The sequence below is a fragment of the Mytilus galloprovincialis genome, chromosome 7 (assembly GCF_965363235.1).
Source record: "Mytilus galloprovincialis chromosome 7, xbMytGall1.hap1.1, whole genome shotgun sequence".
In the NCBI taxonomy this organism is placed as follows: domain Eukaryota; kingdom Metazoa; phylum Mollusca; class Bivalvia; order Mytilida; family Mytilidae; genus Mytilus; species Mytilus galloprovincialis.
In genome coordinates, this window is record NC_134844.1 from 29,945,876 (window position 1) to 30,006,823 (window position 60,948).

General features: G+C 30.9%; 1 protein-coding gene across 2 annotated transcripts; it reads left to right on the plus strand.

Moving 5' to 3' along the window:
- Positions 1-31,734: 31,734 nt before the first annotated feature.
- Positions 31,735-60,701, plus strand: LOC143082733 (uncharacterized). 2 transcript variants are annotated; one of them, XM_076258566.1, is made up of 3 exons: positions 31,735-31,836; positions 43,157-43,944; positions 59,786-60,701. In XM_076258566.1, the coding sequence occupies exons 2-3, from the start codon at positions 43,170-43,172 to the stop codon at positions 59,827-59,829; spliced, it is 819 nt and encodes a 272-aa protein (XP_076114681.1). In that variant the 5' UTR covers positions 31,735-31,836; positions 43,157-43,169; the 3' UTR covers positions 59,830-60,701. The 2 variants fall into 2 exon arrangements, with proteins under 2 accessions (XP_076114681.1, XP_076114682.1); XM_076258567.1 differs by lacking the exon at positions 31,735-31,836 and adding an exon at positions 35,503-35,642.
- The last annotated feature ends 247 nt before the right edge of the window (positions 60,702-60,948 follow it).

Consider the following 60,948-nt stretch of genomic DNA (forward strand, 5'->3'; position numbering starts at 1 on the left):
AAGAATACAAACATGCATAAGACCGCATGTTGAACTCTGAGATGTTTTAAGTAATGAATCAGTCATGCAAGAAAATGTTCCATTTGTTAGTCCGTTTTGCTTTTTCAGAAAAAGTCTCGGACCTTGTAACCGAATTGTTAAATATAGGCAGTCTACGTTTCAGACAGCCAGAAATAACTTTGTTTAACCTCGAGCCTACCGATATCGGTATATATAGTGTGTAGGCATTACCGGTACAAAATCATTCGGATCGAATAAAATTTGACGAACGTCATCGCTGACAGTCACATCACCTGAAACAGATGCAATACAACCATTAAAAAGTACAAATTATGCTAACTCTTACACATGCACACACACGTTTTAGTAGTTTCTGGATTTTATCTATGCAGCTTGAGATTCAAACGATAAAAACAAACATATGTTATCAGATTTTCCCATGAATTTTCCTGACACAGAATGTCACCAGGTAATTCACAGAATATGAACAATCTGCTGGTATCATTCAAAACACTAAATTACAACAAAATAAAATTATTCAAAACATTAAGGTTATTCTAGATTACTCATATATATGCCCGTCTCGAAATTTGACAACAACATTGTTTATAATGCACGTCAACTTTGCTATAATTCCATGTAAAAAACAAATCACCAAAGACCACATGCTTATAACGTTGCTTATAACTAACGCAGGTTTATAACAAATAATTGTTTACTTTTTTGTTAATATGTCTTTCTGATTGAGATAAGTCATTTTAAATGATAATTAGTAGTGTATCTTTCTATGATGTAATGGTACACTACTGTTCCAGGTAAGGGGAAAGTTTAGTGTTTGTTAAACTTTGAAGCAGTTGTATTTGTTCGCACCTATCTTACATGTAAGTCAGCAGCCTATTTTTTTAATATCACTAACGTGCATGATTCCACTATACGTACGTCAAAAGCAGGGAATTTCTCCATGCACAAAACCTGAACCAAACGAGTTTAGGAAGATCAACTTACATCGATACCGAATAAGGTTTATGGTCATCATCACGAATAGGTTGTCTTTTATGATACGTTTGTGTCTTTATTCACTGACAACATATTTCGCAGTCTTCGATTTATAGCTACAGAAATTATGATCAAGCTAATACCGATTGAGATATTTTGTTTCAGTGGTAATTCGTTTGTCAGGTGATACATGCATAACACGAGTTTCGCATGTGGTTTTGCTCCTGTCGGCAGGGTACGTTTCCGCTGGCGGTCGTTATTTTCGCAATTTGCGAAAAAATAAAAATTGTGTCGATTAAAATTCGTTATTTGCGAACGAATTTGGCGAAAAAAATATATATAACGATTTATTTTCAGCCGTCTTGTTTATTTACTATTTTCGGGTTTCTCAGACTTTACCTGATTGGACAATACTCGGAATTCACCTTAAACTCATTAAGATTTTGACAGAAAATCAATAATCAGCTGATTGCATTTTATAGCTATCGACAACACAGGACTAATTAATAAAGGTGTTGATTGTATATTATTTGACAGAATGATATAGTTAAATGGCGTCCGTCACATGTTACATATGATAAAGGAATGTATTAACCACTTTGCGACGCAAGTGTTTGAAGCAAATTTTTTACGTCTCCTCTACTTCTTTTAATGGTCATAGTTCAGAAAATAAAACTGTTATTATGACGAAAAATGTTCAAAAGCAAAATCTCTGATTGAAAACATTATCCTTTGACTTTGATATAGATAACTGATTCGAATGGATACTTTAATGTCGTTTAAGTGACACACGTGTTTCAAACATAGTTTTACTTCTCAATTTTTTCTTTTACAATGGTCTAGAAAAGGAAAACTGTCGTTATGGAGAAATCTTTTCAAAAAGTTGGGAAGATCTTGGGACAACCCCTCGAATGAGAGTAACCCTTCAATATAATGACTACACCTTAAATGAGGGATCAATTTCTAGTGATAAACACTTTTGTTTTGTTGTTTCTGGTATTATATGGTTAAAACATTTCCAAGAATTTTGTTATATTCCGGGACTTATATCTTCTTCATTTTTTAAAAGTAAGTGGCCCCTTCTTTTAAAGTTGTTCAAAATATAATAAATTTTCCACCTTTTAAGTTAAAGATAAGTTCTTCTTTTTAAAAGTAAATGTTTAGTTTTATTCATTACAATGTAGACTCTAAAATAAGTTTGAAAGAATAATAATAGACGAAAATAGGTCAAACTCATCTTATTAAGGGGGGGGGGGGAGGAAAATTTATACGAAAAAAATATATATTTTACTTGGCGAAAAAAAATAATAAAGTGGCGAAAAATATATTGTTTTGGCGAAAGAGGTGGCGAAAAAAATAATTGACACAGGGGCTGTCGGAGTACATAACATCTCGATTGAGTCATAAAGATAGAAACAAACTATATAACTACACTCAGATATCTTTTGTGTTTGATGACTTTTATTAGAAAATCAAAATGGTTGTTAATATTTGACATATAAAAAACCAAATATTACATATATCTTTACTAATGAATAAATGGTAGCTGATCTGACCATTGCACATTTGCATACTTTCTATTGTTTTTGGTTCTATTTTTGAAAATTTAAGTTAGCTCTAATCCACCGTTTTGGTCATGGCAAAATGCCTTTGACAAGTCGGGAGTGTGGTGACAGTTGTTGTTCATTTGTTGGTGTTATTTGGACGTATGGTTTTGTCCTTTGATTAAGAATTTTCCGTTTTGAATTATCTTCGGACATTTGTATTTGAAGAGCACTACCATCATTTATTGTTGAGAAAACTAGTGTATTAGATTTGAAAGAAAAGCTTGTGTCGTCGGTAAATTAAAGGTCTTGTTACTTAGGAATTTGCATTTGATCATTAGTGTATACATCGTTTAATAAGAACGCAAGACAGGTCAGATATTCGGGTTTTTTTTTTTTTGGCGATCAACTGAATGAAGTAATTTTATCGTAACTTGACTCAAAAATCAGAATTTTTTAAGATTGTTAAAAAATGCCAGTATTCTGTCAAACACTAATTAGGAGAGATAAAACGTGAGATTTTAGACAAACACAGTTCAATCTCATCATATTGGTACACAAATATCTTCTGACGTCAATATCTTCGAAGTTTTAATTATTTAGAGAAAGGTTACTGATTTTATTTATTTATTTTCTTCATTCCTCTTTGTTCACGCTTATCCTTGTTTTGTTTTATATTTTTTATTTCAGTTCCATCCCAGATCTATTTATTAAAAAAAACTATTCCCAGAAGGTACGCAATGTCTGCGTCACTATTTTAGGCAGCTGTGTTTTTTTCATTTTTATTTTTTTCTCTATTTAAAATGAGTAAAAGAACATTCAAGAGGTATTTTCTCCACGTTGATGTCCCCATGCGTTGTTGGATTTACACTGTTCCTTTTTTCTTAAAGACAATTATTTATTATGATTTTAACTAATAACATCTAGACAATTTTGTTAGTGAAAAGAAAATTTGACCATTAAATAAATAACCGTTAAAGTTTGATTACATCAAGGAGATATATGCGATTACTTAAGTCCCAACTAATATCACTGCAATTTTGAAGAATTTACGATATTACTCTAACCTTTTGCTTAACATTCAACCCTTGTATCTAAAACTTTGTTCTGTAATAAAGCCATTTATAACATGTCTCAATATGCTTTTAGCTTATGTTGTATTAAGGAATAAACCTTTCAGAACATGTAGTATTAAATTTTTCGATCAAGACACGTAAACACATTTCAATTATACTAAGTGCTTGAAGAAACAAAATTCACCCCTGTAGCAATTATTGAACACGACCAAGAAGAATGACTTCATTCATCTTCTTGTAATATTCTGATGTTTTTCCATGATTTAAAGGATCACCAAACAATAAATTATCTTCAGATTTTTTTAGTTTATGAAAAGATACAACACAACTAAAATGCCAAGATGTTCTCATACAAGATGTTTCCGTTTGTAGAAAAGGTTCCTTGAAGGTTTTATGCATCTCTATTGTAATAGAAACATATATCTTAGAGCGAACTTTAACAACCACATAAATGAAGTAAACATTATGAAGAGAATATAACATCAATACTTATTTAACAACTCATAATGTTAGTGTTTAAAGAATTGTGTTTTCTTTCGAATATGATGTGAGGTTTGAAATATGTTTTTTTTTGTAAAAGCAACAGTAGTACACTGATGTTCAAGAGTCATAAATCAATATAACTGAAACAAATCCGTTGGCATTGTATACATATCATTGTAAGACAAATACTACATTATTCTAAGAAAACTACTTCTGCAGATTTACTATCAATTTACCAATGATTTTCTTTAAAAAAATACAATTGTTTTAACATCAGAGGCTTACTTTTTTTTTTATTGATAAACGTATTAGGTTTTGATTTACTCTTATTAACAGTCATTAATGTTTTTTGAAAAAAAAAATAATTTACCAACACCATTTTCATTTTGTTTTTAGTTGGGGTAGTCCTATATATGCACTTTAAAACATTTGCAATGCTCAAATCTCAACTTTAACACTTTTATAGCTCTGATCTTTTGTATTTATTTATCATAATAAGAAACAAAACAGTATTCATAATTTATCTTTTTAATCTTTGTCTTTAAAATTGTATAGAGATAATAATAGGGATAAATAAACAGGAGCCTATATAGAAATATAATCCGATCTAAATGCTAAGAATTAGTTGTTCTAGGATTATTGCCACATTCCGTTGACTTATTTCATATGTGCACGAAGTGTCCATTGCAATCCTCATATCTTATTTATTTTAGTCAGGAAACAATGTCATTTAAGCGGATAATCTTTGATAAATTCGCATAATGTTTGTATAAAAAATGAAAATAATTATATGATTATCTGCTACAAATAATATGTAATACAATACCAAAGAATGTGTAAATGGAAACACTAGTCGAAGCATTGTCACACGAAGAAAAAAGAAATTGATCTCGATCTACCGCTTTGTAAAGTATATCTAATACTAGCTAAAGTTCTTCCAAGTAAACCACACAACGGCGATTTTAATTATTCGCCCTCAAATAATATTTTCGTCAACAACAAAAACAGTTTCTCATAACTTAAAGTTTGAGTATATGAATATCTGGATTAGTCATTGCATATCAAAATCATATACCTTTTGAACATTTAAAGACAAACAAAGACCATAAGTACTTGTGTGACAATGTTTATGCTCTTTTCACAGGAGAGGCGAACGATACAAAAGGGACATCCACACTAATAAGCAGAAAATCAGGCGACAACGCAATGGCAAATGAACAAGCAATTGTATACAAAACACAACATCGAAACTAAAAAATAAGCGACATATATGAATCCGACTAATAATCTCTTGTGAATACTGCTACATCAAAATAGCAAATTCGCAATTGGGAAGCTGAAATAATGTCAATGTCATTTATCTAAATTTTTGTTGTTTCCAAACAATCCTCTTTGAAAATATTTGGAACTAGATATGAGGCAGACTAAAACTGTATCTGTTGAATCTTTTATCTCGATTGGATAGTTGTGTTCCGCATATTCACCAAACTTTGAATTGATTAGTGAGAAACCACGATCTATATAGTGAAATATGAAACTATGTGATATTTTAACTTCTTTTTCCTTCTTCCACAGAAGGTCCTGTATGTAGTCAAAGTCGTATACATGACAGAAGAAGTCGACGAAGAAGGAATGACAGTTGGTTCCCTTGGGAATGCCGATTGTTTGTTGAAAAACATGTCCTCAAGACGATATAAATATGTTTCAATCAACTAGCCATTGGATGTACAGTATCTTATTTGGGCGACGGAATAGCGATTCACAATATATGCCTACCTTTTTATGCATAAATACTCCTTCAATGTTATGTATCAAAGTGTGTGGCTTTTTTTTTAAAAAAGGACAAAATAAAATTGCGAACATAGTATTGAACTGAAACCAGTTTATTTATAAATCTAAGGAATTTAATAATTAGTGTTTTCATATGTATGAATTTTATCAGTTTTTATCAATTAAATCTACTTTTGGAACAAAGTGTAAATATGTATAAAGTGCCTAGAAAATCAACCTAACGATGTTAAAGTATATTTGATTCGTAACTTCCTCCATGGCGCCGAGGCTGGAACCTGTACTTTTTTGTAACTTCTACGACAACACCACCTAGCATTGCGTAGAGACCTTATACATATATATATGAGTCTGAAAGATTGTGTAACAATACCGATAAATAGATGGAAAACAAAACACTAAAAAGTGTTGAATATCATTGCACAAATATATAGACTCTATATATATTAGTATGAACTTCCAAATTAAACCAAAACTAAAAACACATGTCTCTTTGACCCATTCCCCATTTCCTTTCTCAATTTTATTTTATTTTATTTTTTTTATATGACGTAACAATAGTGAGATGTCAGTAGTTCATTATCTATATACAATTATTATAAGAACGTTGTTTTAAAAGTACATTGAGTTACTCTCTTCCACTCAAATAGCAAGACATTTGTCCACTGCGGTAAATGAGATAATACCGTACCAAATTTAAAGAATCCATAAATTCAACGCCATATTGAAAACCCGGAAAAACCCCACATCATCGTTTACCATGATTGTTTTCGCAAATAACAATTGTGTAGAAAAGATCAAAAACATAATCAATTTAATTAGTGTCAAATTGTATATTGATAAATCAATTTAAATCTGAAATGGTGGATTTTAAAATTTAGCAACAAATTATACAAAATGAAAAACAAAATTAAGTTTCAAATTGTTCATTTATTGAATATTTCGTTTATAAAATGCATACTGTGTCAATTCTTTCATCTTCAAGTAGCAATTGTAGTTTTTGGAAAGTATTCCAAGTTACAAGCTGAATCAAAGTGATAATAGTTGACATAAATTAAATGTTATCAAATGCAGGTTATTTACTAATTAAAAAATGTTGTTAGAGGGTGGGTTTTAACCAATTAAATAAATATAGTCTGTCACCTTGTTATAATATATGCTTTCGAATATGGCTGGGGTAATCTAATAGTTCGTTTCTATGGTTGTTGCATTGCGTTTGTTTGTTGCACTTCAGTGTTCCTGTTTTTCCGTTGCTTTCCTCTTATAGTTGATGTGTTTCACTCGGTTTTAGTTTGTAACATGGATTTGTTTTCTATTAATCGATTTATGACTTTGAAAACTCGCGGTATACTACTGTTGCCTTTATTTAGCAATATGTTTTTACTTAATCAGTATTTGAGAATTGTGTTAGAAGGAGTATACTTATTTCCAAGGTAATCTGTAGCACGTACAAAAACATGCGCACAATTGTGAAACAGACAAATTAAAGGAAGCAACACAATCTTCAATTTTAACTAACAGGGATATCCTAATGCTATATAAGCACATTCGTTTACATGAATTTTAATTGTAGTTGATTTCATCATAAGCTGAACTTGCATATGTGATAATCAAACACATTCATCGCAAATTACAGTAGTATACAAAAAAACTGCCTTCACAATTCAAAAGAATGTTTATCATCTGCTTATAGTTAACGTTCGTATATTTACTACAACAACGAGACCTAAATTACAATTAAGTGTTTTTGAAATTTACACATTAATACTTTTCGTGATAATAACTGATAATTTCGAAGAGTGAAATATAAACATAATGTACAGATGAACATACAATGTGACAACTATGAACCAACGACTACCACTGAACCATTTGATGCATATTTGGTCAGTCACATATCGAAGATAGTTAGGTTAAAAGTGTGTGGAAGCGCTTTACTCTCCTCTATATCTGAAATATTGGTATAAAAAGTAAAATAACAAAAATACCGAGCTCCATGGTAGATTCAAAAGGGGAAATCCCTTATCAAGCGACAAAAAGAAAAACTTTAACACACATAAGATTAAATAGTGCAAATCATTTTAAAATGGTTTAAATCAATAGATTATTACGAAGTACAAACTCATTCGAGAAAAGACACATATAATTTATTAAAGAGATGTCCATTTTGCTAGAAAAATTACAACCAATAAATAAATATTGTTCTTCCTAAATTATTTCACCTGCGTAGGAATACATATTTGTTACATTGGAGTTATACGGTTAAAGTATTATACAATTCCAGACACTTATTAACTATTTTCACATAAGACTGTGAAGATTTAATAGCTTATATATGATTTTATATAATTTCCATCAAGTCATTTGACATGTAATTTTGGACAATAGTCACTGTTATAATCTGATCAGGATTAAATACTGTCTGACTTATTATTTGTAGTTCATACTTGGTTTATAAAAAAATATATATGCAAAGAACGTATATTTCGTCTAAATTTGTTCAACACAGACGTTGTTTTATTCGAAGGACTGTGATTATTTTTCTTCTTCTGTGACAACCCGCCTACATGACAGATCCCACGTCAAAAGTTATTTGATTTAAAAATGTATTGGGGGAAAATATATACTTAATAAAATAGTGTGTAGTTAAACCAGTTTTTGGTGGAGTTCGTATTGTTTATTTTTTATTTTTCTATGTTGTGTTTTGTGTACTATTTTTTGTCTGTCTTTTTTTATAGGCATGGCGTTGTCAGTTCATTTTCGATCTATGAGTTTGAATTTCCCTCTGGAATCTTTTGTCCCTCTTCTTTGTACATGGTTTAATCCCCTAAACATTATATTTTACATAACATTTTAAGTTGTTGTTTTTTTTACTTTTCGTGTATTTGTTTTTTTTATTAATTAAGATATTTTTTTTCTTACTCTGATTTCAAAGATTGTGACATTCTGTTTTTGTTATTTAATATTAATCTCAGATTCCTGTTATTTTATTTGGATTTTCGATAACCAATCCTTCCTATTGAATTCATGAAATAATCAAAATCAAAGTAATGTTGACGAGTATGTACCTCTGATAATACATAATGGAACAATCTGGGTTTTTTTTTTGTATTCTAGTATTCTAGAATATTCTTTTCCATTTGTGCACGATGTAATACCAGTCAAGAATTTTCTTGACACATGCATGCTTTTAAATTATACATTACGGTTAATTTGTTTAGGTAAACAATGTATGCTCTTTATAATTCTCGCTATTTTTGCTTACCATGAACAAAATTACGCTCGTCTGCGTATGTGATTTTTGTTAGCGTCACCATCATTGCATTGAAAAATGTTATCCAAGAATTGATTCAGTTATTTAAAACAACTAAATATTAGAACAAACAGATAATTTATGAAAAACGCCTAGTGGACACTGAAAAGAAAATAAACTATTTCACTTAAGAAAATGTCTATACGTATTTATAGAGTAATCTTTAAGCGAACAATGCATTTCAAATACAGTTAAAGAGTGTTCTGAAAATAAATGCCATTTAAAAAGGTAACGGTTACGTGAATGTCTAAATATTTATCAAAATAATTCTAACGCCAATTAGGCGTTTAATATATTTCTTTAATAATTAATAATGAAAATGTTTTTAACAATTGTGTCTAAAGTTGTCTAAAATCTTTTTAAATTATTATTATACTGAGCACTATTCTGATCATCATTATTTAATCAGTGCAACATAACATAGAAAATATTTAAGGTTTGAATTTTACAATATTTACTCAACCGTGGGAAACACACATGATGGAAGTGATAAATATTCATCGGGATAAACAAGGTTGTCTGATTTATTAAGTAATACAAGCTAATCAATACTCATAGTTTTCATATATTGGTTACTTAAAACAATTCACATTACTCTTAGGTCTTTAAACTGTAGAAAAATGTTATCTTAGATGAATGCTATTGTTTAACTATAAAAGTATGTCCAGTTAATGTGTTTCTAAATAGTTTGAAATATAAGTTAGTGCAGGTATGCCTAATTGGTAGGTTTTCTGGTTTCTTAAGGAATTTAATTCATTAGCAGCTTGTTGAATATCAAAATGAAGCATTGGGCTTTAAACTTTCTGAGATAGAATAATTTAAAAGATATAAACAAGATGTATAAATGTAGACTGGATAAAAAGCAAAAGATACAAAAGAGAAATGACAAAGTCAGTAGTCAAAAAGATAACTGTCATGGTCATATCTTTAAAGCGAAAATAAGAAAAAAAAACTAAATAGAAAACTAGAGACTGAGTAACATTATCCCACCGAAAACTGGGGTTGACCTCAGATGCTCAATGGTAGGCAGATATCGCACATACATGTATGACGCATGTTGTAACTTTGTTTTTTTATCTGATCAGAAGATATCATCTAATTCGCAACTATCGGTGATGAAAATTTTCTTACTTTTAAACACTTAACCGAATATGAAATTCTAATATTGAAAAACGTCTTCCATGACAAAGAAAATATAAGACTGTCACCTACCGGTAGAACAAAAACAAACAACGTTGACAAATGGAAAAAAGCAGCAATGAACACTAAAGAGAGAGAGAGAAAAACAAACTATTTTTAAACCAAATTATCAAATGATCTTTTGTACATAGTAAAGTAATCAGAATACACATTAAAAGAGGCGAATAACTGATGTTTGTTTTGTTTAAAATTTGTATGTGTATTTAAGTATCTATCTAAAAACTAGAAATGCTTGTTTTATCTTAAATTACAAACGTTGGTGAATGGCAAACACATTTAAAAAATCAGAAAATTCAGAAAAGCAACCATGTTAGTATACATGATATACTTTGACTAACAAAAATAACATTATTACTTCTTGTTCATAAAAATGGAGATAAGCGTCAAAATGGGTAGCATACTGAGTACATCGGCTTTCATATCCATCCAGGGTCCATATTGTGCACTCGATTTTTCAAGAACATCGTTTCGATCCTTGTGGTAAAGATTAAGTTACATTTAAACGATAAAACTAACATGAAAACAGAAAAAAAAAACATTTTTTTTTTATAAAAATCGAAGATCAAATAAGAATGAGATGCCCATGTTTATACTAAATACTATTGCAATTGTGTTATATAATTTAGAACATATTGCAGCGATCATACAAGTTATAAGTTTGATGAAACCCAAGAGGTCATCAAACATATTATTTATCTGATTAGTCTATCAGGAAGGAAACGGCTATAAGCTGTGCATACCATTAGAGTTTATAATTATTGGTCCCAGTAATTGCAATGCACGGTAGGTTTATTGTGATGATCATTCTTATCCCATAATTGAAACTTATTCTTAAACGTTGAACAAAGTTTGAATAGATTGGTACCTTTAATTAAATTCAACGTTATAAATTAAATTGCTTAAGAACCTATTTTTTTTAATTTCAATCTGACAGGTTATCTCCCCTGCGGAAGTAATGTATATAATTTCCTGGGAGGAATTGGTTCAATTCAATTTAATGAAGTACTGAAACCGATAACATCAATATTGTCATCTGCAGATATGCCAAACCTCAATTCAGGTAAGATTAAATCAGTTAAGTCTACTGGTTATTATTACGGAAATGAACTTGGTAACGATATATTGAGATAAACAATGGCTAAGGCATTTAGAAAGGTTACAATCCTTTAAAGTCCCACAAAAAAAGTCTTTCCATTACCATAGGTCAGTACGAACAGCTGCATACAAAAAATACAACACAATATATTAAATATTGCTAATAAACTTCCCCTTTTTGAGCACAATAATTACAATTTTACAATAGACTCATGACATAACAAAACATACTTGACTTATAAGGGTTTAGTTTTATAAATTGATATTTGGATGGAGAGTTGTCTCATTGGCACTCATACCACATCTTCATATATACATCCACACTTTAATAAAACAGCAATATAAACTTTAAGTTATTACTCGATATTAAATTGAAATACTCTATCAGTTGTGCTTCGTACACACATACAGTATACTCTTTGTTGTGTTTCATCAATAATTGCATCATGTGTTTTTATTGTTATGGCTATGACCTAGTATCAGGTCATCACAGTATGGTAACAGCTACATGTTAGTTTGCTATTGTTGTAGAACGGATGAGCAAGTTATTCATACTCCAAATTTTTTATTGGTGCTTTGTGAAAAGACATATATTTTGTTCTCCTCATTTCTTGTTTTGCCTAATATCCTGTTTATTGTAAAATATATTTTGTTTTCGGAAGTATTCGTTGTTGTAATTCATTTCTTCTGACTTTATTTTAATCACTCAATGAGAAAAATCCACCAATTACATTTCTATTACAAACAAGGTATTAAATATGAAAAAATCAACTAAAAAGGTAGTTACATCAAACTAAAAAATAATTGAAATTAGGTGGTAAAAAGAAATGGAGGTTTTCTAAACTTCATGTTGATTTCCAGTTTTATTTCACATCTTGTTTACATATGCGTCTTCTTATGAAACAGTGTTGAATAATCTGGAGCATTGAGTTCCCCCATTGCATATCATGTTCCAAGGAAATAAATTCATCGCATAAACAACATCCTTTGGAAAATGATCGTGTACATGCTATTACACTATGACTATCAATATTACCCAGTTTTGGCCTCGATCAATTTAAACCTTCAAAGTATGACATATTCGTAAGGTACACATGGTATAGAAAATATTATTCCACGAGTAACTATCTCTTGTAAACTTTCATTTCAACTTTCAAATTCTCAATTTTTATTGCATCAGCTGATGACTATTTCGACAAATCATTTATTTCAGCATTACCCTACACCAAAATATCAGGACATCGAAGCCATCTACAGAAAGAAATGGTTTGATTTAACTAATCGAGACCAAAGGCAGAACCAAACCAGTACAAGGATTCGGGAAAATGCACAAAGGAGAAACTTTTTTTTATTTTTGTATAATTTCTGATGTTTTGTTATAGGTGAAACTCAACAAAATACGGGTTTTTAAGCAAACACTGATCTCTCTAGATACTATGCTGATGATAAATTGTAATCTTGGAATATAGAAAGCTATCGACTCAGTTGTACACACAACATTAAGTAGTACCTTTTTACTAGTAGGTATACATATAGACAATAAATGTCTTTTCAGTGTGCCAGGTTATTTTTTTTAATACATAAATTGACGAGCTGATATAAATAATAAAGAAAATTTTACGATTTTGTTTTACTTTTGTGTAACTTATAAAAATAACTATAATATATGTTATGATATGTAACAATTCTTAAACAAAATACAATATTTATGTATTCCAAATTTAGGTAGCTATGTGTACTGTAAACATGTAACAGCAGATAGATATTTGGCATTATTCTTTGCCTCAAAACTCCAGCTTGCTTTTAATGAAACAAATGTGCCATATTTGACACAAAGGATTAAATGTTCGATTAAATGTTTGGTGTTCAATGAGTTTTCAACTGCGTATTTGATATGACCTTCCAAAAGCTTTTTTTTTCGAACGCCGCTCATGCGTCTTATAACATATGTATAAAGACAAAACCCAGTTCTGAAGTACTTAATGACGGGTGCCACATGTGGAGCAGCATCTGTTTACCCTTTCGAAGCCCCTGAAATCACCCCTAGGTTTTGGTGGGGTTCGTGTTGCTTATTCCTTAGTTTTCTATGTTGTGTCATGTGAAATAACTATTGTTTGTCTGTTTGTTTTTTTCACTCTTAGCCATCCATGGCGTTGTCAGAGTTTTTTTTTCATTTATGAATTTGAATGTCCCTCTGGTATCTTTTGTCCCTTTTTTATATATTATTTGTGATGAGTTTTAACAAACATTGTGTTGATACCACTATATCTCTAACTAACGTTACTGCAATTTACATCTACTAAATCCCATTTGTATAATATATCCGATTAAATGAAAGTAGAGGATTTATTCTAAGTTTTATAAACTAAAACACAAGTAAGATAAAACAGCAGTTTAAATTCAATCTATTTCCATTTACCTGCTAAGTTCTTGAAATCTTTCTTTCTAGTAACATATGACATCATCTTGCATTACATGTAGATGCATATCAATTTGCAATATGTAAGGAATAAATAATTATGTTCATCTGATTTTATCTTAGGCTAGTGTTTGTTTGAACGTAATGTGTTATTGAACAAAATCATACACCTTGATTCAGAAGTATGAAATTACTATCAATAATTTATGTTATGAAGGATGCTTATCTTCGTTTTTCGATTGTTATCATCAGACAATCTACGCACCCGTGAAATACGATTACACTTAAAAGTTATAAAATAGATTCTAATTTCACATGAAGTAGATAAACCGTCTTAAGGAGCCTTGATTTCCAATCACTTCAAATGGAATTTTGCATGAAGATTTACGTTTAGGAAATTTTTAATTAACCAGCATCGTCATAAATAAACGTATTCTACTTCGATTCGAATCGTCTGGATACGACTTTTTGAAATTTTGTTCCTGTATCAACATTTTCTAAAGATTAATACAGATTTATGAGTTTACAGGAAACATGTAGATTTTAGATTTAAACATTACTTTTGATCTTAAAACAACCTCAACATGCTCGACATGCAAAGTAGCCGGAATGCATGTATATGTCAATAAAGAAATTAACATAACAACATTCAAATATCACTACTTTATAGATTAAATTGTATATTATATGATGTTAAAAAGTCAGAATTCTAAATAGGTTCTAACAAACCTGAGTAAGCTAGGAAACGAAAAACCGACAACACCATTACACACAGGAAATTCAAACCAAAAGACACGTGTACTATATACCTTTACAAAACAATACAAAGGAAACTAAAGACTGAGAACCAAACACTCGCACCCAAACCTGGGGTTGATCTCAATGTGGTCTTGATGGATAAGATGACTATCCTCTTTTAATGACATCCGTTGTGTTACTGATGGTCAGTACAAATTCGGTGATGAGCCTTATTCAATGATGTTGCATTCGAGGAAAATATGACAATATTGTAGTAACCGCAATTTTAACATGTCCTTGGCATTTTGTAATGCCGATATTTAAAAGGTTCAACCAGTTCGTGATGGCGTCTGTTAAACTTTCAAAGGGATGACTTTTTAATTTTCCCCAGCTGGGAAGCCTTGTTTCAACAACTTAATTGTAAGCAGCAACCCTCTAAGAAGGGAAACATAATCAAAACCGCAAGCCCTCGAACATCATATTAGATAAATCTATACATCATATGCAAGCACTAATGGATTGCGCTAAACAACAAAGAGCGAACAACATGACCTTTGCAGCATATAACGTAGTTTCTGCTTACCTTTCTTGGGCACTAAGACCATCGCCAGTATTTGGTATTGTTTATGTTCAGTATTAAGCTATGTTTGTTAATATGTGTGGACTGTTCGTCTTTTGGTCGTTTTTGTTTGCCATGGATTTGTCCCTTCGTTTTTTATTAGTGAGTTTTTGATTATTGACTATCCCTTTAGTATCGTTAACACCTTTACGAAGATTTGTTGACAACCAACCATCGGTGTCCATATATAAAATTATGTCAAGGCAAGCGACATCTTTAATGTTATCTGCGATATCTTTTTTTTCAAGAACGATCGAATAGACGAGCTAAATATAGTCTTTTTGTTGATATATAAATGTTTGCACGTTATGTCTAATACGGTGTTTTATTGTCTTTGGCTCTTTTGTCATTTTCAATTCTAGACGTTAAACATTTGCCCTTTAACTCTCTTGTGATAATGTAACTGAACACATCTTAAATTATTCAAAATCTGGTTAAAAACCTTTTGTTTTTTCACGATAGATTTTGACAGTTTATTCAAATAATTTCTTTTGAAAATATAAAAATAACCTTACGTTTAAGTACTTACTTTCTTCATACTAACATGGCATTTATTGTTATGCTATTATTGTATTGCCATAAACTAGTATGTAACAAATGGAATTGTTACAAAGTCAACAGAAATAGTGTGCATAAGACTTAATAAAACTTACAAGATATCCACAAAGCCGCTTATCACCAAAACAACCTGTGGAGTGGCCGTTGTGGAAGGTTGACCTTAGTTGCTAGTTTAAAACCTAAAGAATGTATTATATACGTCAGCTAATCAATTTAATTAACATGAATTCAGAAATCCGGGAAGGTAAAGTGCACTTAGCATATCGTATTCAAACTGTAGGTTAACTAGACGAGTATTTACTGATTGTCATTCTTAATACATATCCTAACCATCTTTAGTTTGGTAAGCAGTTAAAAATAGTAAAACGAAATCAATTTTCAAAAAGAGTTGATTTTTTTAACAATAATTCATTTCTCATTTTAATATATTTTTCATTGATATAAATAAACAAAGATTTATCAAATTTTAATAAGACATATAACAAGATTTTTGACCAAGCCAACGTTCGGAGTTTGACTTGTTTAAATTCAACGTAAACTTATTTAAGTACCAACACAAGAGAAAGGAACTCCATCAGTCTATAGTTATAATTATACAAAAGAAATATTCTTTCATTATGAAGCTAGTTAATAACAAACGCTTGTGGAGTGTCCTCCATTTTTGTGTTTGAATTTTATTAACTGTTCTTATTTTAATTTATGTTCACTTATTTATCTCTAATTAAAAAAAAAATAGAGAGGGACAAATAAAAATAACAAAAAGTATATAAAAACAGCAAATTGTATAAAACATGTAACTAAAAAGCAATTTCTATTATAGCAAAACTATGTTATTAGTATGTCGTTCTCGATATTAAATGCAACAGTTTACCAATATTCATTTTCATAAACCATCAAACAATAAAAATAACTGGCAAGAAAGCAAAACACAAAATAAGGAATCACATGTTCCTTTATATTGTAAGAGCATTAAGGTCTACTATTGTATAGTTATCAATTCTTTTGATAGGCGTGCTAAACCAATACAAATATAAACAAGACAACTATACTCCAACCTAAATGTCGGTATCTGTTTTTGGTCATTGTTGAAGCCCATACACTGACCTTTAGTTGCTATTTTTTTGCTATGTATTATAATCGTTAGCTTATCGGTTTCAATAATATGAATTCAGAAATCCGTGAAATTTAATTGCATTTTACATTTCGTATTAATAAAGCTGTTAGTCTGCTAGGCTAGACTAGTGTTCACTCATTTACAACAGTCATTTCTTATATCACAAAAATATGTTCCTCGTATGTTGATATCTATGTTAGAGGCAACAGCAGTTTATCAATATTTATTTTCATAAACAATAAAACAATAAAAAGGAATCACATGAAGTGAGTGAGATAAAGCTTATCTAGCTATTCATGGATCACCAGGCATGCTAGTCCACACTTAGTTCAAAAGTTACAATCGGGAAAAGGACAAAGTCAGTAAATCTAAAGATCAGACGACTACTTTAGATCTAAATCCACGATAACATGTCGCTAATGAGTTGATATTAATATTATAAATTATATTTAATCGATCGTCGCCAATGTAAAACTACTTTGTAATTACCTGACAAGGTACCTGCTTCAGTTCAATGGTTAAATTGAATGTTGCAGATTGATTTTTATCTATATACATGTGAGTTATAATCTAATGTGAAAGTAAATTGATACTTTGCAACTTTCTTTAGCTATGTGCCCCTTAGGAACAATACTGGACCAATACCACTTCATAATGTATCTGTTCGCTTTTCCTTGTAATGTGTGAAGTGAAGTTCATGAGCAAATCTTGCTAATATTTCCATTTAGTAAAATGTTATTCCAGATCTCCCGACGGAGAAGATTTGTTATTGTGTTTCCATTGAAGTTAAATTTAATGTCTTCTCTTCGACAGAGGTCATTCAATGTTCATTCTGCTATGTTTTTTTGTATTGCGGAAACTATACTTAATAAATATGTATTAATGCAAATTCAACTTTTATTTAAAACCCCATTCGTTGTGAAAACAAACATCCCTCCAAACAACAATGATTGATAAGTATTTTCAGTTTCTAGTGAATAAGAAAATTAGAAAATGTCATATGATCACCAATACAATACAATACTCTCCACAAGAGACCAAATGACATCGGTCACCGTTATGCCTTCAAAAATGAATAAAACACAAACGCATAGTCAGCGTTAAAAGTCTTATTTAACTGTGTTTATAAATTGAATAAGAAGTGTGTCTCGAAGATATTGTAAGTCTTGGTTAGAAGTTAACGCATAATGTACAACAGGTTTGCGATTATTCTGCGTAAGGTACGTACAATATTTTCGACAAAAACAATAAATAATAATAACAAATCAGGAGTGACAGTTGTTATTTAATCATTTCATGTGTTTGAGCCTTTGATTTTGCCATTTGATTAGAGAACTTGTTTTGAACTTGCCTCGGAGTTAGGTTTTTTTGTTATTTTACTTTTTATTCCAAAACGTAAAAACCAAGCATTGTAAATCAGTATTACAAACCTTATCTTGAACTCTATCCTATTTTTGGGAAATTTTTAGAAATTTATCAGTGACGTTTGAACGTCTATCTATTCGGCTGTTATGCAATGCCTTGTTCGGCTGTGCTGTTTTTATGTACTGATCTAGGTTTTGTTACGTATTCGTTTTTTTTTTTTTATTCTGTAGTTATTCGAACATTTATATCAATTATATGGTCATTTCTATGAATTTACTGTTTGCAAAAATATAAATTATTCTAAGTACTAAGGATTTTCTTATCCCAGGCAGATACACTTTACCGTATTTTGCACAACGTTTTTTTTTTTGGGGGGGGGGGGGGTCATCAATGCTCTTCATCTTTTTGGGGTTTTCTTTTCTATTTTTACCTCAGCGTCATTGATGAGTCTCATGTGGACGAAACACGTATATTGCGTATCAAATTATAAGCCTGGTACCTTTAATAACTATTAGCTTGTCGTTATGGTCTATTGTATTGTTTATTTGAGTATTTATCTGTCCTGTATGTTCTTCCATTTATTTGTATTGTAGTCCTGTCATGTAATGCTGTCATTTTAGTGTTATTTTTTAACATTGGCATTAAGGCTGGAGATTTGGCTAGCCACAAAACCAGGTTCAATCCATCGTTTTGTCTTAAAATGTCCCGTAACAAGTCGAGAAAATTGATATTGTTATCTTCTATTTCGTTTCTGTGTGTGTTGCATTTTAGTGTTTCTGTTCTGTCGTTGTTCTCCTCTTTGGTGTACTTCCCTCAGTTTTAGTTTGAAACCCGTATTTGTTTTTTCCTCAATCGATTTATGAATTTCGAACATCGGTATATTACTTTTGCCTTTGTTTATAGTTCTTTATAAAAAAAGTCTACACTGAAATCATGTTTCCGAGGATACCTTAATGTATCAGTGAACATCTTTCATATTTTCAAGAAATTAATGCAACAAAAAAAAATTAAAGTGATGCCGAGTACAACGGCATATTTTCTTGAAAAATAAATTGTGTTATTCTTCACTTAGAACGCTTACTCTGAATATTGTTTGCCTAAATATAATAAAAAAAAGTAAGATTCCGTACAGTTTCAATTTAATGTATAATAATTTTTCGTTGCAGTATGGAATGATAATATAGGGTTATTGCATGAATATTTGGGAATATTGTCCCGAGTAGAATATTATATTGCACGAGCTTGCGAGTGCAATATATGTTCTACCACGGCGATATTCCCCAATATTCATGCAATAACCCTTTTATTGTATAGCAATATAATATTTGAAAGTGAAAATTGGTTTACACTTAAAAAAATCGTTAATGACGTCATGAATTTTGAAGATTTATTGCACTAGTGCAATTTTGGAATTTATTGCACGCTAACTTTTGGTTACTTTCTGTGGGAAATATTATATTGCTATACAATAAAAGGTAATATTATATACTTAGTAGTAGATACAGATAAATTGTATGTGTAATATATATGATATCGATATTAGCACGGTTGCATAAGCTTTATCACACCTTTAAGGATGTACTTATGTGAGGTTTTGGAAATCGTGTCAAATGTTCGGACTCCTTGGTGTTTTTCCATACAATACAAGGGAAATGATTTTGCCTCATAACACCCAATTATTTTTTCATATAAGGCTTAATAGCTCATGAAAGGTCATTTACCAAATTTTAGAAGATTCTTGATTATCTTTCTTTTGTTTTGAGACCGAAATAATACAAATGCAAATATAAGGTAAAAGTCCGATTCCGCCTTTTCCCGCCATATCTTAAAATCTCAAATAGGAGGTCCATGACCTCTAAATTTTTTTAGCTTAATTTTATCCTTAACTATTGCTCTACCAGCTTATAATATCAATTTCAAATTCTTGATTTATTAATTTTCACCTAACCTCACCTAAGTACATCCTTAATATGTATGACGTCACGTCATCGATTGCAGTCACTGTTGCAAAGGCTTCATAAAAACCCTAATCTGTATGACGTCATGTCAAACCTATAATCTGTATGACGTCATGTCAAACCTATAATCTGTATGACGTCAGTTCAAACGTTATCTTTATGACGTCATGTCAAATAAAAAAACATCTACTTGAGGTATATGTATATAATAAAGTGTATATGATATATCTTTTTCAATATCACACACCGTATCAACCCTCAACCAGTATAATCCCTCGAGCAGAGCTCTTGGGATTATATGTCGTCTCGGGTTGATACCGATGCGATATTGAAAACGCCATATGATATTCTCTATATATCAAACACAAACAAAACATTTATTTAACTACTTACTCTAAACTACAGCATTGCTAACAAAACAGAATACAAAACCCCGAAAAAAACAGAAAAAAAATATAATACTAAAATTATCAGGGCAGGCCTGTAAACGTTGAAATTAGAAAAGAATATATACGGATCAGATGTATACAAAACGAAGTTACCCTATCCAATCAACTTACAAGAGCTATCGCTGTCAGCCTAAAAGTCAAATCAACTGCTTATGTACAAGCTATAGTTATGATCAGATATTCAAAGAAAATATTAAGGCAAAACATTTTTGAAACCTTTTTATTTTCCATCTTATTAATCATATTTTTAATTCACTTGTAAGTAATTAAGTATAAATACAAAGTATAATATATGCACGCAGCACAGAGAGGCTCTGTAAATAACCGTTCTACTGATATTATGTAGTGTTTGTGTCTTCCTTGTTTTTTGAACTTAAGTTTACAACTGTTGTCTCTGATTTATCGTCTGTTTCTTACGTAGGATTGTCTTTTGGCGATCTTCAAATGTGTTTAATTAATCGAATGATTTATTTATTATCTGTGTCTAATGTGTCTGTATTGGTCCATTGGGAAAAGACAACATCAATGATTACGTTAGTATTTAAACGGGTAAACAATGAACAAGAATCTTCTGAGAAATATTTCATTTGATTATTACTGATGACGACTGTGTTTGATTTTCACGAAAAGAAGCATAGGTTCAATGACGTTAATCAGATGCATCATCTTTTGATCTATCGATATGATATATTTTTGTCTTTTGTTCGAAGGTCAAATGGTTGCATTTTGTGGTTTTAAATACCACAACAGTATAGATTTTCAATTGAAGACGGCCCCCGGGTCTGGGATTTTCTCGCTTTGTTGAAGACTAATTGGTGGCTTTCAGCTGTTTTCTACTCTTTGGTCAGGTTGTTGTTTCTTTGGCACATTCCCCATTTCTATTCTCAATTCTACAACATTTATAAAAAGCAACATTTAGTGTCAATGACTGTTGCTACTAAATGTCCGGTTGCATATTCTTTCTGTTTAATTTTGAAAACTATAACCTAAACATGAAAAACGAATTCAAAAAAATATGGAAACAACAATGTTTCCATAGTACACCGATGCCCCATCTGCACTCTCATTATCTATGTTCAGCGGTCCGTGAAATTGGGATAAAAACTCTAATTTGGCATTAAAGATCATATCATAGGCAACATGTGTACTAAATTTTAAGTTGTAAAAACTAACTTGACTGAAAATTTAACCTGAAGCGGAACAGACGGCCGGAAAAACGAACGACCGGACGGACGAACGAATGAACGGATGCCCAGACTGGTTACATAATTCCAATAAATGGGGCATAAAAGGGAATTGATGATAGACGGATAGTGTATAAGCCTTTTTCTTTCTTTTGAAAAGAACATGTAACTAACAGTATAACTGAAATAATGTTAAAACATAACATGAGGTCAAATATTAAGTGAAAATATATTTTCAAAGTAAAACAAATCTTAGTTGATAAAGGTCCACTCAGTCGTTGGTGAAGTATGGTGCATTAGTATCGATTTTTTATAACGACAATAAATGTCTGCCCATGAATTTATAAAAACAGGAATACATGTTACAATCTAGTTGCAATTACTTTTCTTGATTCAATACCGTACACCCATATTATACCAAAACTTCAAAGGCGTATTCAACTAAGTGTCTGATAAAATATGTTTACCTCATTTGCACTTTTCTTTAATTTTTCGTAAAAGAGGCCGCTTGAACTTTTGACGCACACAACAATCACATTTCCATTGTGGCGTCAGATATTTTGCTTTATGACGTCAAAATTTAACGGGAACCTGTGTGATTTCTAGTAATGGCGGACAAATAGCGATAAGATGTATTGTACTCACCTTTGCATCTATTTAAAAACCGAGTACGTGACAGTTGGATTTGGAAATAGCACGCACAGGATTTTCATATTGTCTACCTTATCTATATTAATTTCTGAATTAGATATTCTCTAAACTTTTCATAGTTCTGAGTCAGATGTCCATGATTTACTTGGTATTTTTTGTTTTATTATGTTATTATCGTTTGTATTCGGTTTTGAATTTCATGTTTTGACCTCCAGTTTCAATTAAGAGACATAAATGGTCGAAATGCGTATCCGGGGCAATAAATTGGAACGGTTTTACTCCAGATTGATATTGCACTATGGCTAGTGTTGTATTGTCGTAAAACAAACAACCAAAACGGGTTCGGTTGTAAATGCAGTGTCATACCGTGCAAAAGCATAACTACCAGTTGCTATAATAATTTCAATTAAATAAAAATATCTGAAATATCATTTGTATTCCTTTTAATGTTCTATTATCTTTATCATATGAATTTGAGGCTTTGCCAAAATGACTTAAATCATATGAATCCAAATAATTATAAGCATCCCTTATAAGACAATGTCAGAGATGTCCATTGCAGACATGATTTACATAAACCTTTATTACAAATGTAATAGATTTTGGAAAGTAAAGCAATGACATCCTTTTAGAAACAAATTAATATTTGTAGCCATATGACCTTCTCAATCCTTACGTTAATTATAAAAATGATTTAATATCTGCCTCCATGGAAAATTCATTCTTGCTATAATTAATTTAATGAGCACTTCTAACAATAAACCAAAACAAAGCAATTCATTTCTTGATTTCGGAATCGCAAATTAAAACTAAACGTTTTCCTTAAAATTTCAATTTGTTTGAGTAAAAAATATATTTATTGAAGTAAAAAGATAATGCGTTATAAGGCTATAAACGTAATTAAATTGATATTATCAGAATAGATAAAAGTATCTACAATTAGAAAAAAATACATATTCAAGTTTATAAATTGACATTAAATGGCAATTACAATTCTTAGAATTGTTTTCAACAGTGGTGTTTTCAATTTGGATTGTTTAATATATTTCGTAAACGCTTCCTATGTTGATACAGAAATAATCATGTTTGAATTTATATAAAATGAAAACATCTAACGTAAATGCTTTTCACTGTTTCCTTTCTGTTTTTTATCATTTCTTGATGCTGTTAGTTCAATATGTGCAGTTTATATAAAGCACGTGGCACGTGTATTAGAAATATTTTTTGATGTTTGATAGTCATTCACGATTTTTTCCTGTTATTCAAATACCCTAAAACTCCAGTTCTGTGATACCGATTTACACAATCAATTCAGTTATTTGCAAACCTAAATATTTTTAATTCTGCAAATGTAGACAATACAATTTCCCGTAGCTACTCTTTTTATAGCTAAACTTTTCTAATTTTATTGTGAAGATCTTTTGGAATCATATTTTGGAATAGCAAGTTCTACATTGTTCTAAGGTATAACTATTGGTTGCAAGAAAAGTTAAAAACATGGGTTTGTGTGGCATTTCATGAACGTCTAATAATTTTAATAGTACAATGACCAGCCATAACATGTATAAATACATATTTTGATACCGGCGGTATAGTACTACTAAGAACTCTCCGTATCTAAGCAGAAACATTCTAGGAGCGCCTGCATGCGGAATATATGTCTTCCATCGATACAATATATATTAGGGTTTGTGTTTCACATCTTTATTTCCTTGAAGTAATGTTGCTGCTCACAAAGAACTATTCTATCAGGGCAAGAGTTCCAAGTTGACATAATCTCTTTCAAATTCATCTGCATATGGAATATACATTTCCCAAAATATTCGGTTTTCAAGAACTTTCAGCTTCTTCTCAGACTTTGTAAAACGCCAACAGTTTCTGAGCAGAAAATTGATGAACTAGGAGTATGTCAAAGAACGTGTCGTCCTTTTTTTAAACTTTTATCGGAAGGTACCAAGACCTTGTTGATAAATTGTCGATATCAACTTCACAAATAATACACGATGTTCTTGATGTATAGATGATGGGAACTGACGTTTTTTTTTATCATTTGAATAACGTGTTATGGTTTTCTTTCATTTGTCTATTTTTGGATGATATCCATTTGACGAGGCTTGGTACTTATACATCCCGTCATTGTACTATTGTGCTATGGTAATTTTTTTTAATCATGCCTTTATTTTTGCTTATGTGATTTTTCTATAAGGCTTTTTATGTTTTTTATTACATATTGCTTGTTTTTATAGTGATTAAGATTTTAACACAATGCTGATTGTTGTACCCCTATTTTGACGTTTTGGGCAATCATGTCTGTTTGTTTTTTATCACACATCGTTATCAATATAATGGAATTGTATGCAACTGTCATACAAGGGAGGTATTTAGCTAGCTAAAAAAAAAGGTTTAATCCACAGTATGTTACATAAGAAAATGCCTGTACCAAGAACAGTTATAAACCATTCGATTGATGTGTTTCAGCTTTTCATTTTGCCATTTGATAGGAGACTTTCCGTTACGAATTTTCAGCGGAGTTCTGTATCATTCGTGATTTGTCTTTTTTCATACAATGTACGGACGCAAAAATGAGTTGGTTAATCGTTATGGAATATCTATTCTATAGATAACAAAAGATATATCCCAATTTTGTAACCACAATCCCGTACGCATGATCGGCTTTCCCAACGAGGAATGTTGGATCATTGCCGGTTTTTGGTGCTCTGTCTTTCTATCTTTTGTTTTGTGTACTGTCGTTTATCGTTTGTCTCTTTTGGTCTTTTGTTTTTTTGGTTTTCTATGGATTTGTCAGTTGTGTTTAACTTATGAAGCTATCTTTTAGGAAATTATGTAGGTATGTTCCAATTCGAATGCCAAATCTTGTTATCAATTTAAAACTTAAACACTGTTACTATATTATTCAGGAGTATTGTGAATGCCGCATAATTTTACTTCCAAATATATGCTTAGAACTCAAAATGGTACATTTCTTTTAGTCATCTTTTGTGTGACGTTTTAGAATGTTCAATGTTATGCAATCCTCATTTTAAGAGTCAGCGGTCTAATAACATTCTATTAATTGATAGTAAGAAAATTATTTTATTATACATGCAGTTTCTATTAGTTGGATAATTCTCAAATCTCAAATTAACATCATAATGACGATTTTTAAAATACCATCTTTTTAGTTATAATAGGTCTTTTCATAGTCATTCTGATGTTCAAATCATCAAAAAATCATATATTTTTGTGCTGTAATTTTGTATTCATGGGAAATTTTGCTTGCAGTAAATCTTACACTGTACTAGAACACACCCGTGATATCGCGAGATCGTGACTGAATATAAAGTATATAACTATTCGTATGCCTTGATTTAGTATTGGTATTGTCATCTGAACTTCTTAATTTTTGGCAATATTTATTACGTGTAAAACAAATGGACCTTGACTGGTGTAATTTTTAATCAACACCATTGTACTATATTAGTTATATATAAAGTTGAATTCTTTGATTCATCGTTTTTACGTGATGACGGCTGACAAATTGGGCCTCGTTATTTTAGTATTATAGGTAGTACATTGTACTTTTACATAAATTTAAATCATAATTTGTTGTTTTGTATATGCAAGTAAAAGCTACAGAACAAATCTTAAATACTGCAAACGAATTTGTCTTGGCAGTACTGAATTAACTGAAGTTACAACGTCTGAAGATAAATTGTAAAACTGAACAAAACGTGTTTTTTTTTTTTCAGTCTGTTAAGAGCTGTACATATCAAAATATATGTTTCACTTCAAAAAAGGTTTTTAGTAAATGTTAAAGATAAAAAAAAAGCAATTGTTGAAACGATTAAGAAAGTCTAAAAAAAATAATTTTCTGGGATTAATATTAGACTCCATAGGCTAAATTAAGATTTTTTAAATATTAATTCAGGTTTACTCTTTTGGAATACAATTAATAAGGATTTTGTATACATGTGCCTGGACAGAACAAATTAGATTAGATGCAGATCAAAATATTTCATAGAGAGGTGGATTTTCTCGGATACAGTTATGTTTTTGAAGGATTAGACAATAGGAGCAACTGTTGTGCATGTTGACAAATAATGCCAGTTTGCGTTACCTTTGTCTGATAAGTGATTGTATACATCGCATAACTCTGGTCTATTAGATTTACTGTATATGTCCTTGAAGTCACCACGAGTTATTAGTCCATAGTTAGTAATCCTTTAAAGTTATGATTTGTAATAAATCGATATCAAGTAATAAGTTTGATTAGGGACTTTCCGTTTTTAATGTTCCTAGGAATTCAGTATGTTTGTGATTTTACTTTATAATGGAACCCAATGTTTCATCGGTAACTAGTGAACCTGAAATGAAAACATTCAATTTGTATAGTATTTGGAGCCATCTTATCATACATACAAGGGGGTTGATGTAGATATTTTCTACATTTCATAAGTAAGGCGTACAATCAATAGAATTTTTCCTTTCGATAATATACTATTTAAAGTATATTCGTTTTGATTTTGGTTTGGTCTGAACCCATTTTGATTGAAATTCCGCTATATAATATAACTACCTGCCCATAAACACCACAATAATGTAAAAAAGCTGCCACTCTATCTAGTTTAATGCCATTCAAGCTTAATTTCAAAATTTCTCTCATTATTAAAAGAACAAATCCGTAATCAGCTATTGTTTTCAAGCACTGGACAGGTTTGTTTTCAAGTTAAATACGTCACATAATCTTGGTTGACAAACCGGAAATAATGACAACATTTTTACACTAAATTATTTTTAATAGTATACCATGGAAATAGGCACCATGGATTGAATGAAAGAAATTGCATATCACTGCCAGTTACTTCCTGAAGAAAAGAAGGTTTTCTTTAAATGGTTTGAAAAAATGATAAAATTGTCAATTAAGACAGACATCATTACGTAGTACTTGAGAATTTGTTTCATTTTTAGGGCCGAGGTTAATATTATCGGTCAATGAGGGAATCTAAATGTTATATAATAAACATATCAACTATTATGTGTAATATGAAACAATGGCATTTTACATTTATGGATATAACTTTATAATAATGTAGGTCACTGACATATAAAATAAAAACATAGTAAAGATACGAGTAACAACAAATTAACATGTAAGGTAGCATAACCATTTGATAACCAAAAATAGTCAAAACGGAAATAATTAGGAAATTTAGTTCCATAAAAGACAATTTTATTGGTTAACGTTTATGCCTTTAATAATGTAATTATTTGTTATTGACAATAATGGGGATAGTTTTACCCTGTAAAAAGACGTTAAGCAGTCATGTGTGTTTTGGGTCATAAAAGAAACCAATACAAATTTCCTGGGGAGTTTATTGATCATGGCTTCTTTTCGTCCCTTAACTTATATGAAAATGAGAACATGCGGTATGACTGGTATAATTGCTCGTTTTATCATAATAGTCATGATACACAAGTCTAAACTAAATGAATAGATGATTTAGATTTAAAGACATCAACATCATACGTCACGTTCTCAAGTAATAATAATAGGTTCAAGTTCATGTATCTATAAACAAACATATACATATGTAAGGATGTACTTGAGTGATGAGGTTTTGGAATTTGTGTCAAATGTTCGGACTCCTTGGTGTTTTTCATACAATACAATGTAAAATATTTTGCCCCATAACACCCATTTATTTTTTCATATAAGACTTAATAGCTCATGAAAGGTCATTTATCAAAATTTAAAGAAGATTCTTCATTTTCTTTCATTTGTTTTGAGACCCAAATAATACCAATGCAAATATAAGGTAAAAGTCCGAGTTAGTCTTTTCCCGCCATATTTTAAATCTCAAATATCTCGAAAAGGAGGTCCGTGACCTATCAATATTTTTAGCTTATCTTTATCCTTAATTGATGCTCTACCAGCTTATAGTATCAATTTTATTTTCTTAATTTCTTAATTTTTACCTAACCTCACCTAAGTACATCCTTAATAATATTTATATTTTATATATAAGATAAAATGACGTATTCTAACATAAAGAGAATGCGGGTTTGTTAGTCATAAAGACTATCCATCATAGACTTAAGTACATGGAGTTAAGCAATACCAGGACATTAAACGGCATTAAAAAATGAGCACAACCAATACCTTATAAGTTTATAAGGCTCCAAACTGACAGCATGTGAAACTATATAAACGAGAAAATCAACATCGCACAATGTTATTCTTAAACAATACACCCAAAACGTTAAAAAAATCACCATACAACAGCCACTGAGTTACAGACATTTGACATTGAGAGGCAAATATATACTATCCGGGGGTTACCTTCGTTTGTTTATCTGCCTTCTTCAAGACAACATGAAACAAATACACATTTTTATTTCAGCATACATTGGGATCCTGCATATTTGTTTTATTTAAACAGATTGCTTTCTATCGTACTGATTTATCAGTATTTCATCAGGTGAACGTACAATACAATTTTGGCTATCAGAATGACTTCTTGTTGAAAGTTAAAATTTGTTCATTCGTGTAGATCATTGCATTAAGTGTGCAAACTACAACTAGCTGTATATACATCTTTAAGTGAGTTTTTGATATAAAGAGATACATTAGTAATGTACAATGTACAATGTACAATGTATAATATGAGGAACAGAGCCCCAGGTACAAAACCTTGTTTTAAGCCACGTTTAAGGTAGTTTGTATCAAATATTGCATTGACCCTTACTTGTTTTTTCAAGCAGCAGATAATAATAAAGAGATGGGATATTATTTTTGAAGAGATAATTACCCAACAGAGACCGAAGGACGATAATGTCAATAGCTGCAGAGGACCATATGGTCTTCAACAACGAAAAAACCCATATCGTATTACAATCAATCAAAGACAATAATGACAAAATGTGGAACGATTAAAAGGAGTCAACCAAAGACTTAACGGACAGGAATAACAGTCAGGGTAGAAACCAACCAACGAACACAACTCAGGTACAGACTCTTGGCGACAGGAACACATAGAATATCGCCTGTTTCATGGCGTGTCTGAGCGTTCAATCTCCCCTACCCTTAAGGAAGCTCGCCTGAAATGTTTTGGAATTTTGGTCAGATTTTCGAAATCCTCTGGTTTTATCCATTTGAATGCCTAAACAAAATTTTCCCCGGTGACCCCCATTTTTCTTTTTATAATTCTTTTACATGTATAATGATAAGCTGTCTGTTAAAGTCTTATAAAATTTTGATTACTTTTTAATAGTTTTTGAGGACTTAAACTTGTCAGTGATAAAGCTATAAAAAATTAAGAGAGAACATTTTCCCGCCACAATTTCAATGGTTAATATCTCGAAAGCAAGCACGGTGACCTATATATATATATTGCTCTTTTGATTCCTTTATTAATCCCAAAAATATCAATATATGCTAGTTTTTGAAAAGTTAATTACTTTGAAACTGAGAAGCCAGATCCCTTAACAGTAAGAATAAAGTTATGGTTCAAAGTTATTAAGAAACAGTTTGACTCATAAAATCGATACTAAGCACAAAACAACTTGTATGGATGGAGAGTTGTCTCATTGTCGATTTAAGCAGTTTGAGAACGTCACAAGCTTAGCAATGCTAGAAACATCAACCTCGAAAGACGGTTGGGTCATAAGTTTTCATAGTTCAATAGCAATGCATTTTTAATTATATATATCTAAAATCAATGTTAGCGCCTATAACGACAAATTTTAAAGATCTTACATGAATGTTGTAGTAATAGCTCTTAAGAATAACTCGATTAGAGGATATTTTATTGTTGTTAGATTGTGTATAAGTTTCTGAGATCTATAAACATCATGACAGTAAAACTTAGTAATTAGATTTTTACAATTACAGTCAAACTTTCAAACCAAACGTGTGTATCTGAAAAGAAATTTAGTAAAGATATTAATACGAAATTTATAGGACTTTTACTCATTTACCAGACACACATGAATAAGTGTCATTAAAAGCGAAAACCGGACGAGCTATGAAATATACACACCGTAAGAATGGGTCAAAGAAACACCATCTCCCAATAAATGAAAATTGCAATAATGGAGTGGCAAATCGTTTTTAGAAGCAATATATATTATAAAACGGTTAAGTTTGTTTCTATAGACTTATTGCTAATGTTATCGGCTTGAATATTTCATTGTTATATAAAAAAAGCAATTCAAACGAGAAAGCTACTGGCCGGAATAATAACAAATCAATTAACGAAAAAAAAAAAATTTGACAGACACAAACCAACGACAACCACTAAAGCTCAATCCTCCCCAATCCATCGACAGAGGTGTAACAGAAGAACATTTGATTAAACAGTGAAAATAAGATGCAATTTCTAAGACTTAACTGAAAATATTGGTACAAGTTGCAAATTTAAGATGAATAACATTAAAACACTGAAATATTATAAATCGCAGTTACTGAAAGCTAGTTCAAAGCCAATTTACTTATTAAAACATCTTATTCTCCCAGACATTTTTTGTTTGTTTCTAAGTATGTTCCAAATAATTTTCAAAATGTGTACAATAAGTTATGTCTATATTCCTTAGCATTACAAATTCGTTGTCTTCTGATATCCCAGTGTTAGATAAACACGATGAAAAAAAAATAGAAATTAAACTTTGGGAAAAATTACTTGTCCGTTTTATAGATTTATTTTACTTTCTATTAATTTGTATCCAAAAATAAGTCTCTTCTATCATAGAACAATGCAATATTTTCCGCGTTATAAATTAGAAACGTGATGAAAGAACCTATACCACAATTACATAACTCAAGTACAAGTAAATATTCTGTTTCTGATGAAAAAAAAAATTAAAGTTCAACATTTTCAATTATTTAAGAACGTCAATCCATTTTTTCTTTAAATATCTTAGTAGATGTTTAACAACGTAGGTGTCTACTATTTCTTTAATTGCTTTCTTTCGATTTTCCGGTATAATATTGCAAAAAAAAACTTAGACCTTTAATTAAAATCGTTCCTTAATAATTATATAAAAGTTTATTAATTATATGCATTCTATTGAAACTGCTACGACAAGCGTCTTCCCGCCTTTCACTTTCCACATCCAATAATCAATTGTAATCATTGCATCAGACCATTGACCTGATTGGACAACTGCTGAGTTTGAATAACAAATCAAAAATCGTAAAACGCCTCCATGTAATTACTAAAGAAAGTGTCTGAAGTCTTTGAATGATAGTGAGTAAGGAATGAAGATAGGGTAAATCTGTACTAATAAGGTAGGTTCCTGATTTCATTAAATATAGTACAACATAACCGTATTGAATGTTAATCTTTGAAATTATATTGCCAGCACTCAATTTCCAAATGTAGAATAGGTTTTTGATTTCATTTCTTTTTTTTACATATTATAAAGTTGTGATTTGATGGCTAACTAGGTAAAAATAATTTTTAAACACATTTTTCCTCTTTATTCAAAGATCATTTTCAAAATGCTCCTTCATTTTTTCGTTGCAAAACAATTGTACTTTATGATTTCAAATAGAATGTTTTATAGTTAATCAAATTTAAAGCTAAGTACTTGTGAAAGTAAAATATGAGAACATGCAGAGAATAATCAGTCTATTGAATATGTTAGAATACATACTTTTTTTTTTAAGTTTCCTTGAGCACGTGGACAATTTTCGAAAGCAGTATTCAATTTTATTCCGTTGTCGATTTCGACAAATTATATTCTTCTATATTTCTGTAATTTAATTCATTTATTCGTATGCCCAAAAGCATAAACATTAAGTTCGGTTTTGAAAATAATTTGGAAATGTATGCAATACATGTCTTTAAATGGTAACATGAAAAATCTAATTATTTTTTTCATCATTAGAATTAAGAATTGGTATACATACTTTATTTCAACTTGAATAAGTAAATAAGCACATTGTGATCACTTGGGAAATAACAGCTTAGACATATACATGTCTAATGTAAACATAAATCGGCGGTCTTGGCTTTGTGGTAACGCTTTCGTCTCTAGTGTATCGGGTTGTCTTTTCGCTAATCTAAAGATTTTTGATAAGCATTTCCTGCATTTACACCAAGCACGCCGCATTAAGTGGCAGTATCAAAAACTCATCAACCCGGGAGTAAGATAAAATTGAGATTAGAAATGGGGAATGTGTCAAAGAGACAACAACCCGACAAAGAACAGAAAACAGCCGAAAGCCACAATGGGTCTTCAATGCAGCGAGAATGTATATGAGAAGGGTAGTTGATTGTTTAAAATCTTATTACGCTCACCTGTCTAGTACAAAGTAAGATATATTCGTATTTCATTTATGTTATCGTGTTGAATATGCTTGTAATAGTTGCAACTGGATTTCAAGGTGTTGTCACTCAATCAAGAAATTTAAGAACGTTAAATTGGAAATAAAGTTTGTATATACTGCACATGCGTGTAAAATTATACTGATTTATTTTTTGACATAGAGCATTTGCTTATATGAGTATAATTTTTGAGTCAAACCAAAACATTAGAAAGCGAGGTTTTTTTTCAATTACATTGAAAGGTTATGAATTACATGTAAATGTATCATCAAAAGTGATATTAAAGCAATAACAAATTAATTAAAGGTAAACTTTGCATGAAGCATAAGTTAATAATTTTAGACTGGTATATCAAAATACTGACTTATTTATTAACAGAAACCTACATTGGTATATTGCCGTTAAACTTTTCTTTTTCTTATACTGCCGTATGCATTATGTTAATGTTTGTGTCATTTTGGTCTCTTGTGGACAGTTGTCTCATTGGCAATCATACCACATCTTCTTTTTTATATTAACTGTGTCAAATAATTAATTTTCATTGTCATAATAACTCCTACAATGTTCAAAATATTTATCAATGCTGTTTAAAGGTGGGAAAGTATGACATATTTATTAAATCAATGTGTTATTGAAATAAAGATTGCTCTAACATCATAGTAATCCCAGAGTTAATTCTTATATAAATATTTCTTAAATGACTTTTGTTCATTTTTATCGACAAGTTATGTCATGACAATCAAGTACTTACAAATGTATATGACGTTTAGGAAGATCGTGATATAATAACGGAAATTCGATATAGAGATCTTAAGAGCAGAATGTGTTACGACAAGTATCGAAAACATCGTGTTAAAGAGCAGTAATTGTACAGACAATTATCGAAAACATCGGTATTGACGATTTAGTGGTGGAATCTGTTTCTCTAAAGCCTGTTATCCTTCGTTTAAAAACATTTGCAGAAAGCAATATATATGTGACGTCATCAGGCATGGTCGCCTTTTTTCGTGATGTCACACTAGGAAATTCAGAATAAATCAAGAAAAGTTAAACGTCATAATTTATTTTCGGTCAATCACTTGCTGAGAACAGACATTTCACTAGTGGTGAAAAATTGTTTTCTTACACCGCTCAGGAAATGTGTTTTTAAGAAATGAAAACAAAACAACATTCTAAAGATATAGTTAGGGTTCGATGAAGGAAGATTATTCCAATAATTGTTTTTAAATTTGCTATTAAATATTTTAAATTAAAATTAGATAGTATGAAATTCAAAACAGTGTGGCTGTGGCCATTGATTGACACATTAAATTCACCCATTGACTGGGACAATTTACGTGAACGTTTATCCGTAACGACCACTGTTCACGACGTACCTACGATAGATATTTAAACTGTGGGGTCACCAAAGGTTTCTTAACGCCTTTAATTATAAAGTAATTCGAAAAAATAATATACATGTATGCATTTTTCTTTCAAACTTAAAACTGCCGCGGACAAGTAGTACCCTAATTCAAAACAGGTAATACGGTTTATTGTATTCTTTTCTAGTACAACCTTGTTAGAAATACTATGTCCAGTACGAACTTATCTGTAGTGATAACTACCATGTGTTGTTTCAAATGACAAAGACATATTATCGTATTAAACATATCTGGTATAATACTGTGATATTAATATACAATGTACGTTTGTATTAGCACTCTTGTAAAGCAAGTGGTGTCCATATTGAAAATGGATTTCATAGTCTTCATTTGAACCTCTCATTCATGATATTAAACCATTACTTTACACATGCTGGAAGATCAATTTCCTTCATTAAACTTAAGAAAAGTATAGGGTCTCGATATATTGTCCTGTTGAAATTTTAATGTTAAAAGACGTTTATAGATGTAATTATACACAAAACCCAGTTCGTTCATTTTTTTTTAATACGGTGCAGCGAAACTATTTGAAAGCGAAAAAAGGACCCTGGTTCTACAATGTAAGGCAACCTTGACAAATAGGCCACTGGTGACATTTGAATCAATATTCGTCTTTAAAATTGGTCATGCATCGTTATTATTGCAGTTATTTTGAAGGAGATGCCAAATGGGGTGATATACGGTACATATTTTTATCCTCTAAGTACAAAGAAGAACCGAAACGTATGAAATATCGTTTCATTGAATGGAACATATGACGAAATATATATATAAAACAATTTGAATCGTCAAATATAACTTTGATATGGGTAATGTCACGTGACCATTTGTTTACAGCTAAATTGAGGACCAAAGTTAAAAAGTGGTTGAAACTCTTTCATGAGAAGAAGTCAGTTTAAGTGTTCAATTTACATTGGCCTTGGAGAGAGACAATGTAGGTGCCAAGAAAAATACCACGTGATATACTTTGACTATTGCCCCCAGTCCAGAAGTACATGTATATTGCCCGATGTGTCATCAGAGAACGGGACTTGTTTTTAGCGCGTCATTATTGTTGTGACGGTGTAGGAGTAAGTTTTATCGACTTATTATTCAAATTAATAAACAATTAACACCCAACCTCGACAATAAGATCATTAATAACAATAATAATCGCTAAACTTGAACGGTCTCCCTCGTGTTTAGCACGGTTATTATATACCATTATCGCTAAGTTATGGATTTAATTATTAAATTTTTAAGTATACACTATTAACATTATAAATGATTGGTGTCTTATAGTATATAACCATTGTTAGCTACAATACTACTGTGCTTAAATTTTATCTGCTGAAACTAAGGTAAGAATATCTTCTTCATTTTAGGGAAACCCTGTGTATGTCAAATCTGATTTAATTATTCCTCTTGTACGTATTTAAATGTATCAATTTATAATAATATGCAGTAGGTAAAAATGTGCTTACTGCATTGTAATCTATGCTTTTCATTATTATTATGTTCAATAAATCCGTCTTTTATTAGTGCGGTGGGGGTATTATTCTATTTTTAAGGCTTGAAAAATTACATCGTTGCACCCGACTCTTTGATATTAAAATTTCGAGTTTAGGTTTCCTCGGCCTTCCGTCTTCGAGATTGAAACACTATTCTGTCTTCTTGATTTATACATGTGTTAAGTCAGTACAACAATTTACGTATGTTACCAAATGGGATACGATTCGAAGAGTTTTGTGTACTGTTTTATGTCTTTTCGACTCTTCTCGATTTGGTCATAGTGTTGTCTGTGTTCATCGACTTATGTAATTAGATTACCCCTTAGTACATGTATCTTCATACTCTTTATTTTTACTGCACCACAAACTTTCATTTAAATTTCAATATTTGATTATTGACAGAGGAGCCTTATAATACGGCACAAGTACTATAGTGCACCCATCTTCGTGATAATACTGAACAAATGTTGTTGTCCTTGAAATTTGTTCTATCTAAACATGCAAATAGTGTTCGATAAAACAAGAATATGGACTGATTTATTTTTAACGTATTGTAACGAGCGCAAGCGCGCGTATTTGGTGTTCTATAAAAAGATGATTATGAATACAATTCGCTCTTTATTTTTTATTTTTTTATTTCAGTTTGAATACAGAACATTCTCATGATTCAAACAAACATCGCTATCAAAGAACAAATTTTCGACGTATACATTTTTCAGATATTAATTAGGCTCTACAAAAATAATATTTTTTTACCATGAATTTTTTTAACATATCAACAGATATTGTTGCGTGACACTGATTTTCCCTAATGAACGCGATTCTTTTTTTTCATGTATTCCTAGACAAATTTGTTGGAAAGAAATCAATTTTAAGATTTTATTATCTATTTAAAAAAGAAAATAATTCATACTCCTACTATTGCACTGTATCGTATAATGAAGAGTGAAAAGTTTTTGATAAGAATATTATTTATCATTATTTCGTTAAATCTATTTTTATTCTGAGCAAAATTAAGAGATGATTTAGTTAAAGCATATAAAAGATTACGACATTCATAAAAAAAAACATGTCCTAATAGATAAAACTTTATTTGCTACATTAAACTGACATCGGCATTAAATCTTACGTTTACTGTAATAGAATCATGAATGTTAAAAATACCAGTGTTATATGCAGTCAATTAATTAATGTTCTGTTGAGAACTTAACGAGAGAGAATCGGAAACAACATTGCATTTAAATCAAATTTCAGAAATTTAAGAAATGTTTCATGGTAAAACTTTACATGTCTGATAGAGGACTATTTTATAAGCAGATAAACTGTAAAACGATTACGAATTTGAATTCTATAATTATAAAACATAACAAGCAGTTTTACAAAATTATTAGCGACAAACAAGGACACAAAAGGCTAGTCATAGACACTTGACTGAAATTGAAATTTTTCATCTATTGCACGAAAACTCAATCATTCCCATTTTAAGTACTTTTTAGCCGTTCCACTTAAACTCTCTCAGGTTGTTTTTCTTTCCTACCAATGTATAATAGCCAGTTATTATTAGAACTTTGTTTTATGATTGTCCCACTGGTGTCTTGTGCTACCTTTTCTCTCTTCTTATTGGGTTATTTTCCAAATATTAAACATTACAAAATTTATTTCTCGTTTGAATTGTTTTACATTTGTAATATCGATACCCTTTATAGCTGATTATGCGGTCTTGAATTTGCTCATTGTTGACGGCCGTATGGTGACCTACAAAAATGTACCTTCATCCATGACATTTGGTCTCTGATGGAGAGTTGTATCTTGGCAATTGTACCACATCTTCAAAATTTGATATCGTGAACCGTATGAATGTAGTTTGCTTTCAATTTAAATAAATCTCCATCGAATACATTTAGCATGAAAAGTGTATATCAGTATAAAAGTCTAAAATTAAAACAACAACTATACAGAACTCAAATGTAAATTTAAAATGGAAAGCCCCTATCAAATGGCAAAATTAAAAGCTTTAACACATAGCACGATTAGAAAGCAACTGTTTGGTACATTGTACCTGTAGTCATTTCAATGTGTAAAAAAATGATGGATTAAACTTGGTTTTACCGTTTTACCATTATTAATACTGTGTAAGTTGAAATATAACATCTATAATCCTAACATTTGATAATAATTGATTTAAAAACCATTTTTTTTCCAATAGCTAATGATAAAAAAGATACCTAGTATGTACTCTGATTCATTAAAGAACACGCACAAAACGTGTCTTCCGTTTTCAGGAGGATCTTTGGAAACATAGACAATTACCTCGAATTCGATTTTTCTCTTGTAGTATCAGTCTTAAGACTAAATTCAATTTAGACGTTCATTATCCCTCAAATGACTGCAGCATCACAACTGTCTATTGTGAGTTTTTTGTTTCCTTTAATTGTCTTTTAAACGTTTAGTTTTTACGACATAGTAGAAAGAAAACTGGTGTTTAACGTTTTTCTGTATTAGTAATTGCATTGTAATGTAAATTATATTTACTTGAATGTAAATGTCGTACATTAACTCATTCTATTAGATTCGGTCTAACCTAATTACCCAATTTTCAGCTTTAAATAACTAATGCTTTTCATCTATAGTAGGCTAATAAAGGTAAATGGGCTTTCTTTTGGTATACGATTCAGTTCGTTCCAAATGCAATTGGAAAATAAGTGATTTTTATTCCATGTCATTGTCGAGATGCAACCCAAACAGTTTTTGGATACGCATAGAGAACTGCCAAGTCCTAATTAGGACATGACGGTGCGAGAAATATTATTGTTGTTTCGTGCTGCATTATGTATGGCATGCAACATGAAAACATTTCTTTTACTTGAAATATTTTAGTAGATATATTAGTTGATGTGTAACGAGATTTTCAGAACTATTGGTTATATTGTTAAGGTCATTTTCTTTTTATTGGTGATAGAAGTTTCATGTGACTTTAACATTTATGATCGTTGAATGATATAAGCATCTCTGTTGTTCGGAATTTGTAGTAAAACAAATAGTATTTCATGTAAAAGGGTGATGCTAATGCTGCAAAATAGAGGCAACAGTAGTATACCGCTGTTCGAAATTCACTGAGAATCGATTGAGAAAAAAACAACAAATCCGGGTTACAAACAAAACCATAGGGAAACGCATCAAATATAACAGGAGAACTACGACACAACAGAAACATAACATTAAAATGTATTTCACACAGAAACGAACAATAATATAACAACGGCCATTTTCCTGACTTAGTACAGGACATTTTAAGACAAACATTTGCATATCAAGCCAATTGTAAGATGTTGGCTTAGTAAACTACAACCAACAGTAAATGAACAATATTTGTACAAAAAGATTAATCATAGTAGAATTGTATAGTAGCATAAACTCTTCGTATTATTCATCAGTCGCCGACTTTTCATTGTTCTATTCCTATGTATTGTGTTTTACCGTTTTAATTACGATCTTTTGACACAGTTAAATCTGCTGTTAAGCACAGTTTGACATATTACATTGCGGATGCGCAAATGTAAATCAGTTTTATATCAGGATTTTTAATCTTGTCTGATATTCCCTATATTACATTTGCATATATATTCATAACATGTTATATCATACTGTTGAATACTTATTCATAGCAAAAACAATTTATAGATGTCTTCAAACGTTTTAGAGATTTAAACAAATTTTGAGAAGTCGTTAAAAAATAAACGTGAGCCAAGGATCTATATTGAAGGCCGTATTTTTGACCTATAATGATTGACTTTTACAAATTGTGACTTGGAAGGAGAGTTGTCTTGTTGGCACTCATACCACATCTTCTTATTTCTATGTCGGATATTTGAAACCAAAACCCAGATGTTACATAAAAATAAGGATACTGAATTTCATAAATTTCTTAATTAATGTCAATGTGCTTGATGATTATATTTCCTTTACCTTTCCGCTTAAAATCTTCTAGTTCGTATTCTTCATATAGAGTATTTTGTTTAAATTACTAGAATTGCAGTAAAAATGCAGCATGCGTATTCTTCTGTTGTGTTTTTTTAGCATAAAATATATTACATGTTGATGTGACGTGAAGGATAAATTTTCCGACAAAATCCAGAACGGAATACTTGAAACAGAATACATGTTGTTTGTGAAACAAACAGATGGCAGGGAAAAATAGCTTTTAATATGAATCTAATAAAAAGATATCTCTTCTGTTGAAATTGTTGTGATTTATGTTCATTAAACATGCGACAGTTCCAAGATCAATTTCAGTCCAATCAGAACTTTAAATTAAATCTTTACGACCGTAAACTATCCAATGCCGTACAAATAAGATTTCTTAACAAATTATTAATAACAAGCTCAAAAATTAAAAGGGTTAAAATTAAATAGTTTAAATGAGTATGACCAATAGCTAATAACATTCTTTGGATCGACATTAATGATTAACCCAAGGTACAAAGGACTTTAGTACAATTTATTTCCTTAAAACGAAAAATCTATTAACCATCCATTCATTTCATACAGTAATTTACCCTACAATCCTAATAATTCAGCATGGAGTGTTGAAGTGTCTCGAAGACACTTCTTTCACATCTTACAATTAATCATCTTGTCTCCTATTTTCTAAAAATGCATTTCTATACATTTGACATGAACTCAATTGAACACAAAAATCTAAGTTGAAGATCGTGTTTCCTGCGAATAAGATTAGTGATTTTCCATGAAAAGATTGTGTTTATAGTGACTAATGAATCGAAATGGCGATTAATAATTTGTCTTTTATTTTATTACGTGTAATGAAATTACTAAATCAGTATTATTGGAAAGTGCGACGCTAAGGTCACTTTTGGAAAGATCATAAAAGTCTCGGTCATGAGAACATCTACAAGTTGAGTTTAATCGACGATAGAACTACAATAATGTTTTACTTTAAAATATTCTCTAGGTATTAAAGGATAAATATTTGAAGTAGATGATATTATTAGTTATCTTGGTGTAATCAGGGGTGTACAGAATTTTACACCATATTTCATTTTCTGAATTGTGTCTATTCAATATTCATAAAAATGAAGATAGCATTTATAAAGCTTGCGGCTACATCGTCACCGTTTTTTTTAACCTCTCAATAAGTTCTTCGAATGTTCTTTATTTTTAAATTGAGTATATATAACAGCACTACTAAGAACACGTTGTTCTATAGATTTCATCCTAAAAGGTATCCTAAATATAGGTCATTTGCCAATTTCTCCAGACCTTTTAAAGTGCAAATTATTCAGATGACTAGATTTGTCTGCTAGAATTGACAAGACTTCGGGAGGATTTTTGTTTTCTTCAAATTTCCAAATTATTGAAGTCGTTATTGTAAAATGCTGTTCTTTTTTCTTTTGCAATTGCATTTAGTAACTATTAAACTGTAAATCAGTTAGCTTTGAATTTCAGCTTAGCTATATTTACCATACATGTCAAAAGGTTTGATAAAAAATCAAGTTGTTCACAATTTGTTTTAGTTAACTTTTTCAAATGCAAATAAAAATCAATCTTGGAATTGAATTCTTGCAAGTTGTGATTTTAATTTCATTTCCGATTGACAAATCTTTTTTCTTCTCCATTTGAAGTTTGACTTGAAATTTAATAAGTTTGTCTTCTCTCTGGTTTTGTTAAGAATGAAGAGTGTAGGGAGTATGTACGTTAATCCAGCTGCTACATCTCACTCAAGTAGGTGAACAGTAGATGAAATCGCCATTATCAAATCATCGTTGTATTTTGCTACAGGAATGAATTTATTTTCTTGAAGCAGCCTCTTATGGCAGTGTTCAACAAGCCCAAAACAAATTACTTGATCAACTGGTTGTCACTTTGTCGCTTTATCGCGATTTAATTGACAAATCAATTGATATAAAGGCTTGTAGAATAGTTTCAAACTGAATGAAACGAAGGAGGACGTCTCATTAAATTATATTGATATACCTGCTAGCATCTTATCTGCAGATGAAATAAAAATCCAATCTAAACATTTTGCACGGTCTTTCGGAAAAAATCAACCGTCAATAATGCAAGAAATACATGACCTTTAGAATGATAAAACAAGGTCAAGAAATACATGACCTTTAGGATGATAAAATCAAGTTCAAGACATACATAACCTTTAGGATGATAAAATCAAGGTCAAGACATACACAACCTTTATGATGATAAAGTCAAGGTCAAGACATACATAACCTTTATGATGATAAAATCAAGGTCAAGACATACATGACCTTTAGGATGATAAAATCAAGTTCAAGAAGTACATAACCTTTAGGATGATAAAATCAAGGTCGATTTTCTCTTTCTTACGTCTTTACCAGTTTAGTATTTAGTATAGAGCCAGCGAGTAACTGTTGATATATAATCATATAACAAATGGGTAAATGTTATAACTGAAAATAACTGGATAAGTTTTGTAAAAATCATCGAAATTTCAAGGTAATAGATTTTGCATTATGAATATGAAATAGCACGTTGTGTATGAAAGTTTTAATTCCAAGAGTCTTTAGTATCTTATTTTAAATTGTATGCAGAAAATCTTGAGTGCATGTAAGTCCAGGTTGTTAATTTATAAGAATTGCTCAGAATAGAAAGATTAAAAAACTGCACAAATAGAGGAAACGGAATATTAATTCTGTAACAATAAGGAACTTTAAAGTCAAGAACATTAATTAAGGGTTTGAAATCAAAAGAAAAATGCTAGACGTTGACTTCTGCCTTGTATAATTGATATGAGTATTTCGTAATCATGATGTAATAAGTAATTGAGGTTTTATCCCAACCAAATCCCAAACAGGAAAACTAAAACGGCTGTCAAAGAGAGCCATAAGACATAATTATTATGTTTGCGTCATTTTAATCAGAAGTTTAATGAAGGTGATCGGAAACTTATTAATCATATTTTTTCCAACCGTATAAATAAGGAAACTACAAACAATGTTACATTGTAAATGGACTTTGTATATACTGTTTGTTGAGTAATATGAATACAGTCATGCATAACACAGATCTCCTTTTATCCATACAATGTTATGTAATAGAAACACTCGAGGAACTATTTTGTGCAGATATTCATATCACCACCCGAGGACATATTTTGTGCAGATATTCATATCACTACTGCCAATCGTTTAAATCTACTTAGCATTGACTCCATCTCAATCACAAGCCAACAGATTTTCGTTACTTTAAACAATATTGCAACCTTTTAGCTAATTAAGTCTCTGAGCGACAATATCCTTATCACATCTGTATACGTCGTTCCATATAAATAGATATAATAATGAAATAATTTTGCATTTATTCTTCTTCAGGGGTATAAACAAAATGAATCTCAACATCCAGAACAGTTTAATATCATGTGTGACTTTTCTATCAGTTTTTGTGATATGCAACAGTGCCGAAACCTTGAGTAAAGATGACAGTAATAACGCTGAGTTATCTTCCATTATTGGACAAAATCTAATAGATACCGCAAATCAAGACATAAACAAACGAAAATGGGGTTCAGTTGCTAGTTGGGGTAAACGGGGGTGGCCGCTATATTCAGGAAAAAGATGGTCCGTTTTACATACTTGGGGAAAGCGTGCCTCGCCAGACTCGGATGATATTAATAAAAGAAAGTGGTCAGGTTTTACATCATGGGGTAAACGAGCACTCAAAGATTACCTCAATAATGACGACGATAAAAGAAAGTGGAGTGGTTTTACATCTTGGGGAAAACGAGATTTGCCAGACTACGAAAATGTTGACAAACGTAAATGGTCTGGTTTTACTTCTTGGGGAAAAAGATCTGATTCTGATGACATTGAAAACGATAAACGAAAATGGGCAAGTTTTAATTCTTGGGGTAAACGTTCTCCATCATCGGATGATACGGAATTAGACACTGACATGGATAAACGTAGATGGAACCAAGTAGGAGTTTGGGGGAAAAGGAGTGAACCGGAAAAGAGAAGATGGTCATCTGTATCAGCATGGGGCAAACGAGGATGGAATAACTTCCAGTCATGGGGCAAACGACCATGGTCATCATTCAAATCCTGGGGGAAACGTAATCCATGGCATTCATTGTCAACATGGGGCAAACGATCTGTACCAGGTTAGTATATTATTTATAATTTTAAAACTTCTTAAAAGAATTTGACACATTCATGTCAAAATAAGGGATTGTGCGATTCGTGCCTTATTCTTGTTTCTAGTTGTTTCTAAATTTTGAACCACAAGGCGAAGATTCACATGTTATATCAATTTATTTGATGCAATATATAACAATAAACAGATATGTTTCATCCATGTTGTCATAATTTATGTAGTTGTGACGTCACGGAAGGTGGCATATACGTGTTTTGGTTCAAAAATATTATATAGATTACGGTCAATTTCCAAATCTTGGTCAATTGTGAAACCACAACAAAAGAGCACCTGCAAATGGCAACTGAATTATATACAACTATGTTATTTAGTTTGTACGAACATCATCCCTCGTGTCAAAATCAATATTTCTGATAAGTGCATGTGTTCGATATTTCCCACTTATAAATATAATTATGTAACACAATATGCAGTTTTTGTCATCATTTGTGTGATTTTCTTAAAATTAAAATTTTCCTCATACAAGTCCGTCAATATGCAGGTATTGTTATTCTTCCTTACATATATTTTTACAACAACAAAAAAACTATCTATTAAGACAAACTTTTCACTAGAGACTAACAGACAAAGATACAAACACATACAGGGCATTGGATGGCTGTCAGTAATAAGTTAAAGTCAAATTGTTTAGTAAGCTATGTGTAATAAATCAAAAGAGAATACCAAAGGCCGCATTAATGTTAAAACAACAAACGAACACAAAAACAAACAGACAGCAAGCAAGCAATTCTATATAACCAGTGAATTACAGGATCAGACAAAATGTTTAACATGATTGAGTTTAAACTTTAAATACGTATTTGATTTGTTTATCCTTTTGTTTACAAATGAAAACATCAAGTTACTTCATTTTGTAAGTACAGGATAGTAAAAGTGTGTAAAGCGTTTATCGTTGTTTTTGTGTATTGTTTTAAAGAAAGAGAGATGCGGAATTATTCATTATTTCATTACCCTCTTACACTCAAACATTAAATGGCATTTAACGACAGTGACATGACAATGATATGGCAAACTAACATAATATTTTTTCGTTATACAAAATATGTAAATGTCATTAGACGCCTTACAACGATAAATAACACACAATGTGTTTAACAAACTTCCACATTAACTGTTGTGCTCTTAATTAAACATATCAAAACTGGCATATAAACAAATTTACAAACGGAAGAGGACATGCCACGTGGTCTTTTAATGTAGGTATGTATTGCCCATAAATACCTTGAATTACTTTCGTCACGTAATATGCGTTTTATCACAGCTATTGAAAATTCTATCTTAGTATTTATTAGATATTACTAGAACACACCCGTGATATCGCGGGTCCTTGATTGAATTAAAGTATATAACTATGCGCAAGCCTTATTTTAGTATTAGTACTGTCATCTGATAAAGTCATTCCGATTATAAGATACAAAATTTGCTCTGCTTTCAAATCTTTCTGTTTGAACCCGTCGAACTGGAACTTATCGATTATTGGTAATATTAATTATTTGGAAAACAAAAGGTACTGGAATGGAGTATTTTTCAATCAACAGCATTGTCCTATATTAGTTATAAAAAAAGTTGAATTCTTTGATTTGCTGTTTTACGTCATGCCCGCTAACAAATTGAAACTTATTTTTAGTCCAGATTTTTAGTATTCGTATTGTTATCTTAGAAAGACTTACGGCTTAAAATACTACAATAGGTAACAATTTGACAATTTAGTAGTGTCAACCCTGTGATTATGACCCGTGTATATAGCATATCAATCCTGAATACACTGTTTGGTGGTGCGCCTGTCAGATGCGGAACGTACAGATAAGGTAATAGGTAACAAGTGATTATACTATTGGTATCGGTATCGGACTCGACCCGGAACTTCCTAATTATTGGCAATATTAATTACGTGGAAAACAAAAGGGCCTGGAGTGGTGTAATTTTTAATCTACACCTTTGTACTATATTAGTTGTATATAAAGTTGAATTCTTTGATTCGTCGTTTTTACGTGATGACGGCTGACAAATTGGACCTCGTAATTTTAGTATTATAGATAATGCATTGAATTAATGACGATTTAAAAGTTAGAATGACGACAATGGGTAAACAACAGCTGTTTTGTAAGATCTTAACGCCATTTGTGTACTTTTCCTATGATCGATGCTGTATCATCAATTTAAAGTCATTAATGACAAAGATGTGTCTACTTTTCTACATTTTCTATATTCGTTTTTACTGCTTATTCATAAGTTTATTATGACCACCTTAATGGCATGCCACCCCAACAAGAATGACAAGCTTTTATACTGGGAATTAAATATTTTAAAATGTGGCTAAAGATCAAAGACATTCTTATAATACTATGGTTATGTCTGAAAGAATGGTTATAAAAATGAAATAATAGAGACATCGTGAATACCGACAAAGTCATCCCGTTGTTACATTTAACGACAACTTAACAATAGCTGAGTGCTATAGAATCCTTCGTCTGAAATGTCAACAATATTTTCCTTTTGTGGTAACTAATTGATTTTAGTATTGAAATTGTGGTTTATTGCTTTGATACATTTAATTATACAAAAGCGTTTTATTTCATTTTTTTTGTTATTTCGTCTCATACATCATTTATTTCAAAGCAACTGACAATTGCTGCATTTTTATATATTTTTTAACAACAAAAATTCTAGAGCTATAATGATTTGCCTTTTTGATAAAATCTATTTTAAAGATAAACGTCAAATGCCTTAGTCGACAGTCTGAACAAAATATGACAATAAAAAAAGTATATCCTGAATAAATATTATAGGTTAAACATAAAAACTATATTGGAGCTAGTTAAATTGCCTTTTTCTTACTCGTTTCCAAAAAGGTCATTCCTTTAGTAAAACAAAAAGAATTAGTGTTTTACATAAAAGCATTCTACATTTTGGAAAAGTAAATCTAAAACTATTTCGTCTTGTTATTTCTTAATTTTTATGAAGCATACGTACATGTAGAATATTTTTTTTATGTCAAGCGCTTAAAGGGGCACTAGCTACGAGATTTATAAAAAAATCTTATATCTTTTTTAATTTGCTCAATCAATGATGAAATTAAAATAGTGAAAAAAATAATTAGCTTTTAGCAGCCAGTATGGTCCAATTTTGTCAAAATAAGCTAAAAAACATTGATTTTGAATTATTCACTTGCAAGTGAATAATTCGACCTCATTGAATCCGTATTCATGTGAACTTCAATTTAACCCCTTAGCTTGAGATGGGTAACACGTAAATTGTATTGTAAAGTTATTTAAAGGAAAAGAATGTCAACATTGAAAGTGAAACAAAGGTAAATAATTTGATTGACTGATTCGATCCACAAAAATTCATTCTTATTCAGGTAAGAACGATGATAAACATTTGTTTTTCATCTATAAAATGAAATTAAATAGACCTAAAATAATCAAATAGCACGCGTTTGCTAAATCTATTTATATCTATTATTCTTGTTTACATCGCTTATATGGTCATCGCATAATCGACAATTAATTAGATGGTGACTGGACTAAAATACACACGAAACGAAGCTACGTATTTTCACGCTCATGCCCTGTTTATTATTTATTTTAAACTTTTAATAAGTTTGGATAACTGTTTTACATTGTTATAAATAAAGTATGAGATTTTGAATTAAATCGATGAACATGAATTTGACAGCTAGTGCCCCTTTAACACTCATGGTGGTTGTTTTTCCCAATGAAATTTGAAGAGTAAATACTTCGTGTATTGATAATACAAAAAATGAATAGCGACACTGTCATTCCTTTTCAATGGGGTTCTAAAATGTCCACAAAAGTATAAAATAGAATGCATCTTTTTCAATCTGTTTATACGTCTACACATACAGGTTTGCTAATTTAATTTTCTATTTACGCCAAATATGTGTCTAATTTATCATTCCGACCACCACTGATGGTTATGTGCGAAAAATTCAATGTTTTGCTGTGACATTTACATCAAGCCATCAAACAAACTCATGCTAAGTAATATAGTCTGGAGATGTCTCGACAATCTTTTTTTTTCTTTGCATGTTATTAATTAATCAAACAGTCTGGTAAACAGTATTTTCTTTTGAAAAGAATATGATACATCGATTTTACTTATCCTAAAAACACTTCAACCAAATATTATGTAGTCTACTGATTTTTAAAACAAACAAAATTTTTGGGAGTATAACTTGAGGAAATCCCTATCTGTTCAACCAAATTTTGCAATTTTCACGCGGCTTTCTTAACATTTTACATGTACCTTAAGTTTAACTTCATAGAAACCAGGTATATCTTGAATTGCGCATGTAGTACCTTCTACAATAGCCTTTCGGAAGTTAAGCACCACCAGAAAAAAACCCTGGTTTTCTAGAAATCTTAAAAAAAAGTATACTGTAGAGCCCATTATTTCTCCATTTTTAATGCAATCTTTTAGACAAGTAGATGCTGGCTCAAAATGGTCTTAATATACATTGTATATATAAAAAAGAAGATTTGGTATGATTGCCAATGAGACAACTCTCCACAAGAGACCAAAATGACACAGAAATAAACAACTATAGGTCACCGTATGTGTCTTTCATCAAAAGTTTCAATTCTGTCATTTCTTGATGTTGAAGTAAACAATGACAACAACGTCACTTGTTTGTGTCAGAGTGGGGTTACTTTTGCATACGTTCTAAATTTGAAGGAGTACATTGGTGGTCTGACATTTGAAACAAATGAACTTTGATTTCTTGAAGGCAGTCTTATATATTTCTTTTGAGGCATGTTATTCATATATTGCTAAAATCTCTTTAACAGAGACTGTGATGGATCTATTGATATCAAAAAGGACCGCTTATTGATAAGTTAATGATTAGAATCGTTTTGATCGTGCTCGAAAGTTTTATGCTCTATGTTAGTTTTCATTAATGAATACCTCATAGCAACTGTAAAAAAGAGAAACATTAATTATAGATTCTGATTCTTTTAAAATGGTTTTTATTTCATAATGTTTTAAGGGAAAGATCTTTAATGTTATGTCTCTTATGTGCATCTACCTTCCTAGACTATTTTCTAGTTAATAATTTTTCTTTTGCATCGACCGTACACCCTGCTCCTATGGGCTCGAGTTGACCTGAAAGAAGTTACACAGAAACGCCCCAAGTGTGCATAAAAATCGTTATAATATTTATTTTTGTATGTAAAATCTATTTTACGAAATGTTAAGACGTCTTTTGGCTTATATCTATAATGTCTTTTATTACGTTGAGCCATAAATCAATTGAAATTATATATTTTAGAATGTCTGGAGTCATGAGTAGGTTAAAAAAAATAGTAGAAAAACGTGCTCATCGTTGACAAGAAAAACATTCTGTGTACGTCGTCAATATTTTTTTCTTTCAAAACGTGAAACTGAACTTGACATAAAGTTGTATTACTGCTATGCACAAATTAGTTTTTGGTCTCTTGGTATTTACCACCAATTGTCTTGCAACGACTAAAAGGGACAATAAAATGTGAAATTTGATAATACTAACAAGCATAATCACCATAAAACTTAAATGATACAGCAATATAATAACTGCCCAAAGTAAAAATAAAATAAATTATGGCTTTCATCTAAACATAAATCCACGATTAAAGCATATTTCGATATTGACTTTTTAGGCATTTATTTCATTTCGACTTTGTGGGTAGTATAATAATTCAGTATGAATTCAATATTTTGAATGATAATATTTTCCAGGATTGAATGAATTTAGAAAAATAAAGAGTTAAACACCTTTTCCTCAAAGAAAATTTTATTACTAAAAAAGACATAACCCATGGGTCCAGGTAACTTGATTTGGTACAGAAACAACAGTTGGTGGGGCTAGATGAGTATTACGCGCGCACCTGCCTTGTGTACATATCTACGAGATGTGACGCTACGGTAAATACAATATAAGAAACCCGCACTGTCCAGCAACACTATTAAATCCTTACTGACATAGAAAGTCGAAGACATCACACAATTTGAAAAGTCGGGTCAAAGCACACTATCAAAAGAAGCTGACCTGGGTACCAAAAGCTGTCGGTTAACGCTGCATCACGCAATTTCGATACAAATAGAATACACGATTTACTGAATCGTTATTTTATCAATATGTTTACGTAAGCAAACTCATTCGAAAATGAACTGCCAATTCCATGGCAAAAATGGAACGACAATAAAGCAAACAATAGTTTACAAAACTCAGCATTTAAAACTGAGGATGTAGCAACACTAGACCCACCAAAACCGAGAGAGTGATGACATGTGCTCCGATAAATTAAGCATTACAATTATGAGTATTGTTAAAAGAATATTATTCACAGTTTGTATGATACTAGATAGAACTATGACGATCCCCGTACTTACTAAAACAAACCACTCGGTATGTTTGGCCATTGATACTCTCGAATTTCGTAATTCATTTTTTGTTTCTATTGAAAGCCTGGTATCTTATCTTTGGACAATTTTCTTTAATTACATAAGAGCGAGCAAATTTACAACAAACGAATGGTGAGCAAGTAAAATAACGCACTGTTCAGCTTGCTAAGGATTTGTTTTTATAGCTATTTTAATGTATCATAGTATGTGTCGCTAACAGTGATGTTTACGGATCCCCATACAATGGATTTTAAAATAAAAAATGAAAAAAAAATGTTATTCATTGAGTTTTTTTAAGGAAATTTACAACTATCAATTTCATCAAATATAAGGCGGAATAACAGCTGATAGTTCCTGTTTGTCAACGACCTATACTAACAACATCCTTGTATTTCAAACTATAGTCCCTTCCTTCGGAGACTAATGGGCAGTTTAGTGAAATAATTATTCGGTTAACAATACGATTCTAAAAGAAGAATTAAACCTTGAAGCGTACACACCTTAATAAATTTGGCCTTTTCATAAACCATAACTCGTGATTAACAATATTGTCATTTTTCTTGCGTTACTACAGACTTTAATAATATGCATACCATGGTCAAATTAATGTGAGAAAAGAACATGTGTTAAAGAAAATTACAATAATTTAATGTCATTATAAATATTTGGAGCATCCTGTTAACTAGGAAATGAATAAGATAATTAACAATATATCAACGTCTTTCGTCCCCGTCGGATCAGTCAGTTTCCTTGAAGCAACGTTTGAGGGGGAAATAATGATTAAAAACGTCAAATAAGTGGCTTTAGACGTTTCTTTATTCCGCATTGATGTCAATATGTATCGCAACATATTTTAAAATTTATTTTAATAAAGCGGAAAATTAATCAACTTTGAAACGCATATTTTTGCTCGTTAAAGATTTTAACAACTCGTTCAATTAAGTTATAAATAAATATGAATGCTATTTTGATAAGGTTACAAATAGTTACAAATAATTATTGAATACCAGTCACTTTTCTTGATTAACACACGTGTCAAGGTACAAATAGATATAGGAAGATGTGGTGTGAGTGCCAATGAGACAACTCTCCATCCAAAGAGAAACGAGAAACACGTATAAATTACATAAACAAACGACAACTACTGTACATCAGATTCCTGACTTAGGACAGGTGCAAACATTAAACGTTTTAATGGATCCAAACCTTCTTCTTCTTTCTGAAACAATGTATGTTTATATATCAGTGAGTTTGCAGTTATTAAAGATGAATAACTGTAAAATATATAGGATTATGTACCCTTGTGTTGATTTTCAATGCTAAACATATGGAAATTTTATAGAAAATCCACAGCATTTATCCTTGTACCCTCATATTTGGCAATTTCATGGCAGATAGATATAAGATTATTGCATGCAGTGCTAGCATTGATTTCCTTAAAACGAGTTTATTAATGTAGCTATTGGTTTAAACAAATTAAAATATCGACCAAATCAAGTACACCTTTTAGGGTGCGCTCGACTTTGGTGACTCAGCACGAGGTATTTTGGAATTTACAGGTTGCTTAGAACTTTTTTGTAAAAAATAAACACTAGCACATCATAGAAAACCAAGTGAGTAATCTATGTTTCAAATTTTATAACAAAAATCTCTGTATTAAATTTTCTGTGAATTTTCTATAAAAATCTTGGTTTATTTGCCACAAAGTACTCTTTTTCTATTAAATGCAATAAAACAATAAATGATAATGCTTTGCATCAAGTTTCCCCTTGGTATATGTACAAAATGGCTATTATGTATTACATCTGTAGTTCTGATACAATTGAAGTTTGAAAAATTCGTACAAAAATGGCTACAAAAGGGGTCATAAACCTTAAGTAGATGTGGTACACGTATGATTACCAATGATAAACATAACTACCAGAGACCAAACGACGAGAAGAATGCGAGCAATGAACAATGCACAGGCTTGAACAATGAGAAAATTCCACGAGCAAAATAAGTTATATAAGACTATGTCATAATAAAATGTTTAAAATTACAAAAAAAAGGTAAAATCAATGGCATGATTTATGTTTAAAACAATAAATGAAAAATAATTAAAATTATATATTAGACCAATCAAAGACAACCACTGGATTACGGGCTCCTGACTTGGGACAGAAAGACGAAGAATATTACAGGGTTAAAGATGTTGTAAGTTCTGAACCTTTTCCATAACCTTGGACAACACAACATTAGAACACATAAGACTATTTAGAATAATAAAAATATATATATACTCATGGGTGCATTTAACGCATTTTCACTATTTGATCAATTATCCTTTCTTCTTGGATCTATCAATCATAGAACGAAGGTTAAACGTGTAAAAATGCATTGCTTAACATTTTTTTAACACATATATCATCACCTATAGCAAGCTATTAAAATTAAAATAAATGAAAATTGAAAGATTCAGTAAAACAGTTCGATAAAACATTTATACGCATATTGTAAATGGTAAATTTTCCTTCTTTAAAAGAAGAATTTTTATCGTAATAATGCCTCGATTTTCTGCTAGAGCCGAATTTTCTTGCATTGTATTTACGTAATTTATTTAAATGGGCAACGGTAAAATTGTATATATTCATTGCCTATAATAACTACAATTACAGATTATGTTCACTTTATTTATTGGCACAAAGTTCACACAGTTTACATGTTAAAACATAATAATTTGATTAATTTGCATCTTGTCCATAATTTCTTATTTTAATGAAAAGTTCCAAAGTTTATTCTAAAAGGCACCCACACACTAACCATAACCTAGAGTAGTAAAAGAGTCGTTCGGTCAAATTTGTAGAGCTTCAAATTAGATCTACCACGAGTTTCTAGAATGGAATCCTTAATATAACACACATTGAACATTTAAACGTCATTAGCTAAGATATTTTATCGTATATTGATAATTTCAATGCATAATTTAATGTAGAATGTTTCATGAAAGAGAATAATACAACAATTACATTTGTAGATGTAGATAATTTAGGTCTGTCAGTACCGAGGAAATTGATTTAACGGTCATTTATTGGTTTAGGCTCTTTAACCATTAATTATAACGGTATTGAAGAAGATTGGCAAATCTTAATAATTAATACCCAATTTTCTTCTTCACAGTTTTTGATATGTAAATTATTGATTAATTTTTAAGTAGCTTGTTAAAATGTCCGATACACGCTCTCATCACACTCTTCAAGATGCCACCTTATCTGTATTTGACAGAAATATAAGGATGATTGTTCTGGGTACTCTTGTTTGTCACGTTTTAGAACAATTCCATATACAATTTAAAATGTGAGTGTCATAAATGCTTTATAATTGCTGTATGTTAATGCTCTAGTGTAAATAATTATTCAAAAAACAATCATTATGTTGGTTGATTAAAAAGCTTCATTTTCATGTATTTCCTCTTTTCTTTTTTGGGGAATTTTCAATTTTCCTTCTGAGATAATTTCGTAAAATGAATATGTGAAAGGTTTTAAGCAATATTGAGTTACGTAAAATATCCAACGTAATCATAGCAATCTGAAAATATTGTATCGTAAAACATTAATAAGCTATTGCCATTGTTCTGCTACCAAATGCTCATCTCTACTATTAACAGTGTCAGTGATTTTACTCGTTTTAACACCCCCTTTTTTATGCTTTGACGTTTTTTGTTTGAGTGTGTCTTGATTTTTATCGGCTTTGCGTCAAGCGTAATTACACGCAAAAACGAGAAAAGTGTTAGAAAAATAAGCCTTTTACTGCAACCATGAACATTTAACAATCGAGCAATCAGTCATAACTTTAGGGTGTTAACACTCAAACCGGCATATGGAATCGGAGACGTTCTAAGGAAAAAAGGAAAAATCAACATTTTGATTTTAATTACTATATGTAATATTTGGTATCATTCTACTTGTTCGATAACATATATCATTTTGTCATTGTTTATTATACTTCAAAACTAGACACCATATCGTGTATTATTTGATATTCTTATTCAAGACGAGCTTTGTCCTCTAGATTTAAATGGTTATAAAGAACCCTGAATTGTGGATCTTTGTAATCAGACCGGTGTTGATTCATTCTTTTTCTCAAAGTTTGTCAAGTTTCCCCAACATAAAGTTGTCCACACAAAGTATATTCGATTCCGTACACGACATTGTCCGTGGAACAGTCCAGGGGCTCGAAAGATTTAGTATATTACGTTTTAGCTGTTAAAATACTGGTAAAATCAGGAGTCGTGATTATCGTATTACATGTTTCACATGTGCCCTTTAATTAAGTGGTTGTCGTTTGTTTATGTGATACATCATTGTTTTTCGTTCATTTTTTAGACATATATTAGGCCGTTAGTTTTCTCGTTTGAATTGTTTCACATTTGTCATCTTGGGGCCTTTTAAAGCTGAAAATGCGGTATGGGCCTTTTTCATTTCTGAATGCCGTACGGTGACCTATAGTTGTTAATTTCTGTGTCATTAGGTCTCTTTTGGAGGGATGTCTCATTGGCAATCATACTAAATCTTTTTTTGAAGTTTATATGGCTTTGTTTCCAAGTTATATAATTGTTATTCTCATAGGATTTTGTCTAATGCCTAGTACGTTTCTGTGTCTGTTACATTTTAATGTTGTGTCGTTGTGCTCCTCTTATATCTAATGCGTTTCTCTCAGTTTTAGTTTGTTACCCCGATTTTGTTTTTTGTCCATGGATTTATGAGTTTTGAACAGCGGTATACTACTGTTGCCTTTATTTGTTCCAATATTCGATTTTATCAATTTCATCAAACATTAATAGAATAGTTTATTCCAATCTTCTGTCTGTCTTTTTTTGCTGAAAGGAATAGTATGTGGCCATAATTTCCTTCAAATGTCTAGTAATTATTGTATTTAAATTAACTGTGTGTCACTGTTTTAACCTACAGGAAACGCTGGTGGTTTATTGTTGGGGAGTTCCGTTGATTATAATCATAAAATCATGTCTGTCGCTCAGTTTTCCTACGGTGTAAGTAATTTTCACAGCCTTGAAAGAAATTCTTCATTTTGCTACTTACGAAACAAAACATAGTGAAATTATCCACATTGAACTTTATACAATTTGTCATGTGGATTTTTTTGCAGAAGGTACGTAGTCTTCCACATAGACGGCGTTCAATTTTACTAGACAATATTTTGTAATGTTGCCTATTCCCTGGGAGTATAGATCTTACAAAAGATATCGATGCCATAATCAAAACACGTCCAGGATTGTGCACATCAAAACAAATAATAATATTCCGCCGTTGGTCTAGGAGAGAGCTAACGCTTATAGACAGCTAATGTATCTAACTCAGGCTCCGATCCAGGTGAGGTGGGGGAGGGGGTCCGTGGGTTGGAACCCCCTTTCTTGGACTATCAATGCATTTGAATGTGGACAAATTTGCTATTGAAATAAAATGCATTTATTTTCACCGTTTAATGAACGATTCAAGGACTATATAAATTACTACGATATTTTTTTATTAAGCATGTAACGCTGACTTGATCTACATCCATTCATTAACAACGAATCGTGCAATACATGGCATACATGGTGGGGTTCCTGTTCTTTATTCTTTAGTTTTCTTTGTCGTGTCATGTATACTATTGTTAAACTGTTTGTCCTTTTCATTTTCAGCCATGGCGTTGTCAGTTTGTTTTCGATTTATGAGTTTGACTGTCCCTCTGGTATTTTTCGTCCCTCTTTTAAAAGAATATCAGGAAATACCAAAAACCTTGAACAGTTGAACACAATGTAATAACCTTTAAGAACAACAAAATATCACATTTGTTTCATTGAACGATGATACTGAAGAATAAAACCAACGTAAACAAATATTCTGGTGGGAAATGTAAATTGTTTGTCAAATGAAGGATTGTTTCTTTTAGTTTTGTTTTACTCTCTGACTGACTATTTGAATTTGTTTTTTTTGCTATTTAATTGGACACGAATATAGCAGATGGTTAAGGTTTTTTGCTTATTCAAATGTATCAATATCTTTCAATCACTTCAGCTACTAGTTCTAGACTTCTAGTATCAAGCAAAACTGAAGAGGGCTAGTTTAATTTGATTCATACGAAATGAAGAAAGGGTTTTTCTACAACAAAACAAAACAAATAAAGCACTTGCTTATTGTTGTAACACCTATTGTTTTTTTTTTTCAAAGCATAGACTCTGTTTAACAAGTAGATGAAATCTTTTGCATTTCGAGTTTTTTACATCAAAAGTAAAATCACAAAAATACTGAACTCAGAGGAAAATTCAAAACGGAAAATCCCTAATCAAAGACTAAATCAAAAGCTCAAACACATCAAACGAATGGATAACAACATGAACCATATACAAACAATGAACACATTCTTAAGAAAGTTTGTAAATATTTACTCTTATGGTTTAAAGAAGCATTTATTTGCTCGCCATATATCATTTTCAACAGAAGTAGTACAACTAGTTGTCTTGTCCTTGTTGTAATTGTCATTTTCAAAATTGCAAACTGATTATTATTGTTACTGAACTCATACATTGAAGAAAACAAAAAGAATGGACGTTATGTTACTCTTTTTATATTTTAATATTAACTGCCTTTGTGAAAAGACAAATTTGCTTATTCCCGCTTTATTTTTAACATTTCAAAATTTTGTTTCTTTAAGTCAGATCAAACAACAATCTAACGGAAGTTGTATTTGTATGCACGTATGGGGCTTGCTACTTAACTCATTTGCGCAGCTTGAAAACACTCGAAAGAAGGAGTATCAATAATGGATTTAAATTATCACACGCACTGTGCAAACTATTTTAATTAATTTAAACAAATAGGAACAAGACTAGAAACGGAAGCTGAAATGAATTTTCAATCTCACTGAATGAATAAGACTAATATTTTCTTCCTTTGACTTGGTACTTGAGATTTTAAGAGCCTGTAAACAAAGTGCATGCTTTGCATAAATGCTTTTTCATTCAGGTTTACTGTCATCTTTTAATTCATTTAAATCTTTTTCATTGCTAAGTTTTTGAGTTACGTACAAACGTACATTTGCCTAAACCTTTTTTAGCAGAGTAAGGGCACATATGCTAAGGCCACTTTCTTGTCCCAGGAATAGATTACCTTAGCCGTATTTGGCACAACGTTTTGTAATTTTGGATCCTCAATGCTCTTCAACTTTGTACTTGTTTGGCTTTACAACCTTTTTGACATGAGCGTCACTGATGGGTCTTATGTAGACGAAACGCGCGTCTGGCGTACTAAATTATAATCCTGGTACTTTTGATAATTACCTTATTTAAAATTTAAAAAAAGCAAACCTTTATCAAATAATATCCTTCATATCTTCATATCATACTAGTGTTTCAGATATCCGATACAATTCTTTTTTTAATGCTCTTCAACTTGTTCTTGTTTGGCGTCACTGATGAGTCTTATGGAAATGAAACACGCGTCTGGCGTATTAAAATTATAAGCCTGGTACCTTTGATAACTTTTACACTTAACTTGCAAACATAGCCTTATTTGATATCTTGTCATTTATATTTTCATATCAGCAATAGCTTTTCCCACGCAAACTAATTTGATTTACGGGCCTTTAGAGCTCTTAATGCACATGCAAACAACATATCTTATTCAAAAGGCTGTTACTCAAATTTTTCTGGACTTTTAATTGCGTTGCTACTACTGCACAGAACGACTGAAAATAATAGATACCAGGATGTATAGAGTTTATTGCGGTAATTTATTTGCAATCAATTATGTGTTTAGGAAGATTTAAAAATGAAACCGAAGTAATGATTCCAGTACCTCATTTTTTGTTAACTCTTTTCAGTGTTTTACAAAATGACCGAAAATGTCTTTTGGTGCTATATGATGCGTTAGTCTCTAAAAGAATTCAATATAAACACATCATATCAACTGTTCTAGTTATCTTTATCCAATGACCTCTGCGAGCCATTTACCAATATATGTTTACTTGACACATCAATTTGAGCAGAACCAGAAACTGTTAAGATGACAAGATTTCTGAATGAAACATTCTTATCAAATTAGTTTCGTCAATCAGTCAAGTAGACTTCAATAACGAACCTAAATGGCTACTTTTCGTTTTTATATAAACTCACATTAGACAATTGTTTGTTTGATGGGCTATGTATCAACACTTTCAAAGAACTGTTAAGGTTAATATCTAAATTAACAACTTTGGAGGTTTATAACTCAATCAGAAAAAAATAAATAAACTTTTGTTTCACTATAACTTGAAAACAGGAAGAATAGATTTTAAATCTGGTATAATAGGTTTAATCACTTATGCATATGTATCATCAAAAACATTATTTGAGTTTGTCAATAAAATCAACGTGCACAGGCTTAAAATGTGCAATCAAATCAGTCTAAAAATCTTAAAACTTTTATTTTTTTATAACTTTATTCCTTTAATATTTCTTTTGAAGAGAAACAATTCGCTTGTTAAGGAGGGATTATTAATTCAATAGTGTTTCTGATTATATAAAACATCCTGACAAATCAAATAATTTAACTTGCTGCTCTCTTTGATGTATTTCAACATTTAAGGCCATGTGTTTAGCCTGGCATTGTGAATTGAACACTTATTTAAAATGATTAATCCGGAACAGCCACATTGCATAAGTGTTATTGATTGACAACTGTTGCTTTTGTGGTTATTCCAAAAACACAATTCACAGTGACCGACCTACAGTTAATTTCTAATTCAAATTTATATTTTTTTAAATTTTAAACTAATAACTTAATCAGAAATTTTGACAATGTGTTTGACATTATGAAATGCATGCACTTCATACTGTTATTTTCATTCTAAGGTAAACTGAGGTCTATTGGAAGGCATAATAAAGAGAGAACAAAAGGGCGAATGTTTCATGTTTTCTATTCCATTCACATGGTGAAATGTGAACATTCCTCCTCCGTTTTGATTTTCGATATTTGCCTGCAACAGTATTATATATGATTCTAGTAGATGTTTAAAATATCAGCACTATTTAAACATATGTAATGGGAAATGAGATGATACTTTCTTAGTATTACTGAATGAGATTTAACTTATGAATAAATTTCTATATGATATGATATAAGCATTTGATTATTTGACAATAGAGTTGATTTTACCATTTATATTCATTGCTCACAGACCTCTAATTAACACATAATGTTCACTATCACAAAATGCACAAGTGAAGCGTTGCCATATATCGTCAGTAGTGAAAGCTTTATTGAAATAAGCAATATCTCTTACTTGACATGTATTTCCGATATGTTGTTTTATTGAGAAGCAGGTCAACTAACATGTCTGATCGGCAATATATTGTCTATTTGCAGTTGAGAGTGACCAGGAAGCATCCTACACAGCCCAAGCTGTTTGAGAAGGGAGAGAACTCGACATGTACAGATTCCATTATACCAATTAGCAATAAACAAATTTCGTGACAAAGTATATACTTCGCTATATTGTAATTTGTCTTAAAGAATCTTTTTATGTATTTTAGTGAAATGTAATTTGATTTTCGAGCCTGCTGACATTTAATTGAAAGGATGCTAAACTATCACCTCAGTCCCGGCAATCTAATTAAATGTTTGTTAATATGTTGTGTAGGACTAAGTGCGTCCGGTAATGGCGGACATAATACGTTGTTTAAAAGCTGCTTCATTTCAGGAATATTAAGTCACGAAACATTTAGAATGACAGACGAAATGTGTTTGGTTCTGATGATGTATTGATTATGCACACGAGGAATGTAATTATTATTTAAGGAGAAACTTTGTTTTTTCTCTTTTTTTTCCATTTTAATCATTTGTGTTTTTGTTTTGTAAACTTAAGTTCAATTTATTTTGGATTCATTGAAGGTTATACTGTCGGCTGCCTGAATGAGAGAGAAAGTATAACAAACTTGCTTTCATCTTTAAATAATTTATATACATCATTGACAAATAGAGAGGAACTGAACTTTTTGAGTTTCTAAAACCTATGTTTGATAGAAATTCCAATATATCTTTATATATATAATATATTAGAAGACAAGACAAGCAAAGTATAGAATTTAAGATTAGTTATTTCATTCAAAAAAATTCATTGGTCCGTTTATTTTTCGGTGTTTTGTGATTGGTATAGAACATTGAAAGTCAGATATTATTTTGTGATACACTACTACGATGGAGATTTATTATATCATATAAATATATATATATAGCAGATTTAAAAAGTATTTTCAAGGAAAATAAAATGCTGATTTACAAATATTGTGTCTGTTTCTTTACACGCCACTTAAAAAAACAGTATGTTTTAAATCTAACCGACAAGGTGGTCTCGTGGAAGCGTGATCGCCAATATAGGGGAACTGGGAACTCGTAAATTCGATCACAGGTCAGATGAAATCAAAGACTTTAGTCATTTGCATTTGCAGTCTTTCTTTATTACGCGGTATTTAAAAGTAAAAACAAAGATGTAATCTATTTGATTCTGGCAATCACTTGATTGTCACAAC

Coding starts and splice junctions, on each gene's coding strand:
- LOC143082733 (XM_076258566.1), top strand. CDS start 43,170: ATGAATCTCAACATCCAGAACAGTTTAATATCATGTGTGACTTTTCTA. Junction 43,945..59,785: donor GGGCAAACGATCTGTACCAG/GTTAGTATATTA, acceptor GTCTATTTGCAG/TTGAGAGTGACCAGGAAGCA.